This window comes from Calypte anna, chromosome 4A (genome assembly GCF_003957555.1).
Source record: "Calypte anna isolate BGI_N300 chromosome 4A, bCalAnn1_v1.p, whole genome shotgun sequence".
Classification (NCBI taxonomy): domain Eukaryota; kingdom Metazoa; phylum Chordata; class Aves; order Apodiformes; family Trochilidae; genus Calypte; species Calypte anna.
In genome coordinates this window covers 9,698,332-9,769,798 of record NC_044248.1, presented here as the reverse complement: position 1 = coordinate 9,769,798, position 71,467 = coordinate 9,698,332, and the positions used below count along the sequence as shown (strand labels likewise).

The 71,467-nt window shown below is 41.0% G+C and overlaps 3 protein-coding genes across 3 annotated transcripts in view; 1 reads left to right on the top strand and 2 right to left on the bottom strand.

Annotated features, from left to right (window-relative positions):
- Positions 1–13,783: 13,783 nt before the first annotated feature.
- On the bottom strand, positions 13,784–18,680 carry SMIM20 (small integral membrane protein 20). Its single transcript, XM_030449888.1, has 3 exons — positions 18,517–18,680; positions 15,565–15,621; positions 13,784–14,280 (listed from the first exon to the last, which is right to left on the bottom strand). The coding sequence occupies exons 1-3, from the start codon at positions 18,623–18,625 to the stop codon at positions 14,243–14,245; spliced, it is 204 nt and encodes a 67-aa protein (XP_030305748.1). The 5' UTR covers positions 18,626–18,680; the 3' UTR covers positions 13,784–14,242.
- A 601-nt stretch (positions 18,681–19,281) lies between these two features.
- On the top strand, positions 19,282–53,160 carry SEL1L3 (SEL1L family member 3). The gene is made up of 24 exons (XM_030449887.1): positions 19,282–19,474; positions 22,715–23,282; positions 24,659–24,785; positions 27,631–27,752; positions 29,071–29,186; positions 30,807–30,862; positions 31,885–32,017; positions 32,603–32,735; positions 33,481–33,627; positions 34,065–34,276; positions 36,031–36,210; positions 37,307–37,426; positions 38,029–38,169; positions 39,237–39,299; positions 40,027–40,203; positions 41,782–41,909; positions 42,539–42,622; positions 44,935–45,025; positions 45,135–45,219; positions 47,181–47,290; positions 48,468–48,595; positions 50,279–50,381; positions 50,476–50,548; positions 51,878–53,160. The coding sequence occupies exons 1-24, from the start codon at positions 19,403–19,405 to the stop codon at positions 52,042–52,044; spliced, it is 3,336 nt and encodes a 1,111-aa protein (XP_030305747.1). The 5' UTR covers positions 19,282–19,402; the 3' UTR covers positions 52,045–53,160.
- Positions 53,161–69,807: 16,647 nt separating this feature from the next.
- Positions 69,808–71,467, bottom strand: part of SLC34A2 (solute carrier family 34 member 2) — an 18,253-nt gene continuing 16,593 nt past the window's right edge. Inside the window, exon 13 of the mRNA XM_008490627.2 lies at positions 69,808–70,600. Coding sequence (XP_008488849.2) covers positions 70,037–70,600 — 564 coding nt within the window. The 3' untranslated portion in view covers positions 69,808–70,036. The remainder of the gene's footprint in view (positions 70,601–71,467) is intronic.

Here is a 71,467-nt window from a genome sequence, read left to right as displayed (position 1 = left end):
AAGGAGCCAGTCACATCACATGCAAGGCTTTCCTCAAACCCAACAGATATGGCTGTCACTGTGGGCAGCCAGAGAGCAGAAAGAACAAAAGAGAGAGGAAAAACCCCTCTCCACAGACAGTGTATTTTGTAGTTAAAGGTCTCTGTAGTTAAAGACAGATATTGAGTAGGGCCCTTTGTTTCACTTTGCTTCTAGCAAGGTTATTTGGGAGAAAGGTCTGCAGAAAACCACCAAAAGTGATCTGAGCAAAAGGAGGAGAAAGGAATGAGGTGAGTTTGTGAGTTAAAAATAGGTAAATTGGAAGATTGTGAGCTGTTTGTCCATCCTAAGAATTTTCAGAGATTGCCCCCTTTGGATGTGGAAAAGTGGGTAGAGGACCACCAGACCATTGCAGGATCATCTGGGGATGCCTTGGAGAAGAAGAGCCATCCCCCAATCATCCTGCAGTTACCCATCTCCAGAGCTCTGCTGGAAACTGCTCAGTGCAGTGTGGTTCTGCTGGCTCCTAACTAATCACCTAACCCCTGGCACAAACCCAGGATCAGGTGATATTTATTTGGCAGCATATCCTTTACTGGAAAAACAATATGAAATCCCTGCATTAACACCCTGCTGTTGACTAAAAATAGTTGTCTCTTCTATGCCACTGAGGACTAGCAAGTGACTTCTGGATCTCAAAATAAGCATCCAAAGAGGAATCTCATGACCCATGAGGAAAATAAGCACACACACAAAGAGAACTAACTCTTTCCCTTCTGGTTCACTGGACATTTCCCTGTAGTAGATATTAGCTGAACATTCACTCAGCAGGTAGACACAGCACACTCTATCTTGAATCTATTTGCACCAGTGATAATCTACTTAATATTTCACTTTTTCCATTTCCCTCCCCTCAGAAGAAGCAGTAGAAAAGAGAGATGTATCTTTGTGACTTGTCTTTTGTCTTCAGTCCAGGTCTAAATTTTTTTCTTTCCACCTAAAAATGGGACAAATGTATATTTACACTCAAGTGACCACAGCTTACAAGCACCTACCTGAGCTAGCCACGCAGTGCCTTGCTCAGGCCCTCTTATCAATGCAGCTGTGTCAGCTTGAGCTCAGAACAACTGCAGAAAATATCCATGCAGCTAAGGAAACACTTGGCCAAGCAGCCATAGCAGTACCAAACTCAGTGCAAGCTGATATAAATGGCAGTGTCTAAATCAGGCAGTAAAAAGCTGGCTTAATCAGTCTGCAAACACTAGTGTTAGCCTATGTTTGTTAGCATTTTTCAAAATGTTCAGAGATTTGGGGTGAAAGATGCTGCACAAGCACATAAGCATTCCCTCACTGCCATAAACACACTTGGCTGGACCCATGCCTTTTCTTGAGCTCTGATTTGCTTCAAGTAAATACAGTCATTTATTGCATGTTTCACCTTCTTGTGGAACATCTGCTTTCTGTGAGAAGCCAAATAGCAGACAGACTCTAAGGCCTCCAGAGATACCTCTGGCTAACAGCACACAGAGCTGTCCCCAGAGGCCAGCATGTCACTGAGCAGTTGGCTTCCTATAAAGCACCTCAAGCTGGAGGTGTTTCCCGCTGCCTCTCACTGCATTTGTGTCACAGCCCACACTCCTGAGGAGCCTGGGTAGTCTCAGCTCTGCTTTATTCCTACCCTAGGAGCGGTACTGTTCTTATAGAGTAGTTCTTTCCATCTACAAAAATAAATAAAATAAAAATCGCTGGCTCTTGAGGGAAAGTCAAAAATAGAGTGTGAGTGCTACGAACTCTGCTTTGTTTATTAGGAGAACATCTCTTCAGGAACAGGGAAGGATATGAAGAAATAGAGGAAGACCACGAAGACAGGGGTGAAGTCAGAGGATATAGGATGGCCAAGACACACAGAATGAGCAAAATGAAAATGCTGGCTGAAAATGCAGTGAGGAATTTAAATTTCATTCAAAACGTATTGAGCCAATGAAAACATTCAAAGGCAAAGGTAGATACAACAGCAGCCAAAGGAATTTTTGCTGTAGGACTGTCAATAGCCTGAATGGAAAGTAAAGAAAGCAGAACTGTAGAAATCTGGCTGGAAGAAGCCTGGTGTGAGTCAGGCTGCTCACTGGGGACGAGGCAGTGTTAGAGATAAGGTCTGAGAGCACATCAGGGCTGTGAAAGAGGGAGAAGCTGGAGCAACCTTTGAGTGACATGAGGTAAAGGTAACACAAATTGCCCCTCCAAAATATGGAATGGATTAAGGTAATGCTCAGATGTTCTTTAGGAAAAGGTGAGCCAGACTGTTTCCAGTTTAGATGTCTGTAGAGTCTGGTTATTTCACTCTCTGCAAAGGAGCTGTTCTCAGTTTACACCATCTTAAACCTTGTCCCCCTTCTATTCAGTGTTACCCATCTCAGTTTTAACCATGCAGTGGTTTCAAGCAAGAGCACAAAGTCATGCTAATCTAGCCAAGAATTCCTCAGTGCTCCCTCCCACTCTGAGAAGAGTTTTGGATATCAGAAACCGGTAACAACAGATGGTGGCACATCTAAACCAGTCAAAGTCCAGCAGCTGAGGCTTTCCCTACATCTCTGAGGAGGCAGGCACACATCTCTTCCTTGTTTCAGTTTGTGAAAGTTTGAGGAGAAAGAGTTGTGAAGGATTTTTGTTGGGGTTTTTTGTTTATTTTAACATGTCCTGTTTGTCTGCCTTATCCAATTTAGTATAGAAAGAGGTTTCTTCACCCTTTCAGCCAACTCTCTCAGGAAGCTTGCCCCACATTAAAATAAAATAGGATAGATACAGCCTTATAACAGGCAGTTTCCAGGGACTGACTTATTTTGAGAGTCAGCCTCTCTTTGGCTAAGTACATCACATGAGTGTGAACAAGAAGCCAGAAGCATGAGCAGAAAGCAGCTGTGGCCACTCACATAGTCTGTACAAGCCTGGGGCACCAATAAATGTATGAAAGTGATAGAAGCTTCTGGAAGAGAATTGGAGAAGATGAGCCACAGACAGATAAGATGAGCTTGTCATGGCACACTCTCCAGTCACATGGAAGTCTGCCAGGGACTGAAACTTGGATCCTTTGCATCCTCGTGAGTGCTGTCAATACCTAACTATTGGCTAGTTTTGGGGAGGCAACGCTCATCCCCGTAGCTTCGCACAACAAAACCTTCAAAAGATTAGTTTCCATCCCTGTGTAAAGAAAGGAACATCCCTTTAAATCTCAGAATTTCAAGGAACAGAACAATTGTTTACGACACATGTTTGTAAGGAAAATAGTCCAGTTGCGTCAAAGTACGTAATTTACTCTTACAGTACAAAGGTAAAGAGCCTTCAAACTAAGCTGTTGACCCAAGAGCAAGTGAGGGCTACATTTTAACCTTGAACTCAGAAAAATCTTGACCATACGAGGCTCATTTGCCCCATCTACTGGGCAATGGAAAGACTGCATTAAAGCACCGAGGTTCAGATCCAATCGAATTCTCGACTTCTAACTTTTGCAGAGAGATTTAAATGCCATTGACACCAACATTTCAGTAAGCACAGAAGTGTTTTGCCCAACTGGAGCCTACGGCTTATTGTTTATTTGGCAGGAATAGGGTAATAACTTCTTTGATTCTTAAAATGCACTATTTTCAAGAAAATGCTAGGACAGCCTATTCAGTAACAGCGGCTTGTTAACCATGAAAAATCAGATAAATATTCTCTTGTTCTGAAGTGGTCTCAGCCCATTTAATAATATAAAATAGCAGCTTGCAGAACCCTTGTCACAAAGCAGCCATATGCATTGCACCTCAGAAAGGTCATCACAAGGCTAGCACAGCTTCTTAGGAACTTTTTTTTAGGTTTATTTACTAAATAGCAAGTCCAAGTTCCTAAAGTCCTGTTGACCTTATGTTTTCCACCACTGTGTGCAGTGCATCCTTCCCTCTGTCTGCTCCTTCAGGCAATGGAGCCTGGAGTGAAAATGTGAGGCTTAGGTTGACTTGAAGAGGCCTTTACCCTACCCCATGTAGGAAGACTTTGCATATATGTCACTTTGAGCACACACCTCACTCTTATTTACGTTCTTTTAGGGCAGCATTTCCATACAGACTGTGACATCCCTCTGCTCCACAACTCCTGTGCTGGTTGCAGATCCCATCGTGTGTGCCTAGAGAGAACCTGCAGCCAGGTGACAACCCTGAGAAGCAAGTGTGACTGCTTTAAAATATATCATTCCTATAGCAGGCAAGGAAAAAAATAAGGGGCAATAGATCTAGACCTCCTGGCATATGAAATGATGTGCTGTGCATGGGAGTTCATAAAGCAGATGCAGTAGTCTGAAGATCATCACCAAAGGTTTGACTCACGTTCTGCTAGAAGTGTATTTTGGGCCGAGTTATTTGCTTTAAGGATACAGTTAAATGTTGCTGAAATAACTAGAGTCCAGGGCTTCATAATGGAAAACACAGTGGATAATAATAATATCTTGGAGCAACTGCTTGCACAGCCTCATGACTGGTATAATCTGGGTATTTCTACCTGGCATCCCTAGAGAGGTCACAAAAATGCCTGAGTACTTTGTCTGACAAACCACCTCAAAGTTACTCAGGGACTTGGATAGAAGAAACATTGTCCAAGTCCAGAAGTGCCTGCAAGCCAAGTCCACTGAAGACAGGCCCTGAGGGCTACCTCCCCAAGTTCTCTGAGCATTACAGGGCTGCTGGGAGATTCCCAGCAGGCACCCAGCCCCTGGAATACTGCACTGGAGAGCAGGGGATGCAAACAGCTGACAACCCAGGTGAGAGCCAGGATAATGCTCACTGAGAGATGTGCACTAAGGACAGTGCCCAGAACTTCAAGGGCAAGTGCTTTAGGAGTAGCTTGTTAGGCTGGGGAAACCCACTCTGTTCCCTACACAAGGCCAGATTTAGACAACTTTCACAGAATCACAGAATTGTCACTGTTGGAAAAAAACATCTAAGATCATCAAAACCAACCGTACGTCCAGAAAAAAAAAATAAATACAATCACCATCTAACCAAAGCATGTCCTGAAGTGCCTCATCTACTCAGTTTTTGGGTACCTCCAGGGATGGTGACTCCACCACCTTCCTGAGCAGCCTTAGATCATGGGCCAAAAGTTTATTATGTCAATCTGAAGTGATAAATAATCCAGAAACTGGCAAAAGCAAATGTTTAGTGAGAGGTTTGAATATAGACGAAACTTGAAATGGAAGCTATGACCACAATTGCAGATAAACTATTAAGTCTTTTTCTGTGGCCATCAGTCTATGTGAGACAGCCTTCCTTATCCCAAAAGTTCCCAACCTCTGCCTATTAACTGTGTTTAGAAAAAAAATTCTGTTGCTATTTGCACCCAACAAATTGATCAGATTTTTTTTTTTTGTAAAACAACAGGAATCAAACATTCCTGTTCCCAGTTGTGAAAAATCCTATAATTAACTATTAGTTATATAAAATACCTTTGAGGGAGGAAACCTAGCTCTAATCGTCTGTTGAAGAATTAATTTTCTTGGTTACATAACATAATTTAATATAACTTTTTTTCCTTTTTACCTTTTTCCTGGAAACAAAACCTGCATTATTCAGCTGTGATCATTTGGTGTACAGTTTGGTTTGTGGGGTTTTTTGAAAAATAATAAAGCACATGAAGAATACAAAGACAGGGTTCCCTAGAGACTGAACCATGTATTTTATATCAAAAGGCAATTTGTTTTCACTGGAAAGTAAGCAGTACAGAAAACACCAAAGCAAAAGTTTCATTTTACATCCAGACACTTAGAACTGGGCAATTATCCAGCAGATTAGTCTCCGTTTTGCAGGTTCCTGTTGGGTGCAGGAGTAACTATATCTTTAAGCACAGATACTCTAAAATTCAGAACAAAAGGAGTAGGTAAAGCAACCAGGATATCACTTCTTGCTACCACCACAAGCATTAAGAATATTCTTAAAGATGCCACTCACTCACCAGGACACAAACATCGGGTAGGAATCAGGGCTCTGCCACCACTCAGCTTTGACACACTCACTTTCCACCTCCTTCCAGCAGTCCAGCAGCACCTGTCCAAGCCCCACCTGCGTCAGGGAGCACTGGAACATCCCACGGGATCAGCCAGCTCACTCTGACATAAAACCAGGCTCCAGTGCTGGAACCGGCCCAGGGGCCAAGACCCAGCTGGCAAATCTAAAATGACTTCCAGCCCAAGGGAAACAAGAGAGAACTATTTGGAAAGAGCTTGTGTAGAGGGCTTCCAAATGGTAGTAGCCCTCCTTCAGAGAAACAGGAATCGTGCCTAGGCTACAGGGCATGGTTTGGACTGTTTGAGGTGTGTTGGACAGATGGTTCTCTTCTTGTCTGGGACAGGGATGAGCAGCCCCCATTCTTTTGCTGGTTTGCAAAAGGAGTTTGCACAAATGTGACTGTGGCTCTCCCTGTGCTGGGTGGAGAGAGGTGTGATTATCACTCATACCCCACTGCATGGCTGCCTTCCAGCTGCCAAAGCCCTCCTGCTAGTGAGACTTCAAAAAGGAGCATGACTGGTCAGTTTGCCCAGAAATAGCTCCTCACCTCTCCTGGCAGTGCAAACACCTCTTCAAAAACCCATTCCATCCATACTCTTGCTAGGCAGTAACTTCTGGTTCCCTCATCTGTGGTGGGAAAAATAAATACAGCTCTGTAGCTTTTCTTTGCACTCTGGACACACAATCGGTGTGGTCACTGGACAGGCCTCTACTCAGGTAAAGCCTGAGACTCCACCAGGATCCTCCACTTCCCTAAAATTAATTCAGGCTGAATGAAGACACCTGGCAGGCCTGGTAAATCTCATCAATGTCATGTTCCTGCCCAAGGAATGTCTTGGATCTTTTCCTAAATTTTCCTCTTTTCCTATAATTCCTCTTCAAAAGCTCCCTGTCCCTTCCTAAAGCAGAAAACACACGGAGCAACATCATAGCAAATACAGTCATTCCCCAGATTCCCAGTCTCTGTAAATTTAAGTGAACATGGCCCTTTCCTTTATTGCTTTATATACTGCTGTGGTGCTTCTTATGATGATACAAGATAGGAAATTCATTAGTAAGATAAAGAATATTTTCAGCATAGCAGTTGGGACTCAACTCTCTACATCCACCTGAGAGGAGGTTGTGGTGAGGCAGGTGTTGGCCTCTCCTCATTAGTGACTAGAGGAAAAGGGTTCATGTTGCACCAGGGGATGTGGCTTAGTGGTTACAGGGATGCAGGACTGACAGGTGGACTTAATGATCTTGAAGGTCTTTTCCAACCTTGGTGAATCTAATTCAGAAATTCTCATTTGAAGAACACACACTTAAAATATGCAGATAGTTTTAAGGGCTCTCCTCTACCACATTTCTGGGAGAGAGAAGTTTAAATGTCACAGAATAGTCAGCACATTAACTAAAACAAGAGAACGGGGCGTACAACTTCTGTTCTCATTCAGGTTATATCAGTGAAGCAGACATGAATATTTCCAAACTGCTTGCATGCAGTAGAGGTAACATTTCATCATCAGTTTCATACTCAAAAAAAGCTATTCACCCAAAACACAGTCCTGAAAATAGCAGAAGGTATCTTCAGAGAGTTGGGATCCGAAAATCCAGGATCTGTTTCAAGACAGACCCTGAGTGAGGAAAGTCTCTCTATCATAAGTAGAAACTGCAATATTTCCCTTGATTTATCTCAAAACCTGCAAAGGAAACGAAACTGCTGAATCCTGAAAGAATCAAGTGGTAAGGAGCCTGTTGTAGGTATTTGCCCCAGGAGCCAGGTTCCTAAGCAAGATAATCCAAAATGCTTCTTCAGAATGAAATAGTGTTTGTGACAACATTTCTGTACCACCAGCAGAACACCTAACATGGACACTTCTTGAACTGGAGCTGTCTGAAAATGTAGATAGGAAAAATAATCTAGGAAAAAAAAAAAATCTTCCATAGATTTAGGGCTAGAATTAGAAGCTGGTCTTAAAGATTCATGGTAGTCTCAACAGAGAGCAGCATGTGAATAGAAAATAACAGGAACAAAGCACCTTTCACTCTTCTAACACTTAAGAGATGATCAGAACTTTAGCTAGAGCACATCACCATGGGAAGATTCCTGGAAAAGGGTGGGGCAAAGTGGCTAACTGTAAATAGGGCATGAAATTGCATAAAGTAACTCATCATTATAATTTCTAAGATCCAGCAGAGCACACAGCTCATATTCCAGGTAGTTCCCAAACCATGAGACAGTGCACAACTGAATCACAAAGTGCCATCAGTATCATCCCCCTAAAATCACTGGAATAATTGAAATATTCTATTTTTACCTTACCTGTATTACTCCTGGGACTTCAAAGCATTGAAGCAAAGGTAAACTTCTCATCATCTTCAAAGCAGCCATTACCTGGATTTCATGCCTGCCTTGTCAGGAGCCTTTAGGTCATATGCATCCAATGATCTGTGCAAACTAGAACCAGGTTTAAATACTTTTGCACCCCCCCTGAATAATTTCACTATCAAATGCAGATGTGGCAAGTTACTTAATACCATTTTGTCAATAAGGCTTGATAACTGCCCTTACTCTTCTTGAGTTTGATGAGTTATGTATTTTCTGCCTAAACAAGACCAGCTGGGTGTTCTGGTACTGTGTTTACAGCCTGATTTTCTATTAGTTGGGCCTGGTTCTTATGAGCCAATAATTAATGACACAGAGATGGGATGGATACAAACTTCTGATCTTTTGAAAAGAACCAACAGCAGCAAATATCTCGCTGCCTGGGCTGGAGAGGAAGGTCACTCTCATGATGTGAAAGTAGTTCTAAGGGTACTACTACTACTAAGTACTTTGAGGTTAGTTCTAGCATACCAAACCTTCCATTTTATATGCATTATTATGCATTTATCACATACATTATGATCCAGAAATAAAGACTATGAAGATGTTCAGGTACTTCTGAACATCTCTTTTGGAAAACATCTATCTAGATGTTATTCTTTCCAGAAGAGTACACAAGAGTTATGCAAACTGTGAGGGAATGCAAAGTGGGGACACGTATGAAAAGTCCCAAAGTAGAACATGTCAGAGAACATCATCTTGCTACTTCATCAGGTAACCAACTTGTCAAGATGACAAAAATACAGGGGATATGTTCCACCTGGCCTTTAGCAAGCATTTGGACCAGTGTCACAGGGGAAAGAGCAGCTGCAAGACCTGTAAGCCAAGTATGGGAAGTAGATAGAGCAGGAATAACAAATTGGAAGTGACTGGACTGGAGGGTTTTTACCAGTGGCATTCCTCAAAGAGCTGTCCTAGGACAAGTTTAATGTAATTTTTTACACAAAAATGTATTTTTTTACACAAAAAATAGCAGTACACCAATTAAATGTTCTGATAAACAACTTGGGAGGCAGTGTCACTGCAAAAGAACAGCTGGAATGATAGAAATGGGGCAAAATTTAACTGTGCTAAGTGCAACAGGGAATAATGACAGTTTTGCTATGAACCAAAAGCTTGTCAGCTGAAAAACAAATAGGAGGAATTGTGAGGTCTATCAGTAGGATTGGCAGACTTGTGAATGGCTCTCTTTCATCTCAGATCTGCTTGCAGCCTCCTTCAGCTAGGGCGTACTGCTGGCATCATTGCTCTGGTCCAGAGGCAGGCAGACCACAAATTCACACAACTCATTAAAATCAGACAGAAAATGCAGGGAGCAGTAGTACCTCACAAGTTTCTAAGGTGGGACATGGGATTTGGAACTGAACTATGAGAAACTGTTGGATGGGACACCCAGCAAGCCTGTGTTAACCACACACAGGGTGACTGTAAGAAGGACCAGGGGAATGGAGCTCATTTCAAGTGAAAATACAAGCAGACAGTGAAGACTCTATGACTGACATTACCTGCTTGCCAGGCTTCAGAGGACTCCTAATGGTGCTGCTCAGCCAGTAATGGCACAAGGTAAGAGTTCTTGTGTGAACTTTCATCTTATCTGTAGGTGGGAGATCTGCTACAATCACTGGCACCCCAGAAGTCACAGGTAATACAGCAGGGAACAAATGCTTCTGGTTAATATCCACCGTGGTTTCTCTTCATCCCAGGTGAATACATTCCTAAACCTTGCCTGAGCCTGAGCCATCCAGTTCTGGGAATGAATGGGTGCCTGAGAAGGACTCCTCCTATAGGAATTTCTGCTGAAGCAAAGGGAGTACCTTCCTCCTATATCCTGACTGGCATTGCTGATATTCACTGTCCAGAATTACAGGAAGAAGCTGATGAAGAAGGAGGCACCTTTCCCTATGTCCTGGGGCCTGAAAGATTCTTTTCAGCATGAGGTCCTTTCAAACCTAAGTTATTCTCTGATGTCTGACCTTTCAAGGTAGGACAGAGTGAAGGGTACTTTTATAATTTCTCCTTGGTCGATCTCTTATCATGACAACCTCCTTGTCTTGACTAGGAGCTTTCTTTAAAAATGTTTAGCTCTAATCTGCTGGAGAGGAAACAAAAGGGAAGATGTATCCCAACTTGCTCTGAGAGCAGCAGAGCCCACAAAGGTTGCATTCCAACAGATTTATGTCCTACATCCCTTATGCTCCTGCCAATTCAATTCAATTCAATTCAATTCATCACCTGGCTCCTCTTCATATCCACCACCCCACCTCCAAGGTGTTTCTTTCTCCATGGTTACAGGACAAACACTCCTTCCTCCCAGGATCTACAGTTCCTCCTCACTTCTTTTAGCAGCCACCCAGCCTCCTCTGCTCACTACCTGGAGCTCTCTTAGAAGACTTTTAGCTACTTTGTCATGCAAAGGTCAGAAGGGAGGATCCATTGTTACAGAATACTGAAAACCACCCAGAAAATTGCTGAGGCACCTGGATCAGTAAAAAAAAAGCTGAGCCAATTTTCTTTTTTTTTTTTTTTTTTTTTTTTTTTTCTTTTTTTTTTTTCTTTTCTTTTTTTTTATAACTGTAGTAATGTGCATATTGGGTTGCATTTCCACATCCATACAGAGGTTTATATTCAAATCTTCTTAAAAAGCCCCACTAATATTGTGAAAAGCTGGTGAGTTTTCTGTTTGACTCCCAAAATATAAAATTTCCACACCCAGAGCATAATATCTGAACAGTATAAAGTCCTGGGAAACTTCTAAGTCGCTTCCTCCTGGAAAAGATTCTTCAAACCATTTGAAGTTTGTGGAAACAAAATACCTGATCCCCAAACAAATCCAGACCTGCTTTTCTTAACCATGAAGAGAACTTCTCAGACAAGAAGCAAAGATGTTTTCTTGAACATCAAACATTCTCACTCCTGTATTTACCTTCATCATGCCTTGCAAAGGGGAGTCCTGTTACTGCTACTTGGCAGATGGAACTGAAGTTCAAAGACTAAATTGCTTACCTGCTGCCAGACAAAAGAATGGTGGAACAGGGAACTGACCACAAGTCCTTATTTCCATGACAGTGTCTTTAACAGTGACCACTTGCACTGTGCACAAATACACGTCAGATCATAGGTTAGTAGGTGAAAACAAGACCTTCAATATGCTTCAACCTGCACTTTGGTTTTTGCTCTCTCCTGTTACACATTGCCCACATGGGAACTGTGTATGTTCTGCTGGGCATTCTCAGGAGCTGGAAAGTTGTTTTCTTCCACTGTCTAACACACTGTCTGGGCTGTGTGGCACCACAGAAAAAGACAATGTAGCTTTTCATTTACTGCTGTGTCTGCATGTTAACATGAAGAAGGTCAGTAGGAGTGTACACAGTACTGAGAAAATGAGTAGTTAATTATTGTTGGACTGCAAGAAGGGAAAATACATGATTTATTTTGGTTAGAGAAACTGCAAATCACAAGAATGGCTTCCTTTTCTGAACTGTTTTTTTTTTTTGTGAGAGGGCATACTTTCAGAAAAATATGTGATGATCAGTTGAATCTATTCAATGTGCTTGGAGAAAAAAAAAATCCCCTCTCATTAGTGAGAACAATTTCAATAAACAAAGCACAATATTCAGCAAGAAAAAAAAAATCTCATTTTTCTTCCTTCTGTCTACAGCTCTGCATCTTGCTAATATCTTTTGCCATCTTTACTCCTGAAGTGCTTGTGCTTGAGTGCTTCCTTGCATCATCAACAATCTCTGATGCTTCAAAACTAAGCTGCATTTAGACCAAAATGCAAATCTTGCTCTTCATGGCAGAAGTTTTAAAAATTTTAGAACTTATCAGCATACAGCAGCAGGCCCAAACTTGTCCAACCAGATATTTCTGTTGGGATCTCAAAGCACTGTTTAAAGCTTCTCCAGTTCTCCAAAGGCTGAAGCTGTATTTGCTGTTCATATTCCTGCTAAAATAAATAAGCAAAATGCATTCATATTACAGAAGAGATATGATAAGTGTTCAAAAAATATTATTTTTAGCAAGTGTTTTGCCTCAAACTTTCTATAAGCACAATCAGAATAGGTGGTCAAAAATGAGCAAATCTGTTCCTCTGCAAAAGGCAGACAAGTCCCTCCCAAGTACTAATAATTACATAAAACTACAAATATTTATTAAAAAACTGACTTCTTTATGTGGTTTTGTTGAAAAATAGCAAGGAACCAAACAGGAGTTTGGAAAAGAACAGTATAAATGTCAAGCATTTAATGTCTTAAAAATGTGCACATACATTCTTTGTAACATATACAATCCTGCAATGGCCTTTAAAATACTGTGTCCCCTAATGAGGTACTAAAAATAAATCAAGAAAAGATGATGGTGGAGTAAAGTTAAATGCACATGCTACACCTGTACTCAGCAACAATCTTGGTTAGGTTATAGACTGCTTCTTTCTTTTGCAGCCTGAAAGTGTAAATTCTTCAGAACCTGTAATTAATACAGACACCCAGTTTGGGAGGTTTACAGCAGGGGCAATCCTTTACTCACCGGTTCTAATGAACATAACCTTCATTATGCTTGCCATGAAAAAGTGTTTTTTAAAAAAAGATAATTTAAATTATCTGCTTTCCCACCCCAACATTTGGTGTCAACCTTCTGTTTCAGGTGCACTGGTTGAGATTTTGTCAGCAAGGGAAGTGGGCTGCAGGACTTGCCCCATGCCAGCCACTGACAGCTCCACTGCAAGACACAGCCCAGCCCAGCAGCCAGGGGGGTGACACTTGTATGAAAACACCAGACAAGCAGAAAAATGAGGGGCAAAATAGTGAGGAACACAGGAGTATGAACACAGAAAAGAAAGAGGGGGAGGAGGCGTTCCAGGCACCAGAGCAGTGATTCCCCTGCAGCCTGAGGAGAAGACCAGGTTGAAACAGATATTCACATTGTGGCCTGGGGAGGAACCACATGGGAGCAGTTGGGTATTTCCAGAGGGAACTGCAGCTCAGTGAGAGCCCACACAGGAGCAGGGGAGAAGCAGAACTGTCACAAACTGACTGTAAACCCCCACTGACCACTGAAGGCATCAGGGAGGAGGAAACAGACTGAAGTGGACCCTGGAAAACAGAAGGCAGTGGGAAGGTGCTATTTTAATTTTTGTTTCTGTTTCTCAGTATCCAGATCTATTTTACTTAGCAATTACACGAATTTTCTCCTAGATGAGTTTGCTTACCAGTTACTGTTGCAGGCAAAACTAACTCCCTGTGTTATCCAGATGAGCTCTGTAATCCTACAAGCTCTGTGATCCTATTTTCTTCCTCTATCCTGCTGAAGAGAGAGGGAGTGAGACAGTGGCTGAGTGGGCACCCGGCAGCTTGCCAAGGTCAACCAGCCACAAAATTGCAAAATAAATGAAAAAATTACACATTGGTTTAAAATGAAGAAATTTTAATGTACACATTTACACACACAGTGTTATATTTTCTGCACTGATCTGCACCATCACATTTTCATGTGATTTCACAAAAAGTAATTCTCAAACTGTGGAAGAAACTGCAGGGGTCTGCATGGTTAATTCTATGCATAATTTATTCCACAAGTGTTTAGAGCTAAACAACAAAAATAATTTCTCTTCCCCTTTCTCAAGGAAATAAATATTTCACTTTTAAATTAAAGAATCATTCAGCTCTCAAAAGTCTGTGTAATATGCCCCTCACTCACAAGTAGTACGTTTTTATTTCTTGGGATTCCAAGCAGGAGTGTTTGTAGCTCCTCCTGTGCCCACACCGCATATTCAGAATTCTTCTCCAGAGACATCCTTCAGTGAAAGAAGAAGCAGCTGAAGATGTCCATCTTCAGTTTTGCCTTGCAATACAACCAGCCACCACCATTACTTTCTTCCAAATGGATCAGACCACACTTTTAGGCCTAAAAATCAAATATGAGAATACCAGCAGTTCATAAGCAGATTGAGAAAAAAGAAATTAAATGGTCTGCAACTCCAGCCTTAGGTATGAAACAATGAAAGAACCTGATGATTTCTGCACTGAATGCACAACTCTGCTTAAGCTTGCAAAAATATTTAGAAAGAAAACCTCATCTTGATCCTAGTGGAAAAAAATCTACAACACCCATATGCAATGTTTTTTAATATTGTTGGACCAACCATCTAGAGTTACACCTTTCCCTAGAATTTGTCTGGATTTCATTTCAACTAGCAGATCTTGCACCTTCTCAGCAGCTAAATTTAGATGAAAAAGGTGTACTGAGGAGAACTGGTCACCAACTACCTGCATCTTGGATAAATGAGCCAGTCCAGCCCTCTTTAATGTTAAATAAAGAAGGCAGATTTACCAGACTTGTATTTCACAATCCCCTTGCTACTCCTTTTCAGCATTTCTCCACTTTCCTGGAAAGTAACTCCTGATGATTGAACTGATACACACAGTAAGGGCAAGGCATTAATCCTATTTGGTTCTCCCTTGCTGAGGCTGTCAGGCCTGTCAGGCTTTTCTAAAAATAAGTTACCCTTTACCATACTCTGGTATAAGCTGTTTCATCAAGACAAGCACCCTCACCTCTTATATGAGCAGTGCCAGCCTTGAACAACAAATAACTCCCCACAGTCCCTGAACTCCCCAGGATGGTTTGCCAGACTTGCCATTTTTATTCCCCTCCTATGTTTTTCTACACCTTCTATTGATGACAGCAGGGATCAGAAAGCTATTAGCACTGCATTCCAAACATTTCCTGGAAGTGTAGCAGATTTCTGCCCTACCTCTCCACCCAGGAGGCTGGAAGGTACCCACAAAGTGCTGATAAGTTGTGTTTCAGCTGAGCTGTAAAGCAGAGTTCCACAAAACCAGGGTGCAATAGTTTTTTTTTTACAGCTAGAGCTCAGCCCACCCATGGCTCTTGTTTGCTCTGAGCTTGTTCAGAAATTAATCTCTGGTTTGGAAATTGGCATCTGCTTAAGAAAGTGTGAAGGTAACAAAACCTCTACAACTTATTTGGCCAGTTAAGTAGATTCAAAACAAGTTTTAAAAAAATCTGTAATTTTCAAGTGAATGATTAGCCTGAAAAAAAATAATCTTCATGTCAAGTTTATTATATTTGTGTTATTTGACTGCATCCTTCACTATATTATTTATACCCATATAAATAATATGGTCTTACTTCAAGAATATCCTTAAACACATGAATCAAGTATACCTGGAGGCTGAATATCCTCTTGAACAATACCAGCTCTGTTTATGGACTGTTCTTTCTCTGGAAAACAGAACCGAAAGGACACTGCTAAAAAAGCAGAATATCAGAGCCCCTGATTGCACCCAATAAAATAATACTCAACATTTTTGTTCATTCTGGATGTTACACTGTAAAACTGGTCAGCATCCACCTAGACAATGCAAATGCAGTATTCACACTTCACCGAGAAACTAACAACTGGTCTGTTTTGAGACACTACAAACACCAAATAATCTTAAAGTTATGACTACTGTTTAATAAAAGATGCCAAAATACCTGCCAGGATCCCCTCACTGAAGGGATGAGTAGTACTTTTAGGAGCTATCACTCATATCCTCAACATAAAACTCCTCAAAGATTTATTCTTGCATCTTATTGCAGGTGGATTTCCTTACAGCATCTATAAAATTAGTGCTTCTAAACCTTGTAGAAGTATCAGAGGGATATTTTTCCATACAATGTGCCTATCTCAGGTTTTTTCTTTTTTATTTGAAAGATTCAGCTGCTTCCACAAAGAGAATGGGTGAAACTATAAAATTTCCCTTTTTAAATGCCTCTCCCCTTTCCCTTTCTCCCCTTTCTCCTTCCCAGTTAAGCACTTTGCCACTGGGGTGCCCCAAAGGGAGAAGTCCAAGCTCAGCTGGATTTGCCTTTTGCTCATAACAGTGAATTTTTAAGTCTTTAAGAAATTGTGGACATTCCCAGGGAAACTCAGGACTATGCTCACCTCAAAACTGAACCTTTCCAGCACAGCTGCTCCATGTCCCCAGGCCACAAGCCTGATGTCACTGAGACCAGCAGCCATGTGACAACAACTGATCCTCCCTGCAAGGGGGGAGGCACCAGAGGCAGATCCAGATTCTGCTCACTGAGCACACACTGATTCCCATTCCATCCCTTTCAGCAGACAAAACCTAAGGGAACTGCCTCATTTCCAAGGAAAAGGTGCAAACCCCAGATAGCAAAACCAGAATAAACTGGGGCAAGGACTCAGACTTATCCTAGGGCACAGGGGAGAAACATAAGTGCACGTTTACACAACTGAATGTCACTCCAGAGAACTAACACCCATTCCTGCCCTGTGCAGGATCACTCTGTGATGCTAACCCAGAGATCCAGCTTCAGAGACCGCATCCCAAAAATCAGGAACACCAACTATTCACCCAGAGCTCAAGCCAGTGGTGGATGGGAGCTTCTGCAGAAATCTTCTCAAATTCTTTGTAGCCCAAAGGTTAAAACTCTTCCATTCAACTACCACAGGTTTGAAATTCCATCTAGTTTTCTAAAGCATTGTGACAAGGAACACTTCTGCTTCTCTCAGCCTGAAGCAATAACCACCACGAAAAGCACAGAATTAGTAAAGGGAAGAGAAAAGAGGAGTCTGAGCAACATGCAGAAAGTTTAGGTTTGAGTGTTAAACAACAAGTTCAACAGCCCATCTGGCAAGCCAAATGAAAATAATAAAAAATCCCTAAGGTGCTGGGGAACATTTGCTCAGGTAATTCACTGGGTTTGTTCCTTCATTAATGCTGAGTCACATTTCTGATGCTGTATTTTTAAAAAGTGCCCCGTGAGCAGAAATGAAATCAGAATAGTTTTCTAAATGGGAACACAAAAATCTATTTTTGTGGGCAGTTTCCAGCTTCACACATGCAGCTTCCTTAAATAAAAGCCTGCTGCCAAGTCAGAGTTTGCTTCAGCTTTGATGCAAGGCTCAAGTCCCTCCAAGATCAGCAGCTCTGGTGCCCTTTTTCTTCTCCTTCCTAGAAAACTCTTCAGTTGTCTCACATGCACCTTCAGGTGTCATCAATGCTTCCTCAGTTAAAGCCGGGGGAGGAGGTTACAGCCAGGTTCACACCACAACTTCCCCTTGCTTCCCTCAGTAGTAATTAACACAAGTTTAGGAGTCAGGGGTGCTGCCTCCCCCACTTCCATGACACCAAGAGCCCTTCTGGAGCTGCTGAGGCTCCTCCTGCTGCCTCCTGCTCCAGAACTCCCTGGTCACAGAGCCTGTCGTGGCTTTAAGGAGTTTCCAGCAGAGAGGGAGGGTTTTCCATAGCAGTCAGTTCAGAGAAAACTGCAGACTGAGATCTGCTCAAGCAAGTTACCACAATCAGTAAAGAACCTGTCACCACATTTTAACTTAAACTTTTCAACTGTGGCTGCAAAACAACTCAAACAACTTACAGAGTCATGAAATGCTTTGGGTTGGAAGGGAACTCTAAAGGTCACCTATTCCAAACCATCCTCAACTACACCAAGTTGCTCAGAGCCCTGTCCAGCCTGGCTTGGAATGTTTCCAGTCCTGGGGCACCTCCCACCTCTCTGGGCAATCTGCTCCAGTGCTTCAGCACCCACACTGCAAAAAATGTCTTTCTTCTATCGAGTCTAAATGCACCCCTCATCAGTCTAAACCAACCAGGCCTTGTCCTGTCACAGTGGGCCTTCCCAAAAGTCTCTCCCCAGATTTCTTATATGCCCCTTTCAAACACTGAATGTTGCCATTAGCTCACACTGGAGCCTTCTCTTCTCCAGGTTGAACAACCCCAATTCTCTCAGTTTGTATAGGAGGTGTTCCAGCTCTCTGATCTTAACTTTTTCACCTACATTTAATTCCCCTTAACCACTTCAGAGAACAGCTGAGGGATGTTCTCAACCAGATGTCGGCCACTAACTCCAAACGAGCGTTTATTATTTTGTTTGTACGTTTTAAGCATCTCTTAGGGGAGCACGAAGCTTCACGGGAGTCGCTCCACAGCAGTCCCCTCACAGGAGTCCCAGCACACCCTCAGCCCATCCCGCAGCCCGGGACTGGGGGGGGCGGGGGGGGGAGGGGCACAACCCCGGTGCTCAGAGCCCCGCAGCCGGCCCGGCGGCCGCTCTCCCTTAGCCCCCCGCCCCGCGTCAGGGACTCACTGTACTCCTCCGGCAGCAGGAGCGGTCGGAAGTAGATGGGGTAAAACACCGCACCCAGCACAGCCAAGAAGCCGCCGAAGATCCCCACCGTGCGCCCCAGCCCCGCCATCAGCACCCAACCGGAAGCTCTGCGCTTCCTGCTTCCGGGACACACCGGAAGGCGGATGAGGGGCAGCAGCCGCCCCGGCCGAGCCCCGCTGGGGCACGGCGCGGCAGTAGCGTCGCGGCTGCTGTTAGCGCCCCCTGGCGGTGCGGCGGGACAGGGGCAGCCCGGTGGCGGGGTCCCGCCGGACCCGGTGCCGGTCCCGGCCCACACCTGCCGCGCCTCCGTGTGTCACCCCGGGGCGGGAGAACGGCGGCTCCACCCGGGGCGGCAGACGGCACCTCTGCGGAAGCCCTACCCCGCCTAACTCCACCCTGCGCCCCGCCCGACAGCGGGACCGGGCGGCTGCCCCGGCGGGGGCGGCGCTGGCAGGGCCGGTCCCGGGCGGGCAGGGCAGAGCCGCGGCGTGAAGCGGGGTGGAGGGAGTCACCGGGTATCCCCCGAGCCGGACCGCCCGAGGAGGGGTGAGGGCGCGGCCCCGCACCTCGGGTCCCGTCCCGTCCCGCCCCTTTCCCGGGTCCCTGTCCGGTGCCCGCTGTCCCGGGGGTTTGGCGGTGCCTCCCAGCGCGGCGGGGGGCTCGGTACTCCCAGGGCTCTCGGCCCCCGGGTCCCGCCCGGCCCGGCCCCGCCGCGCCCTTCTCTCCCCTCCGCACCTGCGGCGGCGCGGGGCTGCCGGGGCCGGGCCCCTCCTCCAGGAAGCCGGATCTGCCGCATCCTCGTCGGCGGGGCTGGCTGCGAGCTCCCGGCCGGGCTGGGCAGCGCTGGTGCCGTCTCCGCGGCAGAATGGGGCCCCCGGCTGAGCCCCCCGCCGCCTCCCGCTGCCCCCCGATCCTCCTCCTCCTCCTGTTCCTCACGGTGAGTGCCGCTCGGTCCCGTACCTGCCCCCCGCTCCCGCCCGCTGGAAGATGGTGGCCGCGGCCAGGGCCCGAGCTGCCAAGTGCGGGACCCGCGGGGAGGGTGCCCGGTATCCCCGCGGCTGCACGGCGGGGCTCGGTGGTGCCGGTTCGGGCTGCGGGGTGTAAGGAGGGGGAGGCACAGCCGCGGGTGGGGGCAAGGGGGGGACCGCGGACACCCGGCCTGAGCTCGGAGCCGCCTCTCGGAGCCATCCCGGGACCGCTCTGCAGTCCTCAGGTCTCTTCCGGAGCTCGGGAACGTCAGGGCGTTAAATGAACACGTTAATTAAAGAGTTTTCCGCCCCCGGTGACGGTAAATTTCTGGATTTGAAAGGAGGAGGGTGCCTTTGACACCCACTTGTGTGCATGGGTTGCAGACACCCCGAGGGGGGGTTGGGGGATGGTATCGGCTACATTGCTTTTTCTTCTCTGATGCCGCTCAACACAAACTCCGGTTCCAGGCTTTACGTGCCGGTGTAATCCCCTGTCTGACCGGGAGCAGGTCGGCAACCTTTTTGACGTGTCTCCTTTTCACACATCTTAAAATAGCGTGACGTGGCAGGCGCTCACAGATGAAGGGCTCTGGTTATCCCCCTGCTTTGTGCAAACAGGTGCAGTTTCAATAGGGCAATGGTGGAAATTGGGCTGGGGTGAAATGAGGTTGGGGGAGAGGGGATGTCTTGCTGAGATCTTAGTCCAGCAGGTGAGAAAACCAGAATTTCTGTTGTATTATGCAACTGAAAATTTTCACCTTGTTGTTTATGCCTCCAGCTGTGGTTTCTACCCCGATATCTGATAGGATGACTTGGCCTAACTCCTTCAGATTCAGCAGGTTTTAAGAAAAAGATCAGGAAAAAAATCATCTACAGCTTTTGTGGTTAGAGGTGCCCTGCACAATGAGATCTCTGTTCCTGGCAGAGCTCTGCCTGATTTATGGTAACATTTTGAATCCAGCATGGTTGGCCTGTTCACTCTACTGGGAAACTTTTATATTTGAAATCTCATAATCACATTCACTGTGTAATCCTTTCACCTGAGCTCTCTGTAGTCAGGTTATACACAACTCTGCATTGTCTGAGAGAATGGGAAGGGAAGAAGCAGAGTTCCTCATCAAGTAGGAATTTTTAGATAATACACTGGCTGTGCCATGCACTGGAGAGAGAACCCAGTAGAGGAAATCAAGTGGTAACAAAGACTCGGTGTGGTCTGGAAGAGTTTACAGTCAGTGGTCTCTGCCACATCTGCATCCCTGGGAGGTCACTCAGGGGTCTTTGCACCTTACTGGATGAGCACAGTGATGCCCCTTACTCCTGAGGGGCTACTTAGGGGTGTTATAACAGCAGACCTGAGCATGCTTCATATATTTTTGCAGCCCGTGTCCCAGCTAATATCCAGGCACCAAAGAACAGAAAGAAAAGCTTAAGTAACTGAGAGCCACTTTGCAAAATGCACGGAAGGGAAAAGGCAGTAAGACCAGCATGGCTGAAGCTAACCTTAGGCATCAACAGTCATGGTATATCATGCTTAAGTGCTCCAGGAAAATCATGGAGTTTGTTCTATAAGGAGCTCCGTTGGGGTTGCAGAGCTTACCACCTTGGGATCCCCACCCCAAAAACCAGCATGATTTCAGCCATTCACTGGAGGTCATATAGCCACATCCACACATCCCAGCCTCTTGGTGAACAAACTGTGCCAAACCTTTGCTGGAGGTCAGCACCCATATCTCCCTTGGATAAACCACTGAGTGCCTGTTGTAGAAAGCCTAGGTACTGACAATGTGGAGTATTTTTCATTTATATAGCATTTTTTGTGTTCAAAGTGTATATCTTTGTGCTTACACATGTTTATGAGTATTCAGCATCACCGCAAATCTGGCTGCCAGGGTCCCTAGTTGGACACAAGAGGACAAAGAGCACTCACTCAGTTTTTTTTGTGGTTTTTGTGGGTTTTTTTCTGACCTTTCCTAATATTTCCACCTTCACAGATTTTGCTGGCTTGATGGTTTTTTCAGTGTAGTTCTCAAGGAGGGTCAACATATTCTTAAGAAATAAAAAGCAAAATAGTTTATCATTAGGCACTTTTACTGATCCTAGTATTGGATCATGGGCAAGGTCTTGACCTCCAGGTGCACAACACACAATTCCAGTAATTAGAAATGTACCAGCAACTTGGCCAAAACCCTTAAATATTTTGAGAATCGGTGAAGAAGTCATCAATCCAAGGCAGATATCCAAGATAAATTTCAGTTCCATTTGTTTAAGCTCAGCAAAGTTAAAAGTCACGCAAGACAGATCCTCTCATTTCAAGCAATTTTAACAACCAGCTTCCCTGGTAATCCTGAGTGACAGTTCTCAGTATTTTAGATGGATCAGGGGACCTGGCAGAAGTGCCATGCTCTGCTGGCAGGGCCTCTGAGCTGAGTAATCCTTGGTATCCTTGGCAGTGCATCAAGCCTGGTGCTGACTGCAGAGGACAAAGAAAAGAAGCTGTTTGAAGCCTTAGAGAGAAGAACCCTAGCATGGATTCTGGTGCATGTCCCATCACTCACTTCCAAAGTATATTATAAAGTACTTGGCTACAGAGACCAAAAAGTGAGCAAATGCTGCTGGCTGGCTTTGCTGCTCAGATTTGTAAATCTGTCTTCAGGACAGGAATGTTTCTATAAGAAGTTCCCAAACATTTTGTGAACGTGAGTTTGGTCACAGGAAACTGTCGTGAGCTGCCTTAGTTGCTATTCCTCCCTTCAGCTGCCTGCATGAGAGGTAACAGGATCAGCTAACTTTTAAAAAAGATACAGAAACCTCAGGGTGTGGCAGCAGAAGTGAACAGCAGTATCCTGGTACCTTTTAATATATACTTTTCAGACCTGATCCTAGGAGCATGTGTACAGAGCATGACGTGTAAGTCAGTATCTTAGACCAGGTTCCACCTGTGGAAGGCAAAGATACACCCTGTAAATACAGTTTGTTTGCAGAAGTATGTGTACCTTTGAGAACTTGGTACAGGGGAGTTGTTCCCATTAAAACCTTGATGGGAGCTCTCTGTTAGTCCACATCTCCTTGCTGTGTGAAAACATCCTGGTATTTCAGAGCTCGAGGATGGTATATAAGCCTTCTGTTCTGTTATTGCTGTGAGTATATAAGTAATCAGATCCACTTAGATTCTGTGGTTAACATGGTTTGTGTTTTGGGTGTTTTTCCAGAATTTTGTGCCATCCTTTGGAAAGGAGACATTACGGACAACAGCAGTTACTCCACAGTTTGAAAAAAACAAGGATTACATGGACTTTATTCATCTAAACATTTTAGAGAAGAAAGTTCTTAACAGTTCTGAGGTTTCAGTTCATTATTTATGTTCTAAGCCTTGTATTATCAACTTGGAAGTCGTGGCTTCCTCTGAATTCAGGACTGGTGTACCAGTGTATAGAAGGAGATGGAAGGATGAGAGGAACCTTTATGTTAGCAGAACTCGACAAGTACATTTGAAGTTTCCAAGCATCATGGTTTACAGAGATGATTATATCATCAGAAACTCAGTAATAGTGCACAGTGTGATATTATATGCATGGATTAGTCACAAATCAGTTGGCAGCTGTGATGCTGAGCAGAATGATGACTACCAGGATGCAGTTGCCAAGAATTACACTTTTTTAGAAGCAGTTCCACCTTTTGAACGCCCGTATAAAGACCACAAAGTATGTCTTCAGTGGGGTGCTGACTATATGTGGATGCTCCAGGCAAACAGGATACCTCAGTGCCCTCATGAAAGTGGTAGGTGTCATGTCATTTTTTTCCACAGGGAAACGAATGGGACCCAGATAACATTTTTGCTCAGCTGTTAAAAAGTGCATGCATGTAGTAAATAGTAACTGCTGTGTGGAATTATTTACTTGACACATTGTTGGCTACTACTTTCAGACAACTTTATTTGAAATTTACTGATGTCTGTGGACATAATTCCTTTGACTTTGGAGCGAGTTGTTCATTGCCTTACTGTGTTATTTCAGTGTCAGTCCTGCAGCTCTTACAGACATATTTCTCACACAAGTTGTCTATTTATGCTTAAAACGGAGGCCACACACTCCGAAACATATTTTGAAGTCTCTATAGTGCAATAAACTTTACAGTACTCTTTTGTTGTTTCATTTTATTTTGTTCTGTTTTCCCCAAACTATTATGTACAAGCACTTTTGTTTTAAAAATCAATAGTTTTAATTTTTAAAAAGTGTCTTGCCAACCGTTTAAAAAATTGAAATTCACAATTCTGCTTTCAGGATTTTCTCAGAGTTCTGATTTTTTTATGTCTGCCTATTTCTAGCTTTATACCTGCTGACAGTTCTTTTTGTCCTCAATATATATTCAAAGCAGTACCTAACAGGAAAACAGTTATTTGCTTCTAAACAGTTCTCTTCTAGAAAATCCCATAGTGGTATTTGTGTCTACACAATTTCACTACATTTGGCATGCAAATGGTCTGAAGAGGAACATAGAGGCAGTGATGTTGCTGCCCTCAGGGACTTTCTATAATACTTGTTGGAGACAGATGGTGTGATCTCTGGCAACAGTTTGAAACATCTTATGTATGGTATAATTATATTATAGATGAAAACAGTATAATAAGAAATAGGAGGGTTTTTTTTCTAGGAAAGGTGATGAAATGTCACGGCCTTGAAGGTCTTTTTGCTGATTCTTAGCAGCGTCAGCTTTATCAGTTTTATTACAGAACATTTATTATGTTCTTAGCATATCAGCTAAGAACAGAACTGATATCTGTCCATACATACAGTATAAACTGGAGAGCTGAAGATGAAAAGCAAGTCCAAGAGTTGTGGAGTAATGTCACAAAGACATAACCAAACATAGGACGAGATTTAAGTGAACAGCATAAATGAAGATTTCTTCCTTACTACTACTCAAAGTAGGAATAGTATCAGATTTAAATGAGTCTGTTCTTTCCCTGCTTCTAATACCAGCTGTAAATGAGCTCCATTTCACTTTCTATGGGTTGTTAGGTCCAAGAGTGTGATGTATTTAGTAACAGCAAGTGAACTTGAGTTTAAGGACTTACTTGACTGTATGAGTGTGAGCTAATTAATTAGTTATCAATGTTTGTTGTCTGGCAGATTAAGAAAGATTGTATTTTGCAGATGGTGTCCAGATTCTCAACTTTATATATGCTTCCAGTGGGGAGAAAACCGGAATCGTGAAGAGATTTGAACAATTTGAAAACAGAGAACTTGAGACAGTCAGGCAACACCAGATTGATTTTCCCATGTAAGTATAGGCAAATACTTGAAGTGGGCTGTAATTGACTATTGAAGGCTACAGAATGTACTTCAGGTCTTAGGCTACATGACAAATTGAAAGAATACTTCCTACTAATTTGAGAAAAGGCTCAAAAGGAAACTAGCAATTCCTTCTGTTCTCTGATTGCAGTTTCACAAGCTAGTTTGTTTTGTAGCTGATGAGCCCTTAGTGATAGAATCCCCTGCCTAGATAAGTCTTCCAGCTTGAGCTTACACTATTCCCTGTGTAAATTCTTCTGGTTGGACAGGAGTAAAACCCCTTAGCCCCTGCACACTACTCAGTTTTAGAGAACCATGCTGGGAAGATACATCTTTCTCTATGCTTTTGCTCCTTATCAAAATTGTCACATCTCTTCAGTCATATTTTGTGACTTCAGAGATAAAAGTATATATAGAGATACATAAATACATCTCCCACAAGATGCTGTTACTCTGGCAACAGAAATTACAGAACCTCTATTACAGAAATAGGAAGTGATTGCAAGAACTGGAACTTTCCTGGTCCTTTGTGTTTGGCCTGTGACCACAAGAAGAGTGCCAAAGAAGACAGCACAGATTGCATACAAATAACCAGTCCTCAAACTATAGCTCTGGAGTCATAAGTACAGAGTAATTTTTAGCTCCTGGCCTCAGTCAGGATGGGTGCCAGCCTGGGATGCACAGCCTGCTGCCCTTTGCTGCCCAAAGCAGTTTGCATTCTGCTTCTGGCACTGAGGCACTCAAGCTCTGGTTGAGAATATGTGGCATGGATTTATCATAGAATCATAGAATTGGCTGGGTTGGAAGGGACCTCAGAGATCATCAAGTCCAACCCTTGAACCACCGCTGCAGTTACCAGCCCATGGCACTGAGTGCCACATCCAGTCTCTTTTTAAATATCTCCAGGGAAGGAGAATCCACTACTTCACTGGGCAGCCCATTCCAATGTCTGATCACCCTCTCGGTAAAGAAATTCTTTCTAATATCTAACCTAAACTTCCCCTGGTACAACTTGAGACCATACCCTCTTGTCTTGTTGAAAGTCGTCTGGCAAAAGAGACCAACCCAAACCTGGCTACAGCCTCCCTTCAGGGAGTTGTAGAGAGTGATGAGGTCTCCCCTGAGCCTCCTCCAGGCTGAACAGCCCCAGCTCCCTCAGCCTCTCCTCATAGGGTCTGTGCTCGAGTCCCTTCACCAGCCTGGTTGCCTTCCTTTGGACCTGCTCCAGGACCTCGATATCCTTCCTAAACTGAGGGGCCCAGAACAGCTCTTTACCTACTCCACACTACTTCCACCTTCTCTTGTCTTCTGGTAGGGTTTCCAGGGTTAACATAAAGCATTGCCTGTGTGTTGCAGTTGTGTGACAGCCTGGGGTAGCTCTGTTTAGGCAGAGGAAGAAGGTTTTCCTTCAGCTCTCTGTACGTGAGTGGTGGTTCCCCTCTGCACCAAAAGGCCAAGAGAAGCAGAAGGATCTATCTGAAGTTTCTTGTTTCATTTCAGTCAGGGATTTGTAAAAGAAGATTGGTGATAGATAACTGTCATTTGAGATAGCTGCCCATGGATGCCCTGCAGCAAGGAAGAGCTGGGACTGTAAGGATTTATTAATTTAATACAGTGTTCTACAGCAGTGTGAAATGAGTCAGCATTGTCCCAAACTCTGTCCCAAGAAATTTGTCCAGAACAGTTAATGTGCTCAGACTGGCAATCAAGGATTAGACAAAGGCTGCAGCATTTAAGTTTGTTATATTGACAGAGGTAAAAGATGAAAAGAGTGATACAAAAGCATAAACAGTATCTCTGGAAACAGTGCTTTGCTGTAGGTCATAATCAATATACAAGTGTCTGTGATTTACAAACCCTTCTTCCTCATCCATGTGCCATCTCTGGCAGACATGGTGTTACTAACTAAGCTGTAGGCTCTGTATTGGATTAGTGTAGGAAAAGATACAATATACTCTATTTAGGAACTTCTTGAGAGAGAAGAAAGGCAAATTTACCCAAATCTAAAGTACTATAAGCAAATACTGACCTTTTTTCTTAAATACAGAAATACAAAAAATCCCCAAAACAATACTGCCTCCTTCTAAAACTCTGTAAGAGAACTTCTTTATCAGAGATCGTAACATCCACTATGCTTTGCTGGGTTGTACACTGGACATGCAGTTTTCAAAGGTATTCAGGATTGGCCTAATGGCTATGGAGCTTTTAAAAATTAGATACGGTGGTATAAATTTTGTACAGATAGAGTTACTGGTTCTTGTTTTTATTTTGTATGGCTTCATAGTTTGCACAGGCTTTTATTTTGTCCTGTGATAGGTCTGTGACAGCTTGTCATCTCTCTCTGTACTACCCAGAGGCTGGATTAATTTTTTAACTGCTTCTCCCAAGCACATTTTTACAATTGTCATTTAGTACAGAAGACACATCTTAGTTTTTACTGCCCTCTACAAACAAGATAACAAGATCCTGCTTTGGGGGATGTTGTACTGTAGCCTGCATGTGGGAGGTTGGCTTCAGATTGTCTCAGTTGTGTTCTGTTCCCTATTGATGTGGGATTTGGCAGTAGCTCTAACCCAGCATTCTGGATTTGATTCAAACACTCCCTGACTCCTCTCATGTTGTTACCACAAAAGTGTAAGGTTAAAAGCAGATCACAGACTGAAGAGTCTTCAGTACAGTTGCTCTAATGGTTTCCACTGCAGAGGATGTGTTCTGTTCTGAAGATGACATCCATGAGACTGATTTGCTGAATTAAACTGAAATGCATGCTTTTCAAAATCTGGAGGGAGATTTCTCACCAGGAGTGTATTTTTTGTGTATTTTTGCTCATGCAGGTTCACTGTTTCAATCTGGCTGTATTTACTCCATCACTGTGAAAAGGATCTGTGTGGTATACTCTATTTTATTGATCCAAAAGAAATGTATGGTACTCCTGCTGTATTTCTAAATGAGGAAGGTAAGGGATATCATCTAATAGAGTCTTTATAGATCTGTGCCTAGGAGTAACATTTAAAAGCATATTATCAGACCTATTTTGTGAAATCGATCCCTTGCAAAATAATTATTTTTTAATAGTGTTTCATCAGAAGTAGTTACTAAATTAACAGGGTAAAACAGAGAAATACTTGCATAGCATCTAATCTTGGCTAACTTCAAATGTCTGCTTTGTCAGAAGAGCAGACTGAATCTTACATGTCAGCAACATACCTTGGGATTAAACAGTTTTACTTTAAACATTTGTTACTGTTGTTGAAGTATTATTCTACTGTTGTTATCAATTCTTATATATTTGCTACATGAGATTTTTTTTAAAATTTGAAATAGCCACAGAAAAATCCCAAATGATTCAGAGGTTTACCTGTGTTGTAGTGTTCATGAAGGCCAGTATATTCCCACAAAAATTAAGAGGTAGCACTGTCTTAATCTAGCAACACTTAAGTAGATGAACATTCCTGCCAGGAGATGGCTCTTCAGCCTCTGATAGAGAGGGAAATTCAGGAGCTGGGGACTGCCTGGCAGGCTCAAAGAGAAAGTACAAGTGCACTCCTGGTTTTCTCCAAAGGCATCACAGGTTTTTCCCCTTCTTTCCAAATTTTACAGCTAATCTTTTCCTCACTGATATTTTTGGTATTTTCTGTGTCCTGTAACCAGGTTAGATAAGAAGTCTATCCTGGGTGCTTTTCTTTGAAGAACAAACAAAAATGGCAGCTCAACTGAAGTTACCAACATGACAGGAGATGTGCTTGGAGAGGTCTTAGGGCCAATTTTATTCTCAGTGTTAGACCAGGTTATTGTACTGTCCTGTTCTGATCCCAAGAGCTCAAACCATGAGCTTCATGTCCAAGTAGTGGAGGGCAGAGTCATCTTGTACATCATCATTGCACTCTGACATGCCACCAGTTGAGTGTTGAGTAGATACCACTGTCTGCTATTCCACTCTGCTGTTTTCAGCTGGAAAGCATGTCTGCTTTCTGGTGTTTGAAATCAGCTCTGGCACCATCCCTGTTTGCCTTGTCTTTAGTGTATTTATCCCTCAAAGGATTTGTTTTTCAGTCTGTGGTTTCACATGGGAGCCTGGGCATTAGCACCTGAGATGTGGAACTGAAATGTTACATTCCCTGGGGTTCTATGAGAGCTGATCCATGGCTTGGCAAGTGCCCAGTTGGTGATGAAAAGGCTGAAGATCATTGTGAATAATACATTGGGAAGCCCGTTCTTAATGGTGATATTTCTGTGGTGTTTACTTCCTTTTTTTCCCTTTGTTGCCTTGTCAGGTTATGTACATATTCAGATGCACCTTGTGAGAGGAGATGACCTTGCAGTGAAAACCAGCTTCAGCCTCCCTGTGAAGCAGTGGTTTCGACTGGATCTCTCTTTTAAGGGTGGACAGGTATGCATGCTGCTGAAATTACAGCAACAAGGCTGGGATTTGTGTAATGAATGTGTTTATGTCTCTGGCAAAATCCTTAATATCAGTGTCTGGGAGAAATACTGTAATTTGTACATACAGAGCAGAAGAATGAAGAATCTAAAACTAGAAATTCTCTGGGGATATTTGGGCAATCTGACTTTGGCAAATCAACTTAGATACTTAAGAGAAGAGCCTAGAATTACCATGTGTTCAGTAGCTGTCTTGGCATACAGTTGCTCTCCAGGGACTTTATTGCCTTATCTAGATACTCTTAAGTTATTTGGAGACTTTGGTGTTTTTATCATTTTTTACCATATAAAAATAAGTGCCTGGGCTTCTGTACAGTAGTGTGCCTCTTGCCTAGATATATTAGCTATCAGGTGGCACATGCAGTTTCCATGTTTTGCATTTTTGACAAAGTGACATAGGATTGACCACCATTAAAAGACAAAAAAAAAATGATGCAGTATCCCTCGGTAGTAGAAAAAATACATCATTTACATTTTTAAAAAATCACAATTGTTTTTTCACAAACAGCAGCATTTCCAAAAGCAGCACTGAAAATGCATGCTCCCTGCCCAAGTTCTTGTCTGAACCTCCAGCTATCAAGTTATTAGGATGTGAAAATAATAAAACCCTTAGTCTTCTGTTTCTTAACTTCTTTCTCCTTGAAAATTGAGTAGACTACATGCTGAATTGGAAAAATAATTGCTAATTAACAGCAAGAACAACTAATTTCAGCTATGAGGAATATGACTGATAAAGACTAATGGTGAATTTGGCAATATTAGGTTTATAATTGGACATGATGATCTTAAAGGTCTTTTCCAGCCTAAATGATTTTGTAATTATTTTACTTTCATTGATTTGGATGCATTTAGTCCAACATGGTCTGAGATAACATATGTATTAGGGAAGGTTGGGAAATTAAGACATTAAGAAATGAAAAGCCAGATTTTCAGAGCATCTGAAGGTGCCTAAAAATACAGAAAATTTTGCAGAGTTGTTCAGTGGTGCCTTGGGCAATACCAAAATGGATGAAAATCTTATCTTCCTCCTTGGGCATCTGAATCCCTTTAGCCATTCTGGCCCTGAAAGTCTTATGAAAGTGCATTTCCTGTAGAAGCAAGAGTTGAACCCACATATTTCTAAATCATGACCTATTACATTAGCTTTATGGCCATTATTCATCTGTATACTACAATTTGTTGGGGGGGGGGATCAATATTCTCTTTTTTTAGCATCTCTGCTATAGAAAAGCAAAACAGTCTTTCAGAATAAAAGCTTCAGCAGAGTGGAGGTCTTGTAACCCAACACAGGAATGAAATAGCTGAAGTAGGCAAGATCTGGGCTATTTTTGCTGGGTCTTGTTGCTCATGGTTGAGCAGGACAGATCAGTGCCATTGCTTTCTCTTAAACTCTTCTGACACGTGTCAGAGAGGTGACACCATCCTCTTCAGTGCAGGGGAGATGCAGCAAACTGCAGCTGTAATCCCAACTGTAATGTCAGTCTGTAATTTCAACTGTGAATTGAGATGGCTTAAAAAATGTACCTTGTAATTTTTCATCGATGATAATGAATACTTTGCATTCTTTTAGATAGAAGTAAGCAGTGTGGGGAAGAATTTGAAAAGGCATCATCATCAGTCCTTTACGTAAGCAACATTTCCCCTTTCTTGAGTGCTGTGTGTGTCTGTGGTCAGATAGGGAAAGTGGGAGAAGGAAAAAACAAGTTTGTAACTGAGATTCCAAATGATTTCCAAAACGTGTGTAGTCTTTTTCCACTGAGCTTTCAAAACCAGTTTGCATTACTGTGCTTACGTTAAGCAAGTGCTGAATAATTGTGTTAGTTCCATGGGTTAACTGAGTTAACAGGCTGTATAATTTAGTCCTAGAGTCTGATAACCCTCACTAAAAATAATTAGAAGGTCAGTGGCATTAGGATCAGTCTGCCAGTGAAGCTTTGGCCTTTCTGATTTCAAGGGAAGTTTTGCTGTTGCTGTGAAAGAGCTAGGATTTCACTGGTGAAATTGCTGTCTGCTTGGCTTAAGTAAAGAGTAAAATTTCTACAAAAAATGTTCTTGCTGTATCCTTTATTCTAAGCAACAGAATAATTTTCTTTCTTTAAATTGATCTTTAATTGTTCTCTTTCACTGTATTTGAAGATTGACTCTTTCTTGTGCAAATAATTTAAAAAAACAAAACCTTTGAATATGGAAACCATGTAAGAGTAAATTGCAGGTTAGACTTTACAGTTATTCCTTCTCTGCTATGGTTTACAAATCAGAAATTGTAGATATGTAGATAGAGGAGACAGGTAACTTAAATTTTCATGTGCCAGTTTTAGAAAGTACAAGGGAGAGGTGAAGTTGAAGTCTTTGAGGTTGTGTAATAGTGCATAAAAGACCAGAAGATACCTGCAGGTCAGGAAAAAAAAACAACAAACAAACAAAACAACCACCCTGCTGGTTTAGTATGTTTGTAGGCAAGTGCTTTGTTAAATTTACTCTGGAATTTAAATTGCAAAGTAGATTTTGAAAGTAAACAGATGAGAAAAAAAAAGATGTTGGCAATGGGCTTAAGAGCATTTACAGGCATTCTGAGATACAATTTATTTTTTTTCTCTCTCTCATAATACCTCTTGACATCCAGCTTACTTCTTGTTCATGTTCTCCAGTTTTAGGGAAGATTTTTATTATGATGACACTGCTGGATACTTTGTTCTTGGAGGCAGTGGATATGTAAATGGTATTGAAGCCTTCTTTGGACCTGTGAAATACTATCGTCTCAATGTGCTGGAAACAGAGCAGGTAAAGAAAAAGTGGTATCTGGAAATGTTTAGATATTAACTGCCCTCTACAGCTGTATTTTATTTTTTTGAAGTGAAGCTTTTACAAAGTAGTAAACTTGTTCTGAAGCATAATAGCACTTGGGAATATATCATTAAATATAATAATTTTTTTTTTAATCTAGGAATGTTAGTTAACACTTCAAATGCCTTATAGAAGTGAGTATGTAAAGCAATGTTTCTAAATTTACACTTAAGTAAGGACTCATTTTCAGGTTTGCTTTGTTTCCCAAGTTTTTGATGATGCCATATCAAACATATTTGATAAATATTTGGCTTAGTTGAAATTGGTCGTGTAAGACACATGGGCTTGGTCAATTTTGGAAATTCAACTGTGGTTTCTTGGATTATTCTGCTTGTTGAAAGTCACAATCTGTTGTGGCCAGTATCAGGTTGTCTGGCACATTAACATGATGTTCCAGGTAAGCTGATTGTAGTAAACGATCTGTTTTCTTTTGTTATTTGCCTACAACACTTCTTTCTAGCGAAGCAGAGACAATAAGAGATACCAGAGATGCCATTTATCCATTGTTTGTGTCTTTCATAGATTTCTAACCCTCTTTATGACAAAGAAACAGTGGAACAAATTGAACTCTACTATGAGAGATGTATGGAAATTCAAGAAATAGTTTATGACTACAGATACATCATAAGGCAAGGTGAAAAAGCACAAAGAAATTGTAAGTGTTGATCTATGAGATACAGATAGTAAACTGTCATCTTTGGAGACCTTTTTTCCTTCATTTTATCAGAAACTGGATAATGGTCATCAAGAACAATTCAGCCATAACAAGAAAAAAGGCAATTTGCAGAGATTAGCCTAGTTTCTGGTAGCTAAAACTGTGACTTTTTTTGTCCCTGCAAAGACTTCTGTGCCATGGAATGCAAATTTAAACCATGTTCTTGGTATTTCTTCTCTAGTAAGACAGGAACATAAAGGGGCAAAGAATCACTTGAAAGCTTACATGTAAGCTATTCAGTTGCCTTACTTCTGTTTTCTGAATGTTCCTAAAGGCATAATATTTATTTTAAACCTTTTCCAAAAAGTGTGTGTTTTTAGCTAAATTTTCTCTGCCACTGTTGCCTAATGTGCAGTAATTGAAAGGTTTATAGCAAAGCAACCACCTCACTGAGAGAAGAGAAATGTGGCTTAAGTACGTGTTGAAAAGCAGCTTATGTTTCTGGTTATAATTCAGTTGCATGCAGTGCAACCAGAGTATGGAAGAATGTAGAAGAAATCTTACATATTTGTAAGTGGCTTCTGCTAGCTGTATGAATTTTTAGCACTACTTTGTGTTAATAATATGCTTATCTTGTCTATAAATTGTCAGCTTACCCTAGAAATATTTTTTTTTTCTACCAGAAGCTTGTTTTAAAGACCAGTCAAGTCAGCTTTCATGTCAAAAATACATTGTTTTTTTCTAGGCTACTATGAAAACTATTATTTGAAGCTGATACACAAATATGGAGAAAAATCCACATGTGATGCCTTCATGTGGGGAAGAGAGCTCAGGGAAAAGTACCATACCTTGTTCAAACTGTTACAAGAGATGGATTTCAGTGCTCCAGATGGTAATCTTATTTTATTTATTTTGTTTTGTTTTTTATTTTAAAAAATTTAATTTCTTCAGTAACCTCAAAATACGTCATCTATGTTGGTGTGCTGTGACTTCAGTTCATGTTTTATGCATCTTTTTCAGCTAACTTAGTAGAGGAGTATCCAGTAGCTTATATGTTGTGCTGCAACTAAAGGATGGCTTATGTAGGAGGAAATAGAGCTATACTTAAATTTTTAGTGGTTAGTTACTCTGACATGGTCTTGTGGATTTTTATTCACCTTTCCTATGCAGTAGTACCTTGTATCTCTAGGAATTTTTGATTTCTGCATTGAAAATGCCATTGAGCATGAGAAGAAAAAGAGTCTGTCTTAGTCCCTTTAAATTAAGAGGGAAAATCCATTCCTGATTTTAACACTTGGAATAACTGTGCATCCCATGTTTTATTTTTAGCATTACAAGATCCAAGTAATTCAGTTCTAGAAGTTGGCCAGAGGATATTTGAGAAGGTTGCAAAGGGTTTGTCCAGTGCCAATGGCCTCAGCAGTATGGGCTCCTCCATCCCTCTCTTGGTGGATTCCAGTTGTTGTGGATACCATAAAGCTTCCTATTTTCTTGCAGTTATATTTGAAACAGGACTTGGTGTGCCTGTGGATCTTACAAAGGTAGGATATTTAATATGTTTGCTTGTATCTGTGAGATCAGTTACTTTTAAAAGCAGTTTAGAAGTGGGATGCATTTATGATTAAGTTAATTAAAAATATGTGAAATGGCCTCCAAATCCACTCTGTGGTTGAAGGGATTTCCCAATACAGCTACTCCTAAATAGCCCCATAGGAGTGAAGTCTGCCACCAAAAAGTGAGCTTTTAAACTTATTTTGTTTTACTCCACCCTCAACTGTTGGTTACCAATACACACAAGTAACAGCCATATTTTAGCAGTTGTTTTTTCACTAAGTATAGAATCAGGAAATAAGGAAAAAAACCAAATAACACAACAGTTTAAATGCCAGTGGTTTTCCTGTCACTTGCAAGTCTTGAAACAAGACATTGATGAAAGCTATCCTGTAGCAAACACTCTTGCCATTCACTTTACATTCTCAAGTTGACATGGTGGGAATCTGTATCTTGCTCATCCAGGACAAGTAAATCAACTATTTAGTAAGACCTAAATATGCTGGTAAAGGGAACAGCATGGAATAAACTGCTCTTCCCAATCATTGAGTAGATAGGATGAGGTAATAACCCTTGAGTCACCCACAGGCATTTGTAGATGGGGATGAAAAAATCTCAAGTCAAGCAAATAAAAAGTGGAAAGACTGCAAAGTAGTACAGTTAGGAAAGAAAGCCCATTTTACAGTGTGAAGAAATGTGGCACTGAGTATACTATGGTCAAAGGATTTAAGTTAGCCAAAGTAGAACAGTTTTCTTTTGTAAAAAAAAAAAATACCATGCTTTGGCTGAGCAACTGCAGAGCATGTGAACTCTTGACTTACCAGAGAGGTCACAAATAACTGAAATGTTTCCACTTGATTCCATTGCAAGGTCAAATAAAGGTGAGGTGTTTATATGTCACTGGAAGATGGCTATACTGAATTTGCCAACAGGCATTTAATTGTGATATAATAGCATAATATAAAATGCTTGTAAAGAATAGCAAATCTGCCTAAGGTGGTTCCAGGATATTAAATCAAAAGAACTCCTGAGAGGCCAATCTGACACAAACCAAACATTAAACAGAAGCCTTTTTGTACCCTAATTCTAGAGTATACCTAGTACTAATTATGGAGGATAAATAATTTTTTTATTGGATCTGCTTCAGGTAGTGTAGGAAATAAGTTAATACCCAGCAGAGGTGGGAAAACCACTTTTTTTATTACTGTGCAGGTGAAAAATAACCTGAAAATGGTTCTGGCAAATGTGCAGTACCTAGTCTAGTTCTAGCACCAGCTAACGTGTACCTCAAGGGAGTTTTGGGCTGAAACTTTGTCAGCCACAAGTCCTGTCCTTGTAGTCGTATTAGGTCCTTAGGGTAACATCTTCAAGTGCTCCCTATGTTTCCACTGAGTTCAGTGTGAAAACTGCAGCTGACATCAGTCAGGCCACTTGAGTCACTGCTGGGTGTAAGAAGTGTAGAGTATCACTAACACCATATTAAAGAGGCATTAAAAAATTACTGCTCATTAGGGGTAGCAGAGTAAGTTCAGTACTTGAAAAGTAGTCAAAGAGTCTAGCTTTCCTTTGAAATCTTTCTATACATATAGAAGATGTTTTAACTGCCTTTAGGGCTGTGCTTGATTGCGTGTTTATATGGTATAGCTGTCAGTATGAACTCTGTTCCCTATCAATCTCCACCAAAGTGCTGAACTTGTGAGATGTGCAGTGAATTCACTCTTGCTTGTCTGTTGTTTTTTGTCAGGGACTGCTGTATAGTTTGGTTGGTGCTCAGGGGACTGAGAGACTTGCTGTGATGAATCTTGGCTATAAACATTACCAAGGCATTAACAACTATCCACTTGATTTGGAGTTGTCTTATGCTTATTACAGTAATATTGCAATAAAGACATCGTTGGACCAACACACTATAAAAGGGGAGCAGGTAAAAGAGTTATAAGAGTCTCTGAATTTGGTTTCTGTGCAAATGACTTACAATAATATTAATAACGTGGCCATTATATTTTTATCATCATTTACAAATATTAGCTCATCTGACTGATGCCCCTGCCCATAGTAGGAGTCTAGAACTAAATGGTCTATAAAAGTGCCTTCCAACCCAAACAAGTTGTTATAAAATCCCCCAAACTTTATATATCAGTACTCTGGTTTTTATCAAGGGGAAAACCATATCAAATTGAGGCTCAAATCCTCGGAATTGTTGTTATGCCTCTCAGTGTATTCTGAGTCTCTTTATCTGGGCCCTAATTCATCAGTTAGTATTTAAATTATTAATACAATTGAAGGTGTTTATTAAGCAATTGCTATGCTCTTTCATTAGTCAAACATATGAAGTTCATGCAAAAGAGGAATTGTCCTCTCCATACTTAGACATTATTTTATACTTCTTTTATAACTTCTATTATTAAATATAAAGATTTGGCTGTTAAACATCTATTTGACAAGATAAAATTACAGTAAAATGAGCTACTAAACAGGAGGTAACACAACTTTGTCTGTAAAGAATACTCAAGGTAGACCAGTATTAGGATCTGGTTTATCAGAAGGAATTATTGTTGTACAAAAGATAGAGAGATTTTGATATCTAAAGAACTAAAAATCAGCAGACAGCCACCTAGATAAGAGTGCTGTAGGGCAGGTCTTCATCAGGCTTTCTGCCAGCCTTTTTTTTTATCTTTTGAGATTTCTATAGAACCTTAAAAGCCTTAAAAGGATTGAAAACAATTATTAAGTTTATTTAAAGCTACAAAGACGGGGGAGTTTTTTCAGTTGTTGGTGTCTTGCTATGTCTTCCCAGTATAGAGTGGATGCAGTTTTGTACTGTAATGAAGCAGTAAATGGCTTTTATACTTTATGCAAGGATGGTTCTTAGTGCACTGGCGAGCAGAGGTGGTGAGAATTTTAAAAGCTAGAATTGATCACAAATTTTTAGGGATAAATGGGAACTGGACAACATTTACATTTTGGTGCTAGATGTGTGAACTCCATTGTGTAGTAATTTTTTTTTGGTTTCTGTTAAGGCTTTTGTTGAAACTATAAGGCTGATGGATGATGAACTGCTAAAAGCTCAAACAAAAGAAAATGGTGATGTCTTTATGTGGTTAAAACATGAAGCAACAAGAGGAAATGCAGCTGCACAGGTGAAAAATAATGTATTCCCCCTTTGTTTTAAACACACATCATGTATGTACACCCACAGACTACGTAGGAAAGTTGTGAAGGAGAGTGAAGTGGAAAGGTGTTTTTCTCTTTTCACCTAGAATTGTGTCCTTTTCATGAGCTTGAACTATTTCCTGTGATTCTGATAATATCCAGTGACCACTCAAAAAGCTGTAACAGTGATGGCAAGGAAAAGTTGCCAAGATTTAGCAAGCTCCTTCTGTTATAATTTTCCCCAAGTTTTTATCTGACACAGTGCAGTTATTGCTGCTGGTCTGAGATGATAATTGCAATCCTGAGCCCTTTGCATGCATCAGATCTGCTTTTATCACTTAGCTCTGCACCTAAATTAAGCCTGACTTTTGTGGTACTGACAGTGTAAAAAAACCCTGCTGTAGGTTTAGAATCAGTATGTTTCACCACTGAACATTCCTGACAACCAGTTGTTTTCAGGCTGTTGAGTAATTATTACTAGTTTCTTCACATATTTTAGATCCATTTAACCCTGCAAAAGTCTGGTCCTGCAATTCCATTTGCAATACTAGCAAAAAATAACTTTAATACTTATGTTATTTTCTTTTAGCAACGATTGGCTCAGATGCTGTTTTGGGGCCAACAAGGAGTGGCAAAAAATCCTGAAGCTGCAATAGAATGGTATGCAAAGGGTGCAATAGAAACAGGAGATCCAGTGTTAATATATGATTATGCCATTGTGTTATTTAAGGCAAGTCAAGTTTCATATTTTCACTTCAAAAAAAAATCATTTTTATGACATAGTGGTTTGTAAGTTATCTGCAGTGACACTGTGAGAGTCCATACTACTGCTTTTAGACTTACCCTGAATATCAATCAGTAGTTTTGAGGCTTCTGTTGTTTTTACTACATATGCACAAAAAAATTTTCAAAGCATGTTAAAAGCAGTTTAGTCAGGATCAAAATGCCATGTAAATTGTGGAACCTAATGACTTGTCACTTCAAAAATATAAACATAAGCCTTGGTTTAGAGATGCAGGTTAAAGTTCTGTCCTTTCTTAGAAAGCACTTTATTAGATCTCTGGGTTTTGGTTTTTCTTTTTTTTAGTAAGGGTTAATAGTCTCTGTATCTGCTAGTTTTTCCCTGCTAGAAGCAGCAGACAGCAGAGGCTGAGCTTAGACAAACCCCACCTGAGTCAAATAAATTGTATGAGCCAAGCAGGCTCACCCATAAAGTGGTACTGAAGATCAGAGAAATGAGGGAAAAACTGTTGGGACATCATCTCATTCCTGTGACAGTAGAAAGATATTCTCTACAATGTGCATGCTTAAGTTCTCATTGTATCAATTTTGAGCACCTGTAGTCTGTTTGACCTGTGCCTGGAATTAATTTATGTAGATATAATCAGCACATCTCTGTATTTCCTCTATTTCTGGAAACACTCTGACATACTTTTTCAGGGAGGTTGAGAGCCCTTGCTCATTGCCAAATCATGAACAATCTGTGGACCTTTGAATACTCTTCATTCTTCCTTAGTTGCTGAAAATTAAAGATCTGTGATCTTACTTACCTATGAAAAGCTCTTGCATTGACTGGTGAAATAATTTTTTCTACTCTGAATTGCTGAGATTTTGTAAAGCTGTGAATGAAGGATAATCACAAAGCTGCTTTATTTGATGTGTCTATTTAAAGCTGAATAACACCTTGTAAATGATAGTATAAATATTAACATGCATTTTGAACATGTATGTGTGAATTTTCATCAGACTGTCTTCTGTATTTATAAATGATCATTTTTTCACATACACACTTTCTAGGGCCAAGGTGTGAAAAAGAATACAAAACTTGCTTTGGAATTGATGAAGAAAGCTGCAGCCGAGGTAAAATGTAATAAATATTTTATCATAGAAGTCCTATAATTATAATGAACTCTGATTTATATAAAATGCATATTATCATAATACTGTGTAAATACTAGTTGGCTCTTCCAGTGTCTTCACCATGAATGGTGAAAGCCTTATTTTCCCAAATTGGGAGACTAGATTAACTTAAAATCAGCCAAAATTTCTGTGGAAGAAAAAACTCTCTCTACTTATATTATTGGGAACTTGGTGATAGTAAGGTGATTTAAAGACTGCATAGTTGATCCAGGATATGTTTTTGCTTCATTTTCCTAAGCATTTTCTTCTACATCTAGAGTCAGGTAGAGATAATTGCTGTCTCAAGAATCCACACCAGCAGGCTATGCTGCTAATAATAAGATTATCTTTCAGTGGCATTGCAGGAGAGATGGGTTGAAAGACAACTGATGTTTGTTCTTGTCATCAAGTACAAATGCACACACAGCTGAGTCTCTTTAAGATGACACTGGAGTCTCATTCCCTGTTTCCAATATGGGTCCACAGGAAAAACAGCGTGAAAAAAGGCCAGCAAACCTTTTTATCCCTTGGTCTCAAATCAGTGTAATTTTGGCTGCACCCCTGCACCAGGTGCCTTTACAGGCAAGCTCGAGGCAGCACCCAAAGTTTGTCAGCAGGTTGAAATTGCAAAGTGACCCAAAGCAGAATCAAATCTGTGATCTGAGACTGCTGCTTCTTTTTCCCCAAGGGCTTGCCCCAGGCAGTGAATGGATTGGGATGGTATTACCACAACTTTAAAAGAGACTACAAAAAAGCAGCTGAACACTGGTTAATTGCTGAAGAACTGGGAAATCCAGATGCATCATACAACCTCGGTGTCCTTTATTTAGATGGGATTTACCCGGGAGCACCTGGTAGAAATCAAGTGAGTAAATACTTAAAAGTACTATTTTTTACATTAGGGCTCCATTTAGAAGTTTTTGTTTCATTCTTCAGACTGCTGTGTTCACCGAGATGGATTTTGATACCTTTTGTCATAAAGAAAGGTGTTATTGGGGATTTCAGATTCCTTAGAGAGAAAGATGTTACTCAGAAATCATTCGTATGCATGTGTTTGTGTCCTTATCATTTAGAAACAAATCAGGTGCAGATTTAGCTCCAGGAACAGCCTTTGGTGTCCTCCTTCTGGTGACACCAGCCAGGGAAGGGTGAGCCTGTCAGTCCCTCTCAGTTTTAAATTGGAAAAGAGAAAGTGCATTCCACAACAGATGAAAGCAATATAACCTTGTCCCTCGAGTCATCAGCTATGCTACATTCACAGTTCCTCTGAACCTCAGAACTGCAGTAAAACACATTCAAGCCAGACTTCCATATGTCACCATTTAATATAGTCTTGTTAATTGCACTATTTTAATTTGTCTTTCTATGACATGACCCATTTACTTAAATTCTCACGTGTCAACAAGAGAAGTTGCCTAATAGGAAGCATCTATTATTTAGTTATATTTCTTGTAATGACTTTGCAAAAAATGCTGTCCAGTCGTTCATGACTGACAGCTGAAACATTGTGAGCTAAGCTCTAATAAATGCCAGCAGACCTTGTGCTTGGAGGTGGATTACGTTTCCAGTGTGGCCTTTGAGTTGTGAAATGTGGATATAGTGCAGACAGTGAGGTTTTCTGTTGCAAACAGCAGCAGTGCTCACCAGCACTTTCATTTGACTAACACGTGTTCTCTTCCCTGGAACCAAAATAGACATTTCAGAGTGGAGTGGTTGTGAGAGTACCCTTAAAAGTGCACAGGTTGCTTTATTTGCCAAAGCCATTGGAAAGAAGCACTTTGTTTTGGCTGTTACAGATATTCTGAAGTCCATGCTGACTCACAGAAAACATGTATCAATGGTTAAAAACATTCCTGGAATCAATTATTTCAGGCTGTGTGGTGCTTTGATTAACATTACAGGTTACCATTTCTTAGTGTAAAGCATGGACACAGCCCTCCTCCTTCTGGTCCTGTCTACTGAGCCTGCTTTCCTGCTTTCTTTTTCCTAACCTGGTTGCAAAGGCTTCAGCCCTGTGGTTGTGCACTGCTGGACATAGCAACCAGTGCTGCTGCTGCTCCCCAGCCTTCCCTCAGGCATCACCAGAGCTCAAGTCTCATTCTGTTTCTCTTATCCAGGATTCCTTATTCATCTTCCTACTAGGAAGTAGCTTAGTTTCCTTTTGTCTTTGCATGCAAGACTTGTATGCCACCAGGTTTGCTTCCTATTTGACACTTCAGGTGTTCCCACAATTTATGTTTTTAAAAACCTTTTTCAGCCTGAACTATTAAGAACATAGAATAAAGGAATTCATTTCACCCGAATACACTGGAAGCAGTTAAACTGGCTTGCCCTTATTAGCCAGTTGTCTCTTTTAGTTCACTTAATGAATTGATTCCCAGGAAGCAAAACTCAATGAACATTAATAATGCAGAGCTGCTAATTGTGTCTCATTTCTTCACAGACAGTTGCTGCACGGTATTTCTATAAAGCTGCCCAAGGAGGACATATAGAAGGGACCTTACGCTGCTCCCTGTACTATATCACAGGAAACATGGAGGACTTCCCTAGAGATCCAGAAAAAGCTGTAATGTAAGGAGTTAAACAATTTGTTAAAGGAGAGTATATTTCTCATGGGATTATTTTGATTATCGGTGATTTTTAAGTTCCTGATTCATGGTCCTTAACTCCTCAAAAAAAGGCTCTGCACTGAAGTTTGATCCACATGTATATGTGCTATTACTTAAATGAATAGTAGATTTTGAGATGCTGAGTACTTTTAGTACCCTGGAAGTACTCAGAGTAGCACAGCTTTATCAGAAAACTCTTGAGAGGTTGTATATGAAAAAGCTGTGCTTATTTGATTTTCAAGAAGTCGTATTTTGCATAAAGAAAAAGAATAATTAGTTATAGCACTAATTTATGTTAGGTTTGTGTTTTGTTTCTAAAAAGGAAAAAAAAGTAGTTTTGCCAAGAAAAAGCATAGGATATCTCTGATATACTTGTGATGTAATGAGTGAATGCTCAATAGTGAAAATGTTCTCATTCAGTTAACAGTTAGAAGGCAGAAATTACAGTGAAATCCTTTGTCTTACTTAGTTTGTCTTTCAAGAATTCAGAAGGTGATCCCATATCCTTTTGTATCCTTTAAGTCAGTGTGAGTTGTGATAACATTACTGGAACACAGCTGTTCATTTTTTATTGTTTGTTCTTTATTACAGCTGGGCAAAACACATTGCAGAGAAGAATGGCTACTTAGGTCATGTCATCAGAAAAGCTCTCAATGCTTATCTGGAACTTTCATGGTATGTTTGTTGAGTGTTCCATTCATGTATGTTTTCTATTTTTTCACTTCATAGCATTATAAAATAATTAACATTGGGCTGTCACCTCAAAAAACAGAACTCGCAGGACCACAGAGATCAGTAGCTAAGTACCCATTGATGTGAAGGGAAGGAGGAGTTGACACAATTCAACTCTTCTGACAGAATCAAGTGAAAAAGAGGGAATATGTAAAATGAAATAATCTTAAATCTGATGTCAGATTTTAATTCAGTAATAACATGCACTGGATTAGCCAGAGGAATGCCTTTCATTTTTAACACTCCTTCTGTTCCAAAAACCCTACTTTGCCTTCTCACTTCTGTGTAATTACACATCGAGAAAACTCAGGCTACTGGGTTAGATTCGTTCTTTTTTGTATGTGGTTAATATTATTTTTTCTGTAAAGTATACTAGGAGGCTGCAATATCCAGTGAGCCAACCAAGGGGTTTCAAAATAGCTTCCAAGTCAGTGTTCCATTTTTGCAGCAAGCTGTGGGCATGAGCATCAGATACTGTACATGCAAGCATCAGACTGTCATATGTGATTAAGACCATGGCTCATGTAGTCTTGCAGCCTCCTCCTGCTAGCACCTAATTAGTGCTTCAGGCTTAGGAAATCTATGAGCACCTGCTGGTGGCCTGTTCGGAGTAACCCATTCCTGGAAGAAGTTTCTTTTTATTCAGTCCATCACAGACATTTCTTCTGAGACTTGGCCTCACTTTTCAACAGTGAAAAACTTTTATGTAATATTTCTGTAGCATGTTCTGATATACAAGTGTATGACTCTACCCAGCTCACTTTGCACACAGCTGCATGAATGTCCTGTGCACATGCCAGGTAGAGCATTAGGATTCCAGAAGTTTTGGTGGGAAGAAAAATCTTCTGTAGTCCCTCTTGAGATGACAGTGACTGGGAGTGTCTGAAAAGTCACTTCTAAATACTGGTCAAAATCATCCCTGGTTTAGAAGATTGTATCTCTCGAAATCTTTGCTTCTGAGTATTTCTTGATGTATCTTGGCACAGGTTTAAATTGTTACACTGCCAAGCAAAGCAAGTAGTAAGTGTTCCTCAGTTGCTGGTGTGAGCAGCCATGTGTTCAACATTAGTCATGGTAGTTTGATCTTCAGACACTGATTTAAAGGCCTTAAATGTAGTGTATTTTCTGAATTGCTCTTTGAGACTTAGGATCAGAAGAACTAACCTCACAGCATAGAGACCCTGAATTCCTTCTGTGCTGCCAGGTCCTCCTGGTCCCAGATGTTTTTATAGGGCAAGTACAAGAAATAAGTTGTAATCTTGCAGAAGCAATTGGGAAACAGGGTACACATTCTAATTCTGTAAGGGCAGCTGCTTTTGTAATTTCATTTAAAGTTTCTTTGCTTAAGCACCTGCTCTTGAAGTCAAACACTTATTTAACCATATTTACTTCCAGTTAAACTATTGGATCCTGAGACTTGTCATGGTTTTAGCTTTGTGTTGTGGAGAAGCATGACCCTTTAATAAGAAAAAAATACACTTTTTTTTTCTTTTTTTTTTTTTAATTTTAAAACCAAATGTGGTTTTAAAGACTTCCTCTTTATTTTGAATGCTTAGTCTTCATAGTAGGGAGTAGATGGGATGACAGAGAACATGAAAGAGATGCTCTCCTCTGGAATCATGTACCACTGTACTGCTGTACTGAATTCCTATACTACAGAAGCAATATTACCTTTTATTACTTGCTTTACAGTTAGTGAGGTCCCTGAAGACCATGGAGGGACTGAGACTTTTTATTCACATGTTCAAATATAATGAGTGACAGTTCCTGTCCAAAGAGCCTACAAAGGCAAGACAAGTCCTAGAAATAAAAAGCTAAGCATACCAAAGAGCTACTCAGGTGAATGTTTGACAATTATATACACAGATAAGTTAATTAGGTTTTTTTTTTTTAAGTGGAGGAGGTGAGAGTCTTTTAAGAATGTTTTATCTGAAACATTTAAATAGATTATTTGGTTTAATAAAATTCAACTTTATCATTGGTCTTGCACTTGAAGTAAATGCACATTGGACCCAATTTAGCTTCAATGCAAGGAAGAAAACACTGCAGGCTCTTGAGGTCCAGCATGGTCTGATACACCAAGCATTGCCAGTAGATGTAGCTGTTGCATGGGCTTGCCAGCCTCTTGCATTTAATCCCTTACATTTTTGTTCTTAGGTGATTTTATCAATTTCCTCAGTGGGTTTTTTAAAATACAACTAAAATGCATGCTATTTTTGTTAATTTTATCACTAACATATTTTTCCTAATGTTAGGCATGAAGCTCTGCTGCATTATATTTTAGCAGCTGAAACTGGGATTGAAGTGTCACAGTCAAATTTGGCACACATCTGTGAAGAAAGACCAGTAAGTAAATATATTCACAACTCACTATCCTAAAATGAACACCTGTTAATAATAGTGTGATCCTAATCCTTTAGCTGTGATATGAATGAATCAGTTATTTTCTTTCCAGGACCTAGCAAGGAAATACCTAGCAACTGATTGTGTCTGGAGATACTACAATTTCTCTGTTTCTCAAGTCAATGCACCCTCATTTGGTACGTATAAAGAATTATTTCTGATTTTAATTTTAAAAACTACATTTGTTACAACTTTCATGTGAGTGAGCAGGTTCAGGGAAGAGTAATCCCTGCTTATCATATATTTCATTTTTGATGTTTTAATAGGAGTATCAGGGGGAAAAGTGGTATTTTAAGTGTTGTGTTTCAGCACAGCTTTTCTGAAAATTTCCTTTTTATGGTTTAAAATAGATAAAATTTGAATAAAATTAAAAAGCTAAGTCCTGAGAAGGGGCTAGATGTTCAGAAGCCCAAGCAATATACTCAAGGTTTAAGAAAAAAAAAATCAAAGTAGGCTTTAGGAGTTCATGCTTTTGAGTTTATCAAAGAGAAAATCCAAAAGCAAACATACTTACAAATCATAATTGAGTCATGAGAAACTAATGAAGGCTAAAAGATTGCTTATCTAATTTATTCTTAGGGGTTTTTTTCTGTTAGGGTACAGAGTTTATCAACATTGGCTCAGCTTACCTTGGGGAACTGAAGGATTTGCTGTTAAAAAAAAAAGTTTATTTACCTATATGTTACATTCCTCCAGACTTAAATTTTACTGCATCTGTAGTTTTTGTGACTTAGTCAATTCTGGTGCCTTTGAAAGAGTTATTCAGTATCTGAAAACATCAATCTGATTGTCTCACAAGACTGTAAGTCTTTTGTAATAATCACATGGAAAAGTGGAGCTTAAAAGCGATTCAGGCTGTTGCTTGGATTACACAGCAGTTTGGAACTGAATACCACATGGGCAGAGCCTGAAGCCACAGGAGCTCACACACCCTGTTAGCTTTCATGAGGAGACTCCTTAGCAAGGTGCAGTTTGGTTGACCCTTTGGAAGAACCACTGGTAGAGAGCCTTCCATAAAAGAAGCTTCTTTCAGGGGTCAGATTCATGGGAGGAGACAGTGATTCCATTCAAGTAAAGGAGAGAAGAATTGCTACTTCAGCAGGGGGAGTTTTATTACTTTATTCTTCCTCACATCAGTAACACAAGGGGAGTTTTATCTCAGCCCCCTCTCTGCAGTGCTGGAGGATCAAATTCCCAGTGTAGGGTCTGGGATGCAGAGTCTGATCCTGGCAGCAGAGATTCCCAGGGCTAAATTATCAGTGCAACACAGAGTGACCTCCAGGCCACTGCCTATGGCAGGGAGGATGCTCCAGGCCAGGGATGTTGATAGACACAGCTGGTTATGGTTGAGGGAAACTCTTCCTGATGATTCACTGCAGGGTACATGGCCTTTGCTGTTGGGTTAGTGACCAACTTGCTTCCTCAAGATCTCTGCTGCAGTCCTCTGTGAAGCCAGGTGGGATTCCTGGGTAGTTGCTGTGGAGGCACAAGGCAAGGTGTAGAAGTGTTTCAGATGGGGAAAGCTCAGGTCAGATAAGTGAAAGCACAATCATGGGAGTTTCTAAATTCTTTAGCATGAGTTAGGGCATTGTCACACTTCCTTCCACTTGGGTCTGTGCCCACTCTGTTGGTGCATTTCGTGACTATGGGGTATCACAGAAAGATGTTAGTAAAGTATTTGCTGGGTATTGCTTCCTTCTAGACCAGGAAAATTCTGTACTTACCATTGTCCTGGCTTGGGATGGATTTTAGATGGTGTGGTTTTGAGTTTCATCAAGTTAGTAGGGCTAACCTGGCTGCCCAAAGACAGATTCAGCAAGTGAAGAAGGAATTCAGTATGAAATTTATAAATCTCAACTTTTGTAAAAGTAGCAAGGTGACTCACTCAATTTATTGAAGAGAAACCATAAGAAATTGCATCCAGGATAAATAATTTCAGTGGTCAGGCTGATGGAAAGTATCCACCAAGACAGCTAATGAGGACAAGTTACTACAATAGTACTCTAAATAGAATTACTATTCACTTCTCTGTCACATTAATAATTGTTCAATTCTACTTCTACAAACACTTGAAATTATCTTCTGGTTTCCTTCACAGCTTATTTGAAGATGGGGGATTTCTACTACTATGGTTACCAGAACCAGTCAAAAGACCTGGAGCTCTCAATGCGAATGTATGCACAAGCTGCCTTGGAAGGAGATTCACAGGTGGGTCTGCAGCTGTGATGGATTTATAAAACATCAGAATTTAGAACAATCTGAGGATTTTCTCTGAAACTGGTTATTCTGCTTGGGTAGAATAACTTATAATTATTTCAAAATACTTTGTGAGCCATTCGTTGCTCTTTCATGATAATAGGAGGTAACCCTAGCCTAGATGGAATTTGGGAATTTGGCCATTTTGAGAGTTAAAAGTGAATGGCCTAATTCAGTGCTGCCTTACCTAGAGACAATTGATTCTGTTGTGTCCTTGGTATTTTTGCTACTGCAACAGGAAAAATTAAGTTGCATTCCAGTCCTATCCTCTGCTATTTTAGGATATAAAAATAACAGAAGACTGGCCTGTTTCCCTTGGTATATTGACTGAATCCTAAGGTGGATTTTGTTTAAAATATGCACTTTATCACATTACCAAAGACACAGTGTTTCAGCACTGAGTTGGCTGCCCTCAGACCCTCCTGAAGTGTCCTTGGTGCAATATTATGTTCTTCCTGTCTCTATGACAGTGTCCCCAGACAGTATCTTGTATGTGAAGTTATTAGAGGTAGCATAGTTGGGTTCTGCTTAGAGGATATTGGAACAAAACTTTACTGCTGTACTAGCAAAGGAGAGATGCAGAAAAAGTTAAAGTATGAAGGCCAAGCTAATGGGAAGTCCTGTAATGTGTCTCATGTGTGTTCATCTTTATGGTTCTCAAGAGGCATTGTCCAACTAGGCAAAACTGTAAGATTAAAGAGTTTAATTTTCTAGAGGAAATTCCTTCTCCCAGTTTCACTATTCAAATTACTGTTGATCTATAGAGCAAGGTGGAAGGGAATGAAAAGGAACAGAATTCCATTTCTCTTTTCAGTCTGTATTTCCCTAGTAGATAGAAGATTACAGTTTGTTATGGTCGCTGTCTTAATAAAGAGCAACCACAAATGAGAAAGGTCAGATCTTTCCCCATATGATTTCAGAGAAAAGATGTCATAACAAATGAATGCTAATTCTCTTCCATTTTCAGTATTTACTTGGCTCTTATAATTACTCAGTGAAGATCACATTGTACTGAAGTAATTTATAGATTACAGTTATAATTACTTGGATACTTGATGCTCCCAGCAGAACTTAAATGTACATATAAAAATTTAATGGTTAAAACATGTGTATGATTTTTTATTGCTAGGGTTTCTTTAATTTGGCCCTTGTCTTAGAAGAGGGCAACTCCATACCTTCCTACATTCTGGATCACTTGGATATTGACCACACATTGCATTCTAGTAATACATCACTTCTTCATGAACTCTATTACAGGTGAGTCTTTTTTCCCTTCATCAGCTGCTTCTGTTATTCCACGTGAGTTGCATTTACTCTGGAGAACAGCAGCTCCTGTAATGATTAACTTTGTTCTCTCATATGATTTAAGGCAGGTTAAGCTCAGCATGCTTGACAGGCTTAAATTGTCTAAATATGTTTCAGTTTATTCCAGTTAAAAAAGACCTGATTATATGTAGTTACCTAAAATAGCAGGGACTAGATTTAATGTTCCAAGAGGTCTTTTTCAATCCATCACGTTTAAGTTCCTAAGTAAAGCACTGATAATTTGTATATGTTCCAAAACAACTATTAATGATAGATATATCATAATTCAATACAGAACTTAAAAGTATGTAACTGGGATAATAGCAGCCCTATTTGTTCTGCAAAGATGTTCCTGGCACAGAATATTGGATATGTGAGAAGGTTGCAGGTCTGCTGCCTGAACTGCCTGTGCCAGAGCTCTTCAGGCACAAACCACCCAGAAACTTCTGGTTCCAGTACAGAACATGGCTTTACTTTACCTGGGTAAACCAATGTGTTGAAAATCACTGTGAGAATGGGAAACTTGTACAGTATTTGGTGAAGGAGCTAAGAGATAGTACATCAATCAGGCTGTGATCCAAGAACTGAGTGGTTTGTTGCCAGTTTTGCTTCTGAGCATTGTGTGAACAAAAAAAGAGATGAAACTAACATTAAAACAGCGTTTGTTGTTTCATCAACAATCCCCTGAAAGTGTTCTTCCCTGCAGTTAGCCTAAACTTGTACTCTAAATTACCTCCACTCAACATGAAATTACAAGTCAGAAAAACAGGAGTTTTGCAGCAGCTGCTCTGTCTGGGGTTGTAAATGTGAGCTTGAATTCTGCCTTCACTTGGGCTGCAGGGATCTGATTTGCAGTGAAATTCACTCCAGAGTTGACACTGCTGCAGGGTTTTCTAATCATCAATCACTTTTTTCTGGAAGAACATGGATTTTTTTTACATATATATATATATACATAATGTATAAATGATATCTAATTATATCTATAAATTATATAGCTGTATATGTTTTAATATAAAATGTATATTTTTTTATATATGAACACACACATCACCCCCACTCCCTCCTCAGCTTGGTAGAATAGAATCACTTTTGGCATAAAATAGGTGCCTGTGACTTTGCTGTCTAAATCCAGTAGTAAGTAAAGTCCTAATTGATGGGAGTGGGAAAGGTACTACTGAGCTCACCCCGCAACAGGAACCTGGCAGCTGAAGTGCTCCTCAAGCTCTGACTGCATTCTGTAGTGCTTCAGTGGCTCTGGAGGGGGTTTAGGCACCTCTGTCCTGCAGAGGCAAAGAAATTTTGTACACCTAGTCCTAAATCAGGTCCTACTGCTGTTGACTCACACAGGCATCTTGAGTACAGCTTATGCTGTGACTGCTTAGCAAGGGTAGCCTCAATTCTCAATGAAAAAATATGACTAATGAAAAAATAAAACACACACTCCTTGGGTAAGGTATTCTGAGATTAATCTGGTCTTTCTACACATATTTGCTTCACCAGCTGTGAGACAGTGGTGATGGTACTGACTTTTTTCTGGATTACTGAGGTTTCCTGAAGCCGCCTGTGACATTCCCAGATGTCACAAAAGGATTAGATGAGGACTAACAAATTATTTCAATCTTTTTGTTATAGATGTTGGAATAATAGTAACCAAGAATCAATTAGTCCATGCTCCCTGGCACTGCTTTATTTTTACATGAGAGTTTGCTGGAACAATATTCTACAATCTACTCTGGTATGTATTGCTCCTTTGGCACACACACAGCTCCTTTGGAGCTCCACTTTGGCTTTTCACTGCTCTAATTGTGTTTTTAAACTTCCTGTCACAGATCTACTTCATGGGAACCTTTCTTTTGTCGATTCTGGTTGCATTTGCAGTGCAGTATTTTCAGTCTTTATCTGGTAAGTATCTGTCACAGTGAAATTGAAGAAAGAGAAGAAATTTCAGTAAAAATTTGAAAAATAAAAGTGTTGAATTCTAGATTTGGTAGAAGTACTTCTGAACAGCAACTTCTTTAATGTGAAAGTCATGTTTTGATCACTGAAAAGGATTGATGAAATATGGCGTAGGTTTAAACCTATTGCTTTCTCAGGAATTTCCCTTGTTAAAGGGGATCTTTACTGAAAACATTAAATGCACAAGATTATGAGTGGAAAAAAGAATATATTTCCCACCTCTCAACACACAGTATTGTTAGAGTGATTATGTGACTTGGATTTCATACACTGTCTCTGCAGTGTGCCACGAGCTGCTGCTCTCTGTGTCAGATTACATTGTGTTTCATTCAGATGCACACTGAGGGAAAAAGTGAGGCTCAGTTTGCTATTACATTGGAGTAACTTAGTAGGAGGCAGTTCAGCCTTTTCAGCCCTTAACAGAATCAGCAAACTCATTCAATCTGAACTTACAGACCCCTCCTGCCCAAAATTAGAACAGTTTGCTGTATGATCTCTTTTCTTATGGGGCAGAGAATGTTAAGGGACAAAAAATGGAATGACAGTATCTGAAGTCTCCGGAAACTCCTATTATTTTCTTACCATACTGTAAGAGATATCAGAGACAGAACTACATGCCCTAGGACAGGGGTAAAAAAAACCCAACCATCACATGCAGAAATAAGGAGTCATCCCTGAAAAAGTGTTGCAAGCTTCACCCAGGTGTTTCACTGAAAATTGCAAGACAGGATCTTGATCAAGGAGTTGTGAAATGAGTATTACCAGTTATGAATATAACATCTTGCACTAAAACCAATTTTTTACATTGTGATTTAACTCCAGTAGGCAGCTTAAGCCTGTAATTTCTGTAATAAAATGCTGAAAATACTGCTTTCCACAACCTGCAGCTGTAGGGAGTCATATTTAAAAAGCAAAACAAAAAACAAACAAAAAACCACCCACAAACATTAGATATAAAAAAGATAATTTGATTTTTAGAATTCCTTGACAGCATTTAAGACATTTAGCTGTGTGTAATATGCTGACTATGGAAATAATTCTGAAACCCTGCTTTCTTTTCTTACTCACTATAGTTTATATAATTTAGAAATTACACTACATACATACAAAATATATAATTAAAGTGACAGATACTCTTCTTTCAGTATTCCCTAGCCTTTGAGTATTATCTTCATATATTATTTTATACCTACATAATATTTAAGTATTGATGAATAAACTTCCTAGATGTGGTGAAGTCTTTTTTTAATAATTTCTTCTGGTGTTTTCCCAAAGCCCATAATTCTCCTGGAACAAGATCAGAGTCACTGTCAGCTGAACCTTCTTCCTCAGGGAGTAGCAGTGAGGATGCTACCAGACTAGTACAGAAGGATGAATCTACTTTTCCAAACAATTTAGCACAGCAAGAGTCAAACCCTCAGAATCCTCTTGTCACGAGCTGAAGTGTGGTTTTCTGAAGCTGATCTCTCATTGGGAAGCTGGGATATGAACACCTACACATGTAAGAACTGGCAACCAACCCCATTAGTGACATTAATAATAATTAGTGGCAGCCAAAGTTGTAGAGAAATTCTCTGATCTGATTTCTCCACTGTAGAGGAAAGCCTTCCCTATAATTTATTTAACACTCCAAACAGATTTTGCAGATAATTTCACTATACCAAACATATGATCATACTGCATTTGAGTGAAGGACTGGAATAAACATGCAAAGTTTTTGCCTAATTGGACAATGGGCAAACCTCCCAGTGGTTTTGATGAAGAAGGTTTACCCACACATCTAATATCTTATTAAATAGGCTTTATTCTGTCTGAGCTTACTTTATTGGTGAAGTTATTAGAGCTTTCCAAGTTGGAAGCATGAAAATCATGTGAAAATGAAACCAAATTACCAACACTTTCCGAGCACACCAGCCAGGACTTTGTCCAATGCAGTGGTAACAATTACTTATTTTTGGCATTTTATATTCCATCCCAGCTCTTTAATGTGAAAAATTTTGAAAGAAAAACACCAGAAAGATTTGCAGTATTACCATAACATACTAGTTCTGAGGGCTAACCATTGGTCAAAGTCTTGCAAGTGTCAGCAGTTCCCTGGTGGACACAACAAAATGTTTCCCACCCTGCCAAAAGCCACTGATTTGAGAAAGCAGCTTCCCCAGTAAATAAATGAAAGATTATTTAAGTGTGAACAGGTGACAACAAGCAACTGGACAATTTATTTTTTGATTTGTCCATGGATAACATTGGCAAGGATTTATTTCATGGTCGACAGTAACTCTTAAAAGACACCTATTTAAGTGGCAGTTTATTTGATAAATGTTAGATGTGATGTATGAATAACAAGTACAGACTTCAAATGCCTTCTGTCTGATTTAAAGCTGTTTAATAAGTGGCTGTAGGAAAGGTCTGACCTTTAAAGCAGGTGTGCATGCACCTCTGCAGTGAGGTAGGTAACAGACTATAAATTTCATCAGTCTATGCATTATTGAGGATTAAATCCACTCTCCTTGCACTACATTATTTACTCATGTAAATAAAAATATTTTTCTAATTCAGCCTGTATGTGGAGCATTTTTTAAAAGCACCTGTCAAATGAAAGAGTATCTTACTGTTGCAAATTCTGAAGAATGTTATTTATGTGCCTGTTTTCTTCAGGTGGGACAATCAACCAATGCTTTCTCTGAGGAAAACCTGGAAGAATTTTTGGTTTGTTTTTCAATCAAGACAGAAGTTTTCAGTAAGACAGGAATTAATTGGAAGTAAAAATAAACCAAAACCTCTAAACTTCTAGAGAGATTAATATATATATAAAGGTGCACACACACATATCATCAGGCTATGTTTCACTTGGAAAAAACTGAAAATTCAAAAGTATTCAGAGAAGAGCTGATGTTTTGAGGGAGCAGTTCCATAGAGCAAGCAAGGCACAAAAAAATTATACTGAAGTTGCTTTTTTGGTCCCTCTCTTGTCATTCAGCCATATGATTAGAACTTTAATTAAGTGTGCCACATTAGTGAGTTGTTTATATATTGAAGCAAGAAGAGTGCAAAGAGTACTTCTTGTTCTTAGGACAGTTGTAGATACATGTTCTGTTTACACATAGTTAGGGATCTTGAAGTATTACAAAGGAGCTTCCCTTTTACATACTAAGCTGTTGTTGACTTGCAGAGGTTACATGCTTTACCTTTGGTATCCATTGCAAATGGATCTTCCATCATTTTTAAACCTGTTTTGAGTTGCAAAAACTCGTGCAGCTACATTTCATTATATTGAATTCCCTAAAACAAATGTATGGATATTTCAAGAATTCTCACAGCTTTATCACCTAATAAAAGAAAACAGCATGTATTTGTTTTAAAACTGGGGCAGGTGTAGATGGTAAACCCAGAAGTATTGCAGGAGGTGAAGTGTAACCTTTGAAGAGAAGTAGACAATTGTCACAACAGAGGTGTGATGGTAGGTACCAAATACAGAGTGACGGTCACAAAGTTCTTTGCTCAGGCATCTGGCAAATCTTTCTTGTAGTAATATACCCGTGAAATATGTATTCTACTAAATGTCATATAAAATTGAAGCCCATAGTGAAAGATTAATCCCATGGGAGATGGTCAGTGGTGGCATGATTTTAACCTCTGTGTTGAAATCACGGAGTTCTTGGAGCAGCAGTTGTGTTGCACACATTGTGTACGTGTGGCTCGGTGTTACGTGTTGGTAGTCAGGCTGACTGCATTTTCCTCTCCAAACCAAACCCCTGTTCTCAGCTTCAGTAGTCAACTAATTTGAGGAACATGATTTCACATCTATACTTCAGAAGGCAATTGCTGAAGCTGCAATGTGTTTCTTGACGCCAGCAGTTAATAGTTAGGTCTTTGTTTGTTGTCAGCTATTACATCAGAACTTCTACGAAAGTTTGCTTAAAGTATGTTAAGATAAGCAACTCCTCACAATAAACTGGCAGTGCTTAGGGCTGAAATAATAATAGTTACATTTTTATCCTTCACTTTTTACAAGATCTAGTGGGCTATTACTTGACAACCTGGAGAATCAGACAATTCCCAGAGAGAAGGAGAGGATGGTTAGGTTAGTTAAGCAGAGCAGTTACACAGTTCTGCTGCATACTACATCCATAAGGAAGGAAAACAAAGGAAAAAAAAGTTGCTGTATCCTGTATCAAGAATTATTTTTCTAAATTGAAACAAGATCCCTGAAGTTTATATTTTCCACAGCCCATGATGAGTGGTGAGGTTGGGAACAAGGAAATAATAAATCACAAGTGGGGAGCTAAACTGCTGCATGTTTAGCTCTGCAAACTTCATCAGATGGAAGCCCAGCCATCAGAAGAACACAAGTAGTGCTTAAGTGATGGCTGCTTTCCTCCCTTGGCTCAGCCTAGAATCATCTTTAGCAAATAAATTAGAGACAAAGAACTTCAGAGTGGTTATTTACAAAATAGATGCCCAATTACCTAAAATTAATGTCATTTACAGCAACTAAAAATGGGCGTGTGTTACAGTGGCAAGGGAGAGAAGTTATTATACACAATGTATTAAAGGGCTTTAAAAAAGAGTGAGAGTTAGGTTTCAAGTACAGCTTAGGAAATGGAGGGAGGTGAAGCTAAGTTTTAAAGTCAATGTTGAGTGGTTCTGAGTGGGTAATGACTTTAAGGTTATGTATAGGGTGATTCAGACCAGTTATGCAAAATTTGCAACTATGCTGAAAAGTTTGTTCAGCTTTGAATGACAGAGCAAGGCAGCAGCAGGACAGACCAGAATGTGGGCATCCTTACCTGGGTGACTTTGTGACCACTGCATGGTGCTGCTTCCCAGTCCATCCAGTGATGAACATTACATCCCTATACACAGTGCACGAGTGTGTCCTTGAAATTACATATTAATACATGTTAAAAAGTCATACCTTGCAGTAGAAACTTTATTCAGTGGTAAAGGCACCAAGAGTTAGTCCTGGTACACTGATTCTGTATCCTCAGCACATCCTCTATGGGACTTCAGTATTGCTGCTTGAGCTATGTCTGCTCTGGGAAAGCAGAGATGGTCTTTAAATGCATGTGGGAAGAATGGATTATCTGAAAAGAGATTTGTTTTATAGCAGATTCTTGTCTGTGTAAGCAGTTCTCATTGACTGATGGACTATGACATGGGAGACCTGCTGACTCTTGACCCTTCTCCTGCCTGACGCACAGCACAAAGGTACGAAGCAGGTTGAATAAGCTTGGGCTGAGGAATGCACCAACACACCTCCTCCCCTCCCTCCTAGAAATGTGTGAGCTGAATTAAAGACTGGGATGTAGAAAGAGAACAGAAGTGAAGGAACAAAAGGGAATTTTGGAGGAGGAAGCCCAAGTGTAAGGAAGCTTAAGAATGAGGAGGGGAGTTTGAGCATAGAGCAATTCTCTATGCTGTTTTCTTTTAAATTTAGGTGATAGGAGCAATTCCTGAATAATCAACAGAATATTGTAAATTAAGAAAAAGCAGCTAACAGGATCTAGATGTCCTGGAAATGCATCACAGCTCGAATGTTTACAAAAGGACCAGAGGCCAAATTATTATTTACAATTCTAAAAGTAACAGCAAGTCTAAGCATAAATACAAGGAACTGTGTGAAAAGCAGCTACAGATAGGTAAATGAGCATCAAAACCAGAAGAGAGCTGGACTAATGAGTAAGCTAAATGGAAAAGATCACTTGCAAACTGCAGTACATGCTTGTGTTATAGTAAGCATCAGATGTGTTTGCAAAACCAAAACAAAGCCACCACCAAAACCAAGTAAAAAAAAACTTGGCTTCCTGCAGTACATCAGATATTCTGAAGCACTGAGGTTCCAAACTTAAATTGCAGCTGTGCTGTGTACCAGCTGACTTAAAGGACTTGGGTTGTTGGGTAAGTGCTATCAGATACCCATCCACCTTTGGGCATCTGAATAACCCCTCAGAGGAAAACTGGCTGCAACAGGTTCATTTATAACTGTGCTCAGTGATCTTTCCTCTCTGCTAACATACTCCTTGACCTTGCTTCCCTCCCCAGCTTGCAATTTCTGATTCCTGTTCTCCTTCATTTGTCCACGTTGACCTCTCCTTAATCACTCATCAACATTCTAGATAGCTCCTGATACTCAGCATTGCTCTTTGCTCTTATCAGTTCCCCCAGGTGAAGAGGAGAAAGCACAAGTCCATTAGCAGAGCCTACCATCATTTTATGGCACTCCACCAAAGCAGACACAGATACCTGCATGGCATTTTCTATCTGGTCAGGATGCCATAGACCAAGTCATGAATTTACATGGGTTTACATTTACATAGATTGCTAATTGTGCAAGTTAAAAGCAAATTTCCCTGGATAGATTTGAATTAATAAACCAATAAAGGCCAGGCCCCTCTTCCTGGGTTTGAGAGGTTAAACTCTTCCTGGGACTCCACTTGCCTCCTAAACTGCTTGTTGGGATCAGTCCTCATCTGTAAAATCCCAAAATTATGCTCAGCCACTGTCTAGCAGGATTCTACTCAAACAGGCTCAAGGTAGGTCAGGAAGCACAGCACCAAATACCTGAGGTGATCACAAGCCAGTGCCCAAGCATCTCCTTCAGGTCTTGTTTAAATTAATTGTGCAGAAGAACTGAGACTGCTGGCCTCTGATATAGGCTGTGAGACTCCGTTCTACCCTCAAGCAGGTACTGTCAGATGAATCCCTGTGATTTCACCAGGCTGTTAATCAATGCCTGCCTTCCAGCAGTCCTAACACGTTCAGAGCTCATTTCAAACCTTGCTTTCTTCAGAGCACTGCATTCTGCAGGTGTTTGTAGACCACAGGACAGTCTTTCCAAACACACCAGTACTGACTGACTGGAATGACAGATAAATCCAAGTCTCCACTCATGCTTTACCTTGTTCCAGGAAGACCAAAGCACAGATTTCCCCTTCTGCTCTGCAGCTGTGGCAATAACTCTGTCCCTGCCTCCTTGTCCCCAGCCACCTCTGTCTGCTGACCCTACCCAAGCCGTCCAGGTTTTGACACTCATGGCTGCTCATTGGTGCTGTGTTGCCCTCCCAAGCCAGCTCTGGTGTCACACAGACTGCTCATCAGATTTCATTTGAGTCAATCCCAGCGTTCTTGGGAAGAACACGTTGCCCATTTCAGTGCAGTTGGTTACAACAGGGGAAGCCCTGGTACTGAAATGCAAATAGCTGGAGTTGTCTACATCAAACAAACATGAGAAATTATGGAAAACCAAAGATCTATCCTCTAGATTTTACTACTCAGCTGTGTCAGTCTCAAAGCAGCAATAAGTCATGTGTTAAAGTCACCAGCAAACTTCAGAAGCACCCCTAGGCCAATATTTAGGAGCTGATTTACCAACATGGAAAGCTACAGTGAAAGATTGACATGAATCCAAATATTTCACAGTCTAGAGGAATCCTGGCCAAGCTCTGCAGGTACCCAGTTTGGGCTAACAGGATTCAAAGTGGCCTCCTACACCTACTAATATGGAGATTGGCCTTAGGGATGCTGAAACCCACAACAGAAGTGATGATGGGTGTGCAGAGATAACCAAGTCTGACCTTCAGGAACTCTTGGGAAAGGGTCTAGAGGCAGAGAGGCAGGAATGTTGCTGCATGGGCCATTTCTTGGGCTGTCCAAGGGGAAACTTCTATTTTGCATGGCATTGTATTATCCTGCTCTGCAAACACACTCTCTGTGCCTTTCCAATGTTAAAAGGAAACATTTGGATTCTCTCAGCATCTGACAGTGCTGGTTACACTGATGCTGGTACTGGGATTTGAAACACCTTATTCAGCATTTTGGGTAATAAAATACTTATGGACCTCTCCAAGAAAGCTGTATTACCCTATGTGCTAATTGACTTGGCAAGAGGAAATAATAATAATTAAAAAAAAATTAAAAAATTAAAAATCAGGCTACCCTTCAAACCCCTATCTTGTGCCCCAATGCCATTATCCTGGAAATACTTAGATTCTGCTGGGATACATTAGCTGCTTGTTGAGGGTATGTGCATTAAAAAAAAATCAATGCCTCTTTCATTTGAGATAATTTTTATGATCATACTTCTGCCTATAAAACCCATAATAGGTAAATTCCACAGGCACCCATCTACCCCACTATCACTTGCAGATGAAAGGAGAAATTTATATATCTACCCACTGCTTTTTGTATTTGCCTCATGTAATTCCAGAACTATTTGAAAGTCTCAAGATGAGAGGCTGGATTCAGTAAAGGGCCCTTCTGCAAATACATAAAGGTGCAGACAGTTGATTCTTTCACTAAATCCAATAGAAAGATTTTCTGTGAAACACTGCAAAGATTTTGCAGGTGTCAAAGCAAAGGACAAAGAGAAGTCCAACTCATGAGATGCAACTTTTGGAGATACACAAGATCAATGCTTCTTAATTGAAGAACAACTAATCTGAAAGCTTAAATATAAATATTAAATATTTGTCCCTTGATCTCGTCCATACATTGTGGGTAAGCACAGGAGACAACACAGAAGCCAATTAACAGCTTAATAGCAATAACAGATATAAATTTGATCTAGCACATTCCAGACAAATCTGCCATCATTTGTCATCACCTTGGAGTCCAACACTGGGCACCAAAAACGATTATTATGGTTTCACCCCAGCCATTAACTGTGCACCATGCAGTTGCTCGCTCACTATTCCCTGGTGGGATGGGAAGAGAATTGGGATGGTAGAAATGTGAAAACTGATGGGTGGAGATAAAGAGGCCTTAATCATCGAAGGAAAAACCATGGACATGAGCAAAGCAAAACAGGGAATTCATTCACTGCTTCCCATTGGCAGGCAGGTGCTTAGCCATGCCCAGGAGATCAGGGCTGCACCATGGGCAATGGTTACTGGGGTAGGCAAGCTCCATCCCTGCACTGATCAAGTCTCCAAAGCTGTATTGCCACCTCATGTCATCATGGAGGTGACACTCCAGGCCCAGCATTGCCATGCAGTTTGCAGACTGCCCCATGTGCAGCTCCAGCACTGCTGTCACTGTCACAGGGCTGGAGGCTCTCAGCAGGACATTGCACTGACCCTCACCTCCCTCTCCTCTCCAGTGGACATCTTCCCATGCCATCCTCTGCCAAACTTCCCTTCCTTTGCACCTTTGCACAGAGGTGTTCAAATGCCTGAAGCTGGGCAGTGTTATGCCAAAAAGTGTGCTTAAGCTTTCCTTCCAGAACAGGGATTCTGCAGCTGAAGCAAAGCAGAAGAGGTGGGGTTTTTGCTGTTTTAAACACTGTATTGCCTCACAAACTGGATTTAACCACAACATAGTGTTTATCAACCCCATTTTATTTCTATGATGGGTGCTGCATACATTTGTAGTAAAAAGTCTTTCAGGAAATAAATAGCAGGTTATGAACCTCCAGCACTTAAAGACCTTTGCTGCAGTGATATTTTCTGCTCAGTTATCTTGGTGTGCAATTTGTTTAGAACAGTAATGTCAGTAAGTGACTATCTGATTCTCAAATTATTTGGTAAGAACCTCTTCTCATTTCCTATCAACAAAATATTCCTGGCCATTTACCCACACCAGTGGTACCCAGCAGGTCTCCTAGCCTGGCTGGGAGCTGTGCTGCCAGCACTCAGCCTTGCATGGCTCAACTCCAACACAACCCACCCAAGCAGAGAGTGTCCAAACTGGGTTTTAAAGCCTGCTTTCCAGTCTCAGTTAAGGCTCATAAGCATTTCAATCCAGTGGAGAAATTAGCATTCCCTCTCACCCATTTTACAGCTGAGAAAGCCACATCCTTTTTTAAACATTTTATCCCGCAATGACTCTGCAAGGCTGGTGGAATTTCCTCTGCTTTTTAGGGACTTACAGAGCCCTTGGTGATACTTGGTTTGGTTCATATCTCTTCTTCTGACAAGTACAAACACTGAAGACCAAGCACAGGACCTGGCACTTGGCCTTGTTGAAGTTCATAGCATTGGTTCATAGCCCATCAGAGCCCCTGAAGAGCCTTCCCGCCCTCAAGCAGATCATCATTCCTTCCCAACTTGGGGTCATCTGTAAAATTCCTGAGGGTGCAACTGATCCCCTTCCTGGAAGTATTTAAAAGACATGTACATGTAGTGCTTAGGGACATGATTCAGTGGTGGACTTGCTAGGGCTAGGTTTATGGTTGGACTTGATGATCTGAAAGGTCTTTTCCAACTTAAATTATAATTCCTATCCATTCCTTACTAAAACTCCGAGTGCCTCAATTCCTCCAACATTCTTTTAAATATGTTGTCAATGTTGTGTAGTGATGGTTAACCACATTTTATGCCTTTTTTCCCCACAACAAAAAATGCAAGTCTTCTTCACAAGACAAGTATTCTGCTCCATAATTAGTAACATCCAAAGCACAGAAATCTGACCCATCCCTCCTAAAGCCTTCTAGAAATAAGCAGTGAGTATTTATAGATACCTATTGCTTTAATTTTTTTCTCTTTGCTTGCCTACAGAGAGAGTCAAGTCTTAACTAATGTTTACTCATCATACACAAGTAGCAGAACAAGTTTTGATTGTATGTAAAACCTGCACAGAAATTAGTTCAGGACCAGGGCAGATAGAGAAAATAATAACACTCTTGAAATAAAAATCAACAAGAAGATCCTTGATGAATTCATCTTTCAAAACATCACTGATGCACTCAAGAAATAACCAAGAAATCTTCCCCTTCCCCCAGGCCTCCTCTGATTTGTGAGAATATTAATTCTGAGCAGAAATCTCATTCCCTTCTGCTATAGTACAATTAATTCACACCAACTACCCAGTGCCAAATGATAAAAAAAAGTTAAACACTTACCACCTCATCAAACTGCCACAGAATTTGATTATCTGTCTCCAAGACCATCCTTGCCTACCATGAGTTCATCTTCAGATGCTGAAACACATTGCAGTTTCTGCCTCATCCCTTTAAACCAGAAGCTGCCTGTCCACAGCGAGGTTTTGTTTCCTCAGTCACTTTTCAGCTGTTTTCAATCATTTCCCCTTCCTTTAGAGCATCACCAGCTGTATTCCAGAAGCCCTTATTTAGCTATTTGAGATATTTTTTTTTCACTCTCTAGGGCAGTTTTTTGCACCTGTTCTAAGCTGAAAGGCTGCTTGAATCTTTTAGGGGGGAAAAAAGTTTCCCCCACCCAGCTTGAATTGTGTTCATTTGTAACCCAATGGATTTTAGGTAATATTTTGAGAGGTTTTTTATTATTTTTTCATTTATGCTTCCTGTGCTTGTTTGAATGCTAACCAACCAAACCAAACCAAACCAGTTCAGGTTGCTTGTGACATCCTACACAGCACTTATTATCCTACAAGTCATTTGCAGACCTAGGACTAAGACATACCTGTCATAGAATGTGCACTTTCAGGCATAGGCACCCTTTAAAAATTGCACCCTACAGAGGCCAAGGTCAATGCCTGTTCCTGACACGTGAGACAACTGGCCCAGCTGAAGCAATTTTAAATTCCTCTGGGATTTGCTTCTAGGAGAATTGTCTGGACATGTTGACAGTGCTGAAATGGCCCTTTCTGTTTGGTAAGATGGGAAATTCATTCTCAGCATTGTGACATTTTCCATTAACTGTGATCTGATTTGTTGAAGATGCTGTGCATATGCTGAAGGAATTCTGCTGCCCCCTTTCCCTTGTCATCTTTTAAAAGGCTGCCAAATCTTATAAATTATAAATTTCAATGTGAAAGTTCTGAACATTCAGCCTAGTGAGGAGCAAGGCATTTTGCAAAACTGATCAGACATATTGGCTTAAATCTACTCCTGAGCAAAAGAGGAGGGAGCTGAGCTCCTGCCGTGTGCCTGAACCAGCCACAAGCCCTGGGTCCTGCTGGATGAACCTTCAGGAACTGGGAGTCCTCAGGACCTGGCAGCCACACCATACTGAGCCAAGTGTGGGGATAACCCCAGGAGAACACATCTGGCTCTTTCATCCTGCCATCCCCTTCAGTCTTCACTGCCCCACAAATGCCCTAACACACAACAGAGGTGAATGCTCCACCCAAGACATCCCTCCAGCTCCCACCACCTCAGCTTTCTGACCCGGAACACCTTCTGCTGTAATATTTACACTTTCCCTGTGGTAAGATTTTTTTTTTTTTTTTTGATTGTCTGAACCCCTCATCAAGTACTTTTATCCAAAAAATTACCCTGTGGTGTATCCTGAAGCAGATTATTGATGCAGAGTGACAATGACTGAGCAGACACAGACTCAAACATTCCTCTCCTTGCAGCTCTGCAGCTCTTGCCCCTGCAAGGCACTGCTGGGCAACAAGCTGACATGACATCAGAGAGCTCCAAAGCTTTACAGAAAACTGTGGTATGCTGTAATTCAGCCCTGTCACCTCTTATACATGGCTGAGACATCTCAACAGCTTTAATTTTGCCTCTTGGGGGCAGCTGAATATGGCTTGGGAACAGTGAGTTTTACAGAGGAGGTGCTGCTGTGTCCATGTCCATTGCAGGAGAGGCTGCAGCACTAGATCATTTAACAGAGCCTCCAAATTCACCAGGAACCAGACCTCTCATCCTCTGGAGGGGCTAACAATGACCTTTGATGACCCACACAATTAATCTGACAGTCTTTCAGATTCAATCTTACAGATCTCAGTCCTGCATCAGCACCCCCTCTGTTGTGCGTTTCTGTCCAAGGAGAGGTGGCCTGGCTGCCTCCTGCAGAGAGAAGGTCTCCTCCATCTCTCCCCAAGCAGTATCCAAGATGAAGCCTTGTGATGAGATGCCCCTGGACACTGGGTTGCTTTCTGTCCTCAGCAACCTCGGTGGATGATTTGAGTCCACTTTGCTGAGGGTTTTGTTGAGACTGTGAGTTCCTGGCTGGTGGTGTCCTACCTGGCTAGGATGTATGGACTGGAGGTTCTCCATCACACATCTGTCCATGAGGTAGCTAGAGAAGTGTTGCCAGCTCTATCACCCTTCGTTTAGGATGCCTCACTCTGCTGACCAGGTGTTTTGTTTTATTCCAAGGAAGCAAAAAGGATTCCTTTCCCTGCATGCCAGTGTTGAAATCATTGATGATGAATCCAAAATTATCTCTGCCAGTTGTGATGTATATGCTGTCATTTAACCAGCAGATTCAACCTGTCACTCAGCCCCCATGTTGATTTCACCTCATCTGACCTCCAGAAATCCTGGACTATTTTGGAGCTGTGTTCTCCCAGCCCCTCTCCTGCTCTGTCTGTGATGCCTCAGCCCCCAGCATCCCAGGCTGGCAATGTTGGAGAGAGAAGGGACAAATCTAAGTATCATTCCTGTCTCTATTTTTCCTAAGGTTGGATGCTCCTTCGGTCCTCAGCACTGGTATGTTTGAAGGGAGGGGAAAAGAGATGTCCCAGGCACCCAGGACTGAAGGCAGAGATGGGATCCCACCTAAGCCACAATGAGCTGCTTGGTTTTTTCCTGCTCTTCCATGAGAGATTTGACAGCTCTGAGGGCATCACAAAATCATAGAATGGCTTAGGTTGGAAAGGATCTTAGGTATCATCTACTCCAACCTCTCTTCCATGGGCAGGGATGCCTCTCAGCCAGACAAGGCTGCTCAAGAGCAAAACCACCCTGGCCTTGAACACCTCCAAGGAGGGGGCAGCCACAGCTTCTCTGGGCAGTCTGTTTCAGAGTCTCACCCTCTTACTAAAGAACTTCCTAAATTTGCCTAATAAACCTAATAAATTTGCTAAATTTGGATATTAGGCTTACCAAGCAGGCTAAGCAGATTTTTCCAGGGCATACTTAGACCTCCTAAGATTCTTTCAGCTTCCAGCATACGAGCACAGAGCCTGATCCATTTCCATTAGAAATGGTCCCTATGTCACAGCTGTCCCCCAGCACAAGCCAGAGGCTGCACTGAGCCTGCAGGATTATCTGTATGCTTCCAGCTCTGCTGGGGGGTGTTGGAGACTGTGTCCTAGCACAGCACAGAGAAATTACACCTTTAATTATAATTAATTTATATAATAAATTTATAAAAATTTATAATTTATAAAAATTATGCCTTTAAAATTATCTTCTCAGGCAATGTAACAACTGGAAGCAGCAAACAAGAGTCAGTACCATCTGTTTGGATTACACAGCAGCACCAGAGCCAACCTTCTCCTGGCAGCCACATGAGATGCTGTGCCTGGGGCCATTGCATTAGCCAGGTCAAACAGGGCCTTGTGCCACCCTGCTTCCCTCACACACCAGTTTAGTTTTCCCAGTGACAATTACAGCTGCATGTTGCCTAACTGAGGGCAGCATTTGGTCCATAAATTGTTTGCCTGCCCTTTAATCTGTGCTTTTAGCATTGTGTAAAAAAAAGAAAAAAAAAAAACAACAAACCAACCAAACAACAACCAAAACCCAATCTATCAACTGGAGGGCTGGTAGTTGCAAAAGATCATCTCCTATAATTACCCTGATTGTTTACTCTGTGCTAACGTGTCCTGAGATGCTGAGTAGTACAAAAATGATTGATACACCCCAAAAGCATAAATGGCAATTTGGGGATTTCATCACGTGCTGAGTAAGAGGGAATGTCTGTCACAATTTAATGCCATCCCATCCCTCCCTCTGCTTCTCTGTCCTGTTGAAACACTTGGATCCCAGGTGTCAGGGGAAGCTGCCTGGGGCCAGCTCCATGGCAAGCTGTGTAATCACCATCCCGTGTGCCGGGGCAGCACTCGGCTCTCCCGTCTGACTCACCTGTTTCCTTTGCAGCAGAACTGAAACACAGGGACTAAGATCTACAGATTATTAATTGTAAAAATATCATGAGTGGGCTTACACCTGCAGTGTCATGCCTTTGGCATGCGGGAACAGCAGGATGGGCCAACCAGATAGAGACAGAAACCTCCGAGTGAGGGTGAAGCACTGGCATGGGAGCACCATTGCAATCCCACAGCTGGCATTCCCTGGCACCTTCTAGGAGGACATTCCCTCTCACCCAGCCCTTTAAATGGTGGATTGTTGCTTGGTGCTACTCACTGTTTGTTTTTAACTGAGTGGGCCAGCTCCTTTGCTGTGGTGTGTGGGTTCAGCTCCTGCCAATGGTACCGCAGTGGTCTGTATCCCCCCCTGGATTTGTTGCTCATCTGAGAGCAGCCTTATCCAAGGACACATCCAGCAGATGTCCTGGGGACCTGGCCAAGTGCCCACCACTACGTGGTGAGTTAAAGAAACTGATGGAGCATTTATCTGACTTTCTGGCGAATGAGAGCCCTGCATAGCAGCAGGATTGGTCCTGTCAAATGCAGTGTGATCAAAAATTCAAAACTAGGGTGAGTGAGGGTGAAATTCAGCAGGGGGTTAAAAAGCACAGGAGCATCAGAAGGAGCTGTGAACAGCATGGTTATGTTGCAAGTAGAGAGGAAGGGGACTGGCACCAGTCACAGGTTGCACAAAGCCATTAGCTTAAGCTTTACTGTCAGCATTTGGAAGGCTTCTGGTTGGTGCAGCACTTCATTCCATACCTGCTGTTAACACCTCTGGGCTTTGCCTTAGGTAACTCTGGAAAGAGTTTGGAAAGAGTGAGATGGATGGTACCACCTGTGCCTGTTCCCTGGATGTGCTCTGATTCCTGATGGACAGGGCACACAGAATTACAGTATTGCTGCGTGGGGCTTAGGAGCTGGGAGTTTCAAATCACAGGTTCAGGAGGACAGTCTGCACTGCAGTGCATAAATATCTGTGTTCTAAGAAGCACTTCTGTTAGATTCATTTCACTAAAATATATTGGGAATGGCTGTTGCCTTTGGGGCTGGTTCCTCAGCCACTGCTGAGCTTATAGCTAGGAAGTCTAATGGCATTTTAAAGTAAGGCTTTTAAATAATACTTCTTAATTTTTTCCATCTGCTTAATTTTAAGCTCCATAGGTTATGTGAATTAAAAAAAAAGAGCAAGATGACTACTTTTGCCCAATTACAAGCCAGACATCCCGACATCACTGGGGCCATGGGATATAGAAAACATTTTGAAAACACTCTTTGCCATCTTTGGTATAGAAGGGAGAATCTGTGCTTAGCACAGAGATAGATATGATTTGCTCTAACTGGTCATGCATCCTGTTGTTACAAGAGCCCTGGCTTTGCTCTCTCATGCTTCCCTTCACTGAGGACAGCCTGCAGAACCTTGCCAGAAAATATCCTGACCTACACAACTGCACTGAGCAATTGTTTTTCTTTTTCTTCACATGAAAATCTCTCACTCATATGAAAACATCAGACACACAGAGCTCTGGTGGGTTTCTTTAGGCTTCATGCTGAGCTCGTTTCATGTCTCTTGCATCAGTTCTGACTAGAACTTGTCCACATACTTATTTTTCTGCAAGCTTCCATTCTATACATTTCTATATAAACAGATACTATGAAAAAGTCTATTTTTGTTAAAACTTCTCTTTATTTTTACATTCAATGCACGAGGACAGACAAGATGAATACTCATGACAAAGTATAAAGCCATATACTGTCCTCAAAACAGTTAAAAGGTAAAGTATTTAAGGGTTTAAAAAGGTATTTTAGAAACCTTCTATTTCCAAAATTCCTCCTTACAGAAAATTCAAATTTTTTAGAAAAGTAGAGTTCAATATCTTTGTGCATTAGGCCATATCATGAAAGTGTGTAGGTGTTTTTCATCTTTACTTTAAGAAATCTGTCTCTGCATTGCTAACAATCTTTAAGTAACCTATTAATGGAGCCAACAGCCTCCATAATATGCAGTATACACAGTTACAAACAATTTGAAAAGTTATATTACAAAATATACAGTTGTTTCTTTTTACATTTTTATAGATAAACATTGCATAGTTTGCAAATATGTAATATATAACACAATCATGAGTGGGTTTTTTTGTATAACTTACGAAAATCTCTGTACACTCAAATAATTATAAATAAAGTGTAAATATCCTCTGGTAAGAGTAGAGAGGGAAATTCACCAGGACAAGTTGTGCTATCAAGAGTTAAACAGAAATCATTGTCAGAATCTGTCTAAAACAATGGCACAATATGGCCTGGCTCAGGAGAGGAGGGGAGTAAGAACTGAGTCTACCATAGGGGAAATGTTACAATGAGGAACCTTAAAAGTACTGATATGTCTAACTATTAATTATTACCCTGATTCTTTTGCAAGAACTCCTTTCCCACAGTTATTATCAATGTGCTTGGCTGTTTTACCTCAAGATGGAAAATACGGTGCACGTTGCTTAAGATGTAAGTAAATGTAGATTAAAATGTTTCTTGTTTCAGTGGGTGGCCAATGGAAACTTGAGATACCTTGGAAAGAATTCCATATATTTTTCATATATTTTTCCCAAAGAAACAGAGCGTGGGAAATGCACCCTGGGCTTTACAGAAACACATTCTGAAAACATCCAGAATTGTGAGAATAAACAAAGAAGATCTCAAAATTCTACTTTAAAAATTAGATGCTCAAAAAATTCTGTTTCAACTAAATGAAGGACACAGAAAATTATTTTTAAAATAATTGTTTGGCATAACTCTGCTCTCTGTTACTAAATGCAAGAAAAGCAGAGCTATACCAAAACTTTTAGAAATTCACTGTGATTCTAAGCATTTTGTCACTGGCTCACAATTACAGAACAGTTGGAATGTCAGTGTGAATACAATTTACAAACCCATCTTCAGCAACACAGTTTTCCAGTTTAAATATCAGTTTTAAAAAGCAAATTGAAAGAATATTCACCTCTAAAATGAACATTTTTACCTGATAGCCAAATTCAACCTACTGAAATCAGAACTCTGCTGAAAACAAACAGCTATTAAGAAGATGTGTTTTAGCAGCACTGAGTGGCTATGTTAACCTAAGGGTTTTCTCTACATTTCCATCACAAATTTAACCTACAACTCAGCAGTATTAACTGGCTTTAAATGACACCTGGCCTGTATTCAGACACCTGATTTTTTTTTTCTTTTAACATTTGGACTCCAGGTATTATCCCGTAGTCACTGATATCTAAGCTATTGAAGGCCAGCAGAAGTACTCAGTGTGTCTTTGAAATGCTCTTTTTTCTGGCATTGAAGTTATGCCTTCTCTCAGCCCATGATTCAGATCAGCCTCCTGAGCATTTACTAAAACATCAATAAGGATAAGATTTGAGGACAGAGCAGCTTCCCACCAAGTGCTACTCTACCTATTGGTTGACTACACATGGTAGTGACTACACTATTTAGGGATTTTATTTGGGATTTGGATTGCTACTGCCAAGTAAAATTCCTATTCTTTCCAAGGAGGGTGGTTCAGATCACAAAGTGATGGTGCAGAGTGAACACTCCTGTCTAATAAATGCTGCCATTTGTTGCTGCCATAAGCTGCCCTCCAGATTCCCTCTATTTTTAGCTCTAGAACCTGTCCCCACTGCTACTCTCAAAGGTGGCTCAGCCAAACACAGCCAAAGTTGCCCACACACATCCTGGTGCCAGCCCAGGCTTGGGTGGCTGCATGTTACACCTGCCTCTTCTCCTCCCTCCTGCCCTGTTTCTCTGATTGTGGGGTTACATGGGGACCAGGATTGGGGGGGACCACCTAGAGAGGCAAATGGCTGCAAAACCACAGCCTGAGACCATCAAGACCTTTGGTAGCCACGCAGTGTCCACAAAGCCATTAACCTTCAGCAGGCAGGGGAATCAGCAGTTACTTTTATGGCCTTTAGCTTGAGATAATAAAAGATTATAACTCGTGTCCCCAGTGTTAAAGGACACAGAAAGGGCTCAAAATGGGCTTATGGTTACCTTTATGTTACAGTAGGAATCCCAGATCTTCTGAAGGCTGTCCCATCATTTCCTTTTCCTTCGCAGACATAGAATAGATTTTGTCCATACTGGGAAAACTACTATTTTCCAACTTTATCACTGCAAACTGGCTAGTCAAAACATTAGGACTCTTTCTTTTTCTTTTTCTTTTTTTTTTTTCCTTTCTTTTTCTTTCTCTATTTTTTTCTTTTTTTTTTTTTTTCCTTTTTTTTTTTTTTTCCAGAGCATTTTGTGTATTATGAAGTAACTTCTGCTGAGGAAGCCAGTGGGTCAGAAAAGCTTTTCTACAAGTGCATTATTTGTTTGCTTTTTAACTAAGTTTGAATTGATCACCACTCCTTTCATCCCTCTCTACATCAGGATTTCTTTTGTTTGCTACTGATAGCCTTAGATGAAGGTGCTGCACAGTAGATCCCCTGCAAGCAAATCTGTCGTTAGCTTTTCAACTGATCATAGATTTTTCTAGGGACTCTGTCAAGCTTGTGTGACTCCATTCCTGGATGAGTGACATATCACTGGCTGCAGGAACCTAACAAAATACTCACTCTGTCCTCAGTGCATTGTCCAAGGTGGTTTTCAAGAGCCTGACTGTCCTATGCTGTATCTCTGATTATATGGGTTGAGCCACTACTATAAGGCTGTGTTGTTTGTGCCTGTTTTTTCAACACAAGCTGCAACTGGTGCCCTCCTTCCACCTCTTTCTTCATCAGCCATCGCCATGGTGTTCTCATAAACCTCCATAGTTTTTAGCTGCTTGTCTTTGGCACCCTCCTCTGCTGCCTTGACTTTGCAGCACTTGCAGAAGCTCCCACAAAAGGCAATAGAAGCCATCATTTTATTGTCCCAGTACTCTAGGGAATACATCCAGAGAGGTAGGAAATCCCAGTTTTGGAGCTTCTCGGGCAGCTTCTCAGGTCGCCTCTTCTGCAGAATATTAATGACAATCACAGCCATAAAAAGAGCAAACAGGGGAAGGCAAACACCCAAAAGGACTCCCCAGCCTGCCAGGGACAAACCAAATACAAACAAAGGCAAAAGGAAGAAGCAGACAAGGAGGTAAAATATAGCAAACCATCTGTACTTGGCCGTGACGTTTCCCAAGGTCTTAGACATGCGGATTGGCAGTCGGGTTATGGGCAGTGGGTAAAACAGAATAATCCCAGAGACATTGAAGAAAAAGTGGCACAAAGCAATCTGAAAGCAAAAACATTTAAGAGGTTCATTAACTAAGATGCCTCGAGGTGCTCCTACTCACAGGAGAATAACTTCCAGTGGCACTGAGACTCCAGAGTCTCTCTTCTCTTGCTTCCCACTGGTTTTGCTTGGTGATGCTGCTATTTCCCTGCAAGATTTTTCCTAGCACAAAGTCAGGACTTGGTGACACCTCACACATTGGGAAGGCCACTGCCTGCAGCAGGGGACAGCCTTTGGAAACAAGGCAGGTTGAGAAGGGATGAAGTATTTCCCTGCTGATGGAGAAGTCTCAAAATGCAGCTCTCAACTGCAAGAAATGCAATTACTCAGAAATAAAGCTGACAAACTCTTGCTGGTAATGTATGAGAACTGCACTGGAACTGTTCATCCTTGAGTTCTGCAATCAGAAGTTTTCACTTAAGAGGGGGGAAGTGTAAATTAGATATTGCACACAGGCAGTTGAGAAATTGCTAACAGTACAAAACTAGATTTTAAAAAAAGCAAGCTAAAAGTTTACAGGACAATGAAAAGATCCTGGAATGTGATTTTGTCAGGGTCTTTCATAGTAATTTGATTCGCAGACTGCAAAGTTGTTTTTAAAAAACTAAGCAGGAAGAGACACCTACTTGCTTTCAGAAGTTGCTAAGGCAGGATAAGCATGCACTAAACAAAACAGTACATTCTCTGCTCACCTTTTCTTATTTTCATTCTATAACTGTTATCAGATTAAAGTAAACATGAAAGTACAGGATTTTATTTTTAAAGTACATTTTTTTAAAAACCCAGTAATTTATTGTGAAATCTGAGCTTGGCCAAGATAGTATCTTCTTGTAATTGTATCTGTTCTATCATGCCTGAGGACAATCA

What these genes read in the sequence shown, in the direction of transcription:
- SMIM20 (XM_030449888.1), bottom strand. Translation starts at nt 18,625, where the DNA reads ATGGCGGGGCTGGGGCGCACGGTGGGGATCTTCGGCGGCTTCTTGGCT. An exon ending in CCTGCTGCCGGAGGAGTACA is followed by an intron (nt 15,622 to 18,516) that starts GTGAGTCCCTGA and finishes TCTGTTTTCCAG; the next exon opens with AGAAAGAACAGTCCATAAAC. An exon ending in AGAGGATATTCAGCCTCCAG is followed by an intron (nt 14,281 to 15,564) that starts GTATACTTGATT and finishes TTTGATTTTTAG; the next exon opens with GCCTAAAAGTGTGGTCTGAT.
- SEL1L3 (XM_030449887.1), top strand. Translation starts at nt 19,403, where the DNA reads ATGGGGCCCCCGGCTGAGCCCCCCGCCGCCTCCCGCTGCCCCCCGATC. An exon ending in TGTATTTCTAAATGAGGAAG is followed by an intron (nt 27,753 to 29,070) that starts GTAAGGGATATC and finishes TTGCCTTGTCAG; the next exon opens with GTTATGTACATATTCAGATG. An exon ending in CATCATCATCAGTCCTTTAC is followed by an intron (nt 30,863 to 31,884) that starts GTAAGCAACATT and finishes CATGTTCTCCAG; the next exon opens with TTTTAGGGAAGATTTTTATT.